We start from the raw sequence: 72,089 nt of genomic DNA, 5'->3' as shown, positions 1-72,089 counted from the left end.
ACATGATAATTCACATTTAATAGTCATTTACAGTCAAAAGAGAAAACAATAAAAAAAAATGACCATTTCTGACCATCTGGAGAAAGTTCAACAGGTCCGGGGGTCATCGTTTTTCATCAAAAAAATTATTTTTTGAACTGTTGAAAAAATGATTCAAAATGTCAAAGGGATTGTTCCTCATGTTGAATAACAACTTTTTACAGCCCCACAGTGACCAAAATTGCCATTTTTACAGACTTTTCCTCCTACTCAGAAGCTTCTATTTCTACCAATTTCTGGCAGAAAAATGACTCTAAACAACACATTTTAGTTCCATACATGATAATGCACATTTAATAGTTGTTTACAGTCAAAAGAGAAAACATTAAAAAATGACCATTTCTGACCATCTGCAGAAAGTTCAACAGGTCCGGGGTCATCGTTTTTCATCAAAAAATGTATTTTTTGAACTGTTGATAAAATGATTCAAAATGTCAAATGGATTGTGCCTCATGTTGAATACCCACTTTTTAAGCCCCACAGTGACCAAAATTGCCATTTTTACAGACTTTTCCTCCTACTCAGAAGCTTATATTTCTACCAATTTCTGGCAGAAAAATTACTCTAAATGACTCATTTTAGTTCCAAACATGATAATTCACATTTAATAGCCATTTACAGTCAAAAGAGAAAACAATAAAACATTACCATTTCTGACCATCTGGAGAAAGTTCGACAGGTTCGGGGTCATCGTTTTTCATCAAAAAAATTATTTTTTCAACTGTTGAAAAAATTATTCAAAATGTCAAATGGATTATGCCTCATGTTGAATATCCACTTTTTGAAGCCCCACAGTGACCAAAATTGCCATTTTTACAGACTTTTACTCCTATCAGAAGCTTCTATTTCGACCAATTTCTGGCAGAAAAATTACTCTAAACAACTCATTTTAGTTCCATACATGATAATGCACATTTAATAGTCATTTTTAGTCAAAAGAGAAAACATTAAAAAATGACCATTTCTGACCATCTGGAGAAAGTTCGACAGGTCCAGGGACATCGTTTTTCATCAAAAAATTTATTTTTTGAACTGTTGAAAAAATGATTCAAAATGTCAAATGGATTGTGCCTCATGTTGAATACCCACTGTTTAAAGCCCCACAGACCAAAATTGCCATTTTAACAGACTTTTCCTCATACTCAGAAGCTTCTATTTCTACAAATTTCTGGCAAAAAAATGACTCTAAACAACACATTTTAGTTCCATACATGATAATGCACATTTAACAGTCGTTTACAGTCAAAAGAGAAAACAATAAAAAATGACAATTTCTGACCATCTGGAGGAAAGTTCAACAGGTCCGGGGTCATCGTTTTTCATCAAAAAATTTATTTTTTGAACTGTTGAAAAAATTATTCAAAATGTCAAATGGATTGTGCCTCATGTTGAATACCCACTTTTTAAAACCCCACAGTGACCAAAATTGCCATTTAACAGACTTTTCCTCATACTCAGAAGCTTCTATTTCGACCAATTTCTGGCAGAAAAATGACTCCAAACACCTATTTTAGTTCCAAACATGATAATTCACATTTAATAGTCATTTACAGTCAAAAGAGAAAACAATAAAAAAAATGACAATTTCTGACCATCTGGAGAAAGTTCAACAGGTCCGGGGGTCATCGTTTTTCATCAAAACATTCATTTTTTGAACTGTTGAAAAAATGATTCAAAATGTCAAAGGGATTGTTCCTCATGTTGAATAACAACTTTTTACAGCCCCACAGTGACCAAAATTGCCATTTTTACAGACTTTTCCTCCTACTCAGAAGCTTCTATTTCTACCAATTTCTGGCAGAAAAATGACTCTAAACAACACATTTTAGTTCCATACATGATAATGCACATTTAATAGTTGTTTACAGTCAAAAGAGAAAACATTAAAAAATGACCATTTCTGACCATCTGCAGAAAGTTCAACAGGTCCGGGGTCATCGTTTTTCATCAAAAAATGTATTTTTTGAACTGTTGATAAAATGATTCAAAATGTCAAATGGATTGTGCCTCATGTTGAATACCCACTTTTTAAGCCCCACAGTGACCAAAATTGCCATTTTTACAGACTTTTCCTCCTACTCAGAAGCTTATATTTCTACCAATTTCTGGCAGAAAAATTACTCTAAATGACTCATTTTAGTTCCAAACATGATAATTCACATTTAACAGTTGTTTACAGTCAAAAGAGAAAACAATAAAAAAAATGACCATTTCTGACCATCTGGAGAAAGTTCGACAGGTCCGGGGTCATCATTTTTAATCAAAAAATTAATTTTTTGAACTGTTGAAAAAAGTATCCAAAATGTCAAATGGATTGTGCCTCATATTGAATAACCACTTTTTAAAGCCCCACAGTGACCAAAATTGCCAATTTACAGACTTTTCCTCCTACTCAGAAGCTTCTATTTCGACCGATTTCTGGCAGAAAAAATGACTCTAAACAACTCATTTTAGTTCCATACATGATAATGCACATTTAATAGTTGTTTACAGTCAAAAGAGAAAACATTAAAAAATGACCATTTCTGACCATCTGGAGAAAGTTCAACAGGTCCGGGGTCATCGTTTTTCATCAAAAAACCTATTTTTTGAACTGTTGAAAAAATTATTCAAAATGTCAAATGGATTGTGCCTCATGTTGAATACCCACTTTTTAAAGCCCCACAGTGACCAAAATTGCCATGTAACAGACTTTTCCTCCTACTCAGAAGCTTCTATTTCGACCAATTTCTGGCAGAAAAATGACTCCAAAAACTTATTTTAGTACCAAACATGATAATTCACATTTAATAGTCATTTACAGTCAAAAGAGAAAACAATAAAAAAAAATGACCATTTCTGACCATCTGGAGAAAGTTCAACAGGTCCGGGGGTCATCGTTTTTCATCAAAAAAATTATTTTTTGAACTGTTGAAAAAATGATTCAAAATGTCAAAGGGATTGTTCCTCATGTTGAATAACAACTTTTTACAGCCCCACAGTGACCAAAATTGCCATTTTTACAGACTTTTCCTCCTACTCAGAAGCTTCTATTTCTACCAATTTCTGGCAGAAAAATGACTCTAAACAACACATTTTAGTTCCATACATGATAATGCACATTTAATAGTTGTTTACAGTCAAAAGAGAAAACATTAAAAAATGACCATTTCTGACCATCTGCAGAAAGTTCAACAGGTCCGGGGTCATCGTTTTTCATCAAAAAATGTATTTTTTGAACTGTTGATAAAATGATTCAAAATGTCAAATGGATTGTGCCTCATGTTGAATACCCACTTTTTAAGCCCCACAGTGACCAAAATTGCCATTTTTACAGACTTTTCCTCCTACTCAGAAGCTTATATTTCTACCAATTTCTGGCAGAAAAATTACTCTAAATGACTCATTTTAGTTCCAAACATGATAATTCACATTTAATAGCCATTTACAGTCAAAAGAGAAAACAATAAAACATTACCATTTCTGACCATCTGGAGAAAGTTCGACAGGTTCGGGGTCATCGTTTTTCATCAAAAAAATTATTTTTTCAACTGTTGAAAAAATTATTCAAAATGTCAAATGGATTATGCCTCATGTTGAATATCCACTTTTTGAAGCCCCACAGTGACCAAAATTGCCATTTTTACAGACTTTTACTCCTATTCAGAAGCTTCTATTTCGACCAATTTCTGGCAGAAAAATTACTCTAAACAACTCATTTTAGTTCCATACATGATAATGCACATTTAATAGTCATTTTTAGTCAAAAGAGAAAACATTAAAAAATGACCATTTCTGACCATCTGGAGAAAGTTCGACAGGTCCAGGGACATCGTTTTTCATCAAAAAATTTATTTTTTGAACTGTTGAAAAAATGATTCAAAATGTCAAATGGATTGTGCCTCATGTTGAATACCCACTGTTTAAAGCCCCACAGACCAAAATTGCCATTTTAACAGACTTTTCCTCATACTCAGAAGCTTCTATTTCTACAAATTTCTGGCAAAAAAATGACTCTAAACAACACATTTTAGTTCCATACATGATAATGCACATTTAACAGTCGTTTACAGTCAAAAGAGAAAACAATAATAAATGACAATTTCTGACCATCTGGAGGAAAGTTCAACAGGTCCGGGGTCATCGTTTTTCATCAAAAAATTTATTTTTTGAACTGTTGAAAAAATTATTCAAAATGTCAAATGGATTGTGCCTCATGTTGAATACCCACTTTTTAAAACCCCACAGTGACCAAAATTGCCATTTAACAGACTTTTCCTCATACTCAGAAGCTTCTATTTCGACCAATTTCTGGCAGAAAAATGACTCCAAACACCTATTTTAGTTCCAAACATGATAATTCACATTTAATAGTCATTTACAGTCAAAAGAGAAAACAATAAAAAAAATGACAATTTCTGACCATCTGGAGAAAGTTCAACAGGTCCGGGGGTCATCGTTTTTCATCAAAACATTCATTTTTTGAACTGTTGAAAAAATGATTCAAAATGTCAAAGGGATTGTTCCTCATGTTGAATAACAACTTTTTACAGCCCCACAGTGACCAAAATTGCCATTTTTACAGACTTTTCCTCCTACTCAGAAGCTTCTATTTCTACCAATTTCTGGCAGAAAAATGACTCTAAACAACACATTTTAGTTCCATACATGATAATGCACATTTAATAGTTGTTTACAGTCAAAAGAGAAAACATTAAAAAATGACCATTTCTGACCATCTGCAGAAAGTTCAACAGGTCCGGGGTCATCGTTTTTCATCAAAAAATGTATTTTTTGAACTGTTGATAAAATGATTCAAAATGTCAAATGGATTGTGCCTCATGTTGAATACCCACTTTTTAAGCCCCACAGTGACCAAAATTGCCATTTTTACAGACTTTTCCTCCTACTCAGAAGCTTATATTTCTACCAATTTCTGGCAGAAAAATTACTCTAAATGACTCATTTTAGTTCCAAACATGATAATTCACATTTAACAGTTGTTTACAGTCAAAAGAGAAAACAATAAAAAAAATGACCATTTCTGACCATCTGGAGAAAGTTCGACAGGTCCGGGGTCATCATTTTTAATCAAAAAATTAATTTTTTGAACTGTTGAAAAAAGTATCCAAAATGTCAAATGGATTGTGCCTCATATTGAATAACCACTTTTTAAAGCCCCACAGTGACCAAAATTGCCAATTTACAGACTTTTCCTACTACTCAGAAGCTTCTATTTCGACCAATTTCTGGCAGAAAAAATGACTCTAAACAACTCGTTTTAGTTCCTAACATGATAATTTACATTTAACAGTTGTTTACAGTCAAAAGAGAAAACATTAAAAAATGACCATTTCTGACCATCTGGAGAAAGTTCGACAGGTCCGGGGTCATCGTTTTTCATCCAAAAATTATTTTTTTAACTGTTGAAAAAAGTATCCAAAATGTCAAATGGATTGTGCCTCATGTTGAATAAACACTTTTTGAAGCCCCACAGTAACCAGAATTGCCATTTTTACAGACTTTTCCTCCTACTCAGAAGCTTCTATTTCGACCAATTTCTGGCAGAAAAATGACTCCAAACACTTATTTTAGTTCCAAACATGATAATTCACATTTAATAGTCATTTACAGTCAAAAGAGAAAACAATAAAACATTACCATTTCTGACCATCTGGAGAAAGTTCGACAGGTTCGGGGTCATCGTTTTTCATCAAAAAAATTATTTTTTCAACTGTTGAAAAAATTATTCAAAATGTCAAATGGATTATGCCTCATGTTGAATAAACACTTTTTGAAGCCCCACAGTAACCAAAATTGCCATTTTTACAGACTTTTCCTCCTACTCAGAAGCTTCTATTTCGACCAATTTCTGGCAGAAAAATGACTCCAAACAACTCGTTTTAGTTCCTAACATGATAATTTACATTTAACAGTTGTTTACAGTCAAAAGAGAAAACATTAAAAAATGACCATTTCTGACCATCTGGAGAAAGTTCGACAGGTCCGGGGTCATCGTTTTTCATCCAAAAATTATTTTTTTAACTGTTGAAAAAAGTATCCAAAATGTCAAATGGATTGTGCCTCATGTTGAATAAACACTTTTTGAAGCCCCACAGTAACCAGAATTGCCATTTTTACAGACTTTTCCTCCTACTCAGAAGCTTCTATTTCGACCAATTTCTGGCAGAAAAATGACTCCAAACACTTATTTTAGTTCCAAACATGATAATTCACATTTAATAGTCATTTACAGTCAAAAGAGAAAACAATAAAACATTACCATTTCTGACCATCTGGAGAAAGTTCGACAGGTTCGGGGTCATCGTTTTTCATCAAAAAAATTATTTTTTCAACTGTTGAAAAAATTATTCAAAATGTCAAATGGATTATGCCTCATGTTGAATAAACACTTTTTGAAGCCCCACAGTAACCAAAATTGCCATTTTTACAGACTTTTCCTCCTACTCAGAAGCTTCTATTTCGACCAATTTCTGGCAGAAAAATGACTCCAAACACTTATTTTAGTTCCAAACATGATAATTCACATTTAACAGTCGTTTAGAGTCAAAAGAGAAAACATTAAAAAATGACCATTTCTGACCATCTGGAAAAAGTTCGACAGGTCTGGGGTCATCGTTTTTCATCAAAAAATGTATTTTTTGAACTGTTGAAAAAACGATTCAAACTGTCAAATGGATTGTGCCTCATGTTGAATACCCACTTTTTAAAGCCCCACAGTGACCAAAATTGCCATTTTTACAGACTTTTCCTCCTACTCAGAAGCTTATATTTCTACCAATTTCTGGCAGAAAAATTAATCTAAACAACTCATTTTACTTCCAAACATGATAATTCACATTTAACAGTTGTTTACAGTCAAAAGAGAAAACATTAAAAAATGACCATTTCTGACCATCTGGAAAAAGTTCGACAGGTCTGGGGTCATCGTTTTTCATCAAAAAATTAATTTTTTGAACTGTTGAAAAAATGATTGAAAATGTCAAATGGATTGGGCCTCATGTTGAATACCCACTTTTTAAAGCCCCACAGTGACCAAAATTACCATTTTAGCAGACATTTCCTCCTACTCAGAAGCTTCTATTTCGACCAATTTCTGGCAAAAAATGACTCTAAACACACTCATTTTAGTTCCAAACATGATAATTCACATTTAATAGTCATTTACAGTCAAAAGAGAAAACAATAAAACATTACCATTTCTGACCATCTGGAGAAAGTTCGACAGGTTCGGGGTCATCGTTTTTCATCAAAAAAATTATTTTTTCAACTGTTGAAAAAATTATTCAAAATGTCAAATGGATTATGCCTCATGTTGAATATCCACTTTTTGAAGCCCCACAGTGACCAAAATTGCCATTTTTACAGACTGTTTCTCCTACTCAGAAGCTTCTATTTCGACCAATTTCTGGCAGAAAAATTACTCTAAACAACTCATTTTAGTTCCAAACATGATAATTCACATTTAACAGTTGTTTACAGTCAAAAGAGAAAACAATAAAAAAAATTACCATTTCTGACCATCTGGAGGAAGTTCGACAGGTCCAAGGTCATCGTTTTTCATCAAAAAATTTATTTTTTGAACTGTTGAAAAAATGATTCAAAATGTCAAATGGATTGTGCCTCATGTTGAATACCCACTTTTTAAAGCCCCACAGTGACCAAAATTGCCATTCTAACAGACTTTTCCTCCTACTCAGAAGCTTCTATTTCGACCAATTTCTGGCAGAAAAATTACTCTATACAACTCATTTTAGTTCCAAACATGATAATTCACATTTAACAGTTGTTTACAGTCAAAATGAGAAAACAATAAAAAAATGACAATTTCTGACCATCTGGAGAAAGTTCGACAGGTCCGGGGTCATCGTTTTTCATCAAGAAATGTATTTTTTGAACTGTTGAAAAATAATTCAAAATATCAAATGGATTGTGCCTCATGTTGAATACCCACTTTTTAAAGCCCCACAGACCAAAATTGCCATTTTAACAGACTTTTCCTCATACTCAGAAGCTTCTATTTCTACAAATTTCTGGCAAAAAAATGACTCTAAACAACACATTTTAGTTCCATACATGATAATGCACATTTAATAGTCGTTTACAGTCAAAAGAGAAAACATTAAAAAATGACCATTTCTGAACATCTGGAGAAAGTACGACAGGTGACGGGGTCATCGTTTTTCATCAAAAAATTTATTTTTTGCACTGTTGAAAAAATTATTCAAAATGTTAAATGGATTGTGCCTCATGTTGAATACCCACTTTTTAAATCCACAGTGATCAAAATTGCCATTTTAACAGACTTTTCCTCCTACTCAGAAGCTTCTATTTTGACCAATTACTGGCAGAAAAATGACTCTAAACAATTCATTTTAGTTCCAAACATGATAATTTACATTTAAATTAAGTTCAACAGGTCCGGGGTCATCGTTTTTCATCAAAAAAATTATTTTTTGAACTGTTGATAAAATGATTCAAAATGTCAAATGGATTGTGCCTCATGTTGAATACCCACTTTTTAAAGCCCCACAGTGACCAAAATTGCCATTTTTACAGACTTTTCCTCCTACTCAGAAGCTTATATTTCTACCAATTTCTGGCAGAAAAATTACTCTAAACGACTCATTTTAGTTCCAAACATGATAATTCACATTTAACAGTTGTTTACAGTCAAAAGAGAAAACAATAAAAAAATGACCATTTCTGACCATCTGGAGAAAGTTCGACAGGTCCGGGGTCATCATTTTTAATCAAAAAATTAATTTTTTGAACTGTTGAAAAAAGTATCCAAAATGTCAAATGGATTATGCCTCATGTTGAATATCCACTTTTTGAAGCCCCACAGTGACCAAAATTGCCATTTTTACAGACTTTTACTCCTATTCAGAAGCTTCTATTTCGACCAATTTCTGGCAGAAAAATTACTCTAAACAACTCATATTAGTTCCATACATGATAATGCACATTTAATAGTCATTTTTAGTCAAAAGAGAAAACATTAAAAAATGACCATTTCTGACCATCTGGAGAAAGTTCGACAGGTCCAGGGACATCGTTTTTCATCAAAAAATTTATTTTTTGAACTGTTGAAAAAATGATTCAAAATGTCAAATGGATTGTGCCTCATGTTGAATACCCACTGTTTAAAGCCCCACAGACCAAAATTGCCATTTTAACAGACTTTTCCTCATACTCAGAAGCTTCTATTTCTACAAATTTCTGGCAAAAAAATGACTCTAAACAACATATTTTAGTTCCATACATGATAATGCACATTTAACAGTCGTTTACAGTCAAAAGAGAAAACAATAAAAAATGACAATTTCTGACCATCTGGAGAAAGTTCAACAGGTCCGGGGTCATCGTTTTTCATCAAAAAATTTATTTTTTGAACTGTTGAAAAAATTATTCAAAATGTCAAATGGATTGTGCCTCATGTTGAATACCCACTTTTTAAAACCCCACAGTGACCAAAATTGCCATTTAACAGACTTTTCCTCATACTCAGAAGCTTCTATTTCGACCAATTTCTCTCAGAAAAATGACTCCAAACACTTATTTTAGTTCCAAACATGATAATTCACATTTAATAGTCATTTACAGTCAAAAGAGAAAACAATAAAAAAAATGACAATTTCTGACCATCTGGAGAAAGTTCAACAGGTCCGGGGGTCATCGTTTTTCATCAAAACATTCATTTTTTGAACTGTTGAAAAAATGATTCAAAATGTCAAAGGGATTGTTCCTCATGTTGAATAACAACTTTTTACAGCCCCACAGTGACCAAAATTGCCATTTTTACAGACTTTTCCTCCTACTCAGAAGCTTCTATTTCTACCAATTTCTGGCAGAAAAATGACTCTAAACAACACATTTTAGTTCCATACATGATAATTAAGCATGGGCGGATTTTGCGGATCCACGATTCGCGGATTCAGCGGATTCACGGATCGTGGATCCGCAAAATCCGCGGATTCAGCGGATTTGCGGATTTGGGGGCGGGGCTTCCTCGAGCGTGTGGGCGGGGCCAAACGGACGGGGCTTCCACGCGAGCGCACATGCCTCTTGTGTGTCTAAAAGGTCAGAGACCGATCAGAGCAGCAGATTAAGAGACAGAAGCCCCTGGTCACAGGAACAGCACGGGGGTTGCGCTCGTAAAAGTCAAAGATGCCCAGCCTCCCAACGCTCACGTTTTTTTTTGGGCTGCTGAATGAGTCACTGCATTTGCGCTTCAACTAGTTCCAGCGACCAAGTGTGTGTCACTATGCAATCGCGCCGAAGTGCGCAGGGGTCCCTTGAGTGAAATGTCCATCATAGTGGGTAAATGGCGGGAAGACGGTGCACACCTCGAGTGTGTGGGCGGGGCCAAACGGACGGGGCGTCCATGCGAGCATGCCTCTTGTGTGTATAAAAGGTCAGAGACCGATCAGAGCAGCAGATTAATTTTTGGGCTGATGAATGAGTCACTGAATTTAAGCTTCAACTAGGGCACATGCTTTATTGATATTTGCAAGTGTTTCCTGTTGAGGTTTATTTTTTTGTGCCAGGACCGTCGTGCCCGAATGAACCCTGCCCTTCATATTTATTCAAGAAGACACCACTGTTGAAATAATTTACAATGGCGCCGGCAAGCTGCCAGCGCCATCCTGCAAAAGTTACTTAATTAGCTTCAACAGGAAGCTCCAACTGCTAAAATAAAGCAGGCGCTCGAGCCCCTGCTGTATCTTATCTGTTAGAGCTTCCTGTTGAAGCTAATTAAGTAACTATTGCAGGATGGCGCTGGCAGCTTGCCGGCGCCATCGTTAATTAGGCGCGCTTGAACTTTTGACCGCAAAATCCGCTCCGATCGCGGATTGCGGATTTTCGGCAAATCCGCGAGAGTTCGCGGATCTGCCGAAAATCCGCAAAATCCGCGATCGGAGCGGATTTTGCGCTCATGCTTAATGATAATGCACATTTAATAGTTGTTTACAGTCAAAAGAGAAAACATTAAAAAATGACCATTTCTGACCATCTGCAGAAAGTTCAACAGGTCCGGGGTCATCGTTTTTCATCAAAAAATGTATTTTTTGAACTGTTGATAAAATGATTCAAAATGTCAAATGGATTGTGCCTCATGTTGAATACCCACTTTTTAAGCCCCACAGTGACCAAAATTGCCATTTTTACAGACTTTTCCTCCTACTGAGAAGCTTATATTTCTACCAATTTCTGGCAGAAAAATTACTCTAAATGACTCATTTTAGTTCCAAACATGATAATTCACATTTAACAGTTGTTTACAGTCAAAAGAGAAAACAATAAAAAAAATGACCATTTCTGACCATCTGGAGAAAGTTCGACAGGTCCGGGGTCATCATTTTTAATCAAAAAATTTATTTTTTGAACTGTTGAAAAAAGTATCCAAAATGTCAAATGGATTGTGCCTCATATTGAATAACCACTTTTTAAAGCCCCACAGTGACCAAAATTGCCAATTTACAGACTTTTCCTCCTACTCAGAAGCTTCTATTTCGACCAATTTCTGGCAGAAAAATGACTCCAAACACTTATTTTAGTTCCAAACATGATAATTCACATTTAATAGTCATTTACAATCAAAAGAGAAAACAATAAAACATTACCATTTCTGACCATCTGGAGAAAGTTCGACAGGTTCGGGGTCATCGTTTTTCATCAAAAAAATTATTTTTTCAACTGTTGAAAAAATTATTCAAAATGTCAAATGGATTATGCCTCATGTTGAATAAACACTTTTTGAAGCCCCACAGTAACCAAAATTGCCATTTTTACAGACTTTTCCTCCTACTCAGAAGCTTCTATTTCGACCAATTTCTGGCAGAAAAATGACTCCAAACACTTATTTTAGTTCCAAACATGATAATTCTCATTTAACAGTCGTTTACAGTCAAAAGAGAAAACATTAAAAAATGACCATTTCTGACCATCTGGAAAAAGTTCGACAGGTCTGGGGTCATCGTTTTTCATCAAAAAATGTATTTTTTGAACTGTTGAAAAAACGATTCAAACTGTCAAATGGATTGTGCCTCATGTTGAATACCCACTTTTTAAAGCCCCACAGTGACCAAAATTGCCATTTTTACAGACTTTTCCTCCTACTCAGAAGCTTATATTTCTACCAATTTCTGGCAGAAAAATTAATCTAAACAACTCATTTTACTTCCAAACATGATAATTCACATTTAACAGTTGTTTACAGTCAAAAGAGAAAACATTAAAAAATGACCATTTCTGACTATCTGGAAAAAGTTCGACAGGTCTGGGGTCATCGTTTTTCATCAAAAAATTAATTTTTTGAACTGTTGAAAAAATGATTCGAAATGTCAAATGGATTGGGCCTCATGTTGAATACCCACTTTTTGTAGCCCCACAGTGACCAAAATTACCATTTTAGCAGACATTTCCTCCTACTCAGAAGCTTCTATTTTGACCAATTTCTGGAAGAAAATTGACTCTAAACACTTATTTTAGTTCCAAACATGATAATTCACATTTAACAGTCGTTTAGAGTCAAAAGAGAAAACATAAAAAAATGACCTTTTCTGACCATCTTGAGAAAGTTCGACAGGTCTGGGGTCATCGTTTTTCATCAAAAAATTCATTTTTTAACTGTTGAAAAAATGATTCAAAATGTCAAAGGGATTGTTCCTCATGTTGAATAACAACTTTTTACAGCCCCACAGTGACCAAAATTGCCATTTTTACAGACTTTTCCTCCTACTCAGAAGCTTCTATTTCTACCAATTTCTGGCAGAAAAATGACTCTAAACAACACATTTTAGTTCCATACATGATAATGCACATTTAATAGTTGTTTACAGTCAAAAGAGAGAACATTAAAAAATTACCATTTCTGACCATCTGCAGAAAGTTCAACAGGTCCGGGGTCATCATTTTTCATCAAAAAATTAATTTTTTGAACTGTTGAAAACATTATTCAAAATGTCAAATGGATTGTGCCTCGTGTTAAATAAACACTTTTTGAAGCCCCACAGTAACCAAAATTGCCATTTTTACAGACTTTTCCTCCTACTCAGAAGCTTCTATTTCGACCAATTTCTGGCAAAAAATGACTCTAAACACACTCATTTTAGTTCCAAACATGATAATTCACATTTAATAGTCATTTACAGTCAAAAGAGAAAACAATAAAACATTACCATTTCTGACCATCTGGAGAAAGTTCGACAGGTTCGGGGTCATCGTTTTTCATCAAAAAAATTATTTTTTCAACTGTTGAAAAAATTATTCAAAATGTCAAATGGATTATGCCTCATGTTGAATATCCCCTTTTTGAAGCCCCACAGTGACCAAAATTGCCATTTTTACAGACTTTTACTCCTATTCAGAAGCTTCTATTTCGACCAATTTCTGGCAGAAAAATTACTCTAAACAACTCATTTTAGTTCCATACATGATAATGCACATTTAATAGTCATTTTTAGACAAAAGAGAAAACATTAAAAAATGACCATTTCTGACCATCTGGAGAAAGTTCGACAGGTCCAGGGACATCGTTTTTCATCAAAAAATTTATTTTTTGAACTGTTGAAAAAATGATTCAAAATGTCAAATGGATTGTGCCTCATGTTGAATACCCACTGTTTAAAGCCCCACAGTGACCAAAATTGCCATTTTTACAGACTGTTCCTCCTACTCAGAAGCTTCTATTTCTACCAATTTCTGGCAGAAAAATTACTCTAAACAACTCATTTTAGTTCCAAACATGATAATTCACATTTAACAGTTGTTTACTGTCAAAAGAGAAAACAATAAAAAAATGACCATTTCTGACCATCTGGAGAAAGTTCGACAGGTCTAAGGTCTTCGTTTTTCATCAAAAAAATTATTTTTTGAACTGTTGAAAAAATTATTCAAAATGTCAAATGGATTGTGCCTCATGTTGAATACCCACTTTTTAACCCTTTAGGTGCTGCCGTCGGCCAACGGTCGTCACGGGCACTACCTCCCCAGTGCTGCGTGCGACCGCTGGACGTCCAGTTCAGCACTGGATAATGGACAGCGCAGCACTGGGGAGGTTTGTTTACTAGCTGCTAAGGTGTTAAAGCCCCACAGCGACCAAAATTGCCATTTAACAGACTTTTCCTCCTACTCAGAAGCTTCTATTTCGACCAATTTCTGGCAGAAAATTGACTCCAAACACTTATTTTAGTTCCAAACATGATAATTCACATTTAATAGTCATTTACAGTCAAAAGAGAAAACAATAAAACATTACCATTTCTGACCATCTGTAGAAAGTTCGACAGGTTCGGGGTCATCGTTTTTCATCAAAAAAATTATTTTTTCAACTGTTGAAAAAATTATTCAAAATGTCAAATGGATTATGCCTTATGTTGAATATCCCCTTTTTGAAGCCCCACGGTGACCAAAATTGCCATTTTTACAGACTTTTACTCCTATTCAGAAGCTTCTATTTCGACCAATTTCTGGCAGAAAAATGACTCTAAACAACTCATTTTAGTTCCATACATGATAATGCACATTTAATAGTCATTTTTAGTCAAAAGAGAAAACATTAAAAAATGACCATTTCTGACCATCTGGAGAAAGTTCGACAGGTCCAGGGACATCGTTTTTCATCAAAAAATGTATTTTTTGAACTGTTGAAAAAATGATTCAAAATGTCAAATGGATTGTGCCTCATGTTGAATACCCACTGTTTAAAGCCCCACAGTGACCAAAATTGCAATTTTTACAGACTGTTCCTCCTACTCAGAAGCTTCTATTTCTACCAATTTCTGGCAGAAAAAATACTCTAAACAACTCATTTTAGTTCCAAACATGATAATTCACATTTAACAGTTGTTTACAGTCAAAAGAGAAAACAATAAAAAAATGACCATTTCTGACCATCTGGAGAAAGTTTGACAGGTCCAAGGTCATCGTTTTTCATCAAAAAATTTATTTTTTGAACTGTTGAAAAAATGTCAAATGGATTGTGCCTCATGTTGAATACCCACTTTTTAAAGCCCCACAGTGACCAAAATTGCCATTCTAACAGACTTTTCCTCCTACTCAGAAGCTTCTATTTCGACCAATTTCTGGCAGAAAAATTACTCTATACAACTCATTTTAGTTCCAAACATGATAATTCACATTTAACAGTTGTTTACAGTCAAAATGAGAAAACAATAAAAAAAATGACAATTTCTGACCATCTGGAGAAAGTTCGACAGGTCCGGGGTCATCGTTTTTCATCAAGAAATGTATTTTTTGAACTGTTGAAAAATAATTCAAAATATCAAATGGATTGTGCCTCATGTTGAATACCCACTTTTTAAAGCCCCACAGACCAAAATTGCCATTTTAACAGACTTTTCCTCATACTCAGAAGCTTCTATTTCTACAAATTTCTGGCAAAAAAATGACTCTAAACAACACATTTTAGTTCCATACATGATAATGCACATTTAATAGTCGTTTACAGTCAAAAGAGAAAACATTAAAAAATGACCATTTCTGAACATCTGGAGAAAGTACGACAGGTGACGGGGTCATCATTTTTCATCAAAAAATTTATTTTTTGCACTGTTGAAAAAATTATTCAAAATGTTAAATGGATTGTGCCTCATGTTGAATACCCACTTTTTAAATCCACAGTGATCAAAATTGCCATTTTAACAGACTTTTCCTCCTACTCAGAAGCTTCTATTTTGACCAATTACTGGCAGAAAAATGACTCTAAACAATTCATTTTAGTTCCAAACATGATAATTTACATTTAAATTAAGTTCAACAGGTCCGGGGTCATCGTTTTTCATCAAAAAAATTATTTTTTGAACTGTTGATAAAATGATTCAAAATGTCAAATGGATTGTGCCTCATGTTGAATACCCACTTTTTAAAGCCCCACAGTGACCAAAATTGCCATTTTTACAGACTTTTCCTCCTACTCAGAAGCTTATATTTCTACCAATTTCTGGCAGAAAAATTACTCTAAACGACTCATTTTAGTTCCAAACATGATAATTCACATTTAACAGTTGTTTACAGTCAAAAGAGAAAACAATAAAAAAATGACCATTTCTGACCATCTGGAGAAAGTTCGACAGGTCCGGGGTCATCATTTTTAATCAAAAAATTAATTTTTTGAACTGTTGAAAAAAGTATCCAAAATGTCAAATGGATTGTGCCTCATATTGAATAACCACTTTTTAAAGCCCCACAGTGACCAAAATTGCCAATTTACAGACTTTTCCTCCTACTCAGAAGCTTCTATTTCGACCGATTTCTGGCAGAAAAAATGACTCTAAACAACTCATTTTAGTTCCTAACATGATAATTTACATTTAACAGTTGTTTACAGTCAAAAGAGAAAACATTAAAAAATGACCATTTCTGACCATCTGGAGAAAGTTCGACAGGTCCGGGGTCATCGTTTTTCATCCAAAAATTATTTTTTTAACTGTTGAAAAAAGTATCCAAAATGTCAAATGGATTGTGCCTCATGTTGAATACCACCTTTTTTAAGTCCCACAGTGACCAAAATTGCCATTTTTACAGACTTTTCCTCCTACTCAGAAGCTTATATTTCTACCAATTTCTGGCAGAAAAATTAATCTAAACAACTCATTTTACTTCCAAACATGATAATTCACATTTAACAGTTGTTTACAGTCAAAAGAGAAAACATTAAAAAATGACCATTTCTGACCATCTGGAAAAAGTTCGACAGGTCTGGGGTCATCGTTTTTCATCAAAAAATTTATTTTTTGAACTGTTGAAAAAATGATTCAAAATGTCATATGGATTGGGCCTCATGTTGAATACCCACTTTTTAAAGCCCCACAGTGACCAAAATTACCATTTTAGTAGACTTTTCCTCCTACTCAGAAGCTTCTATTTTGACCAATTTCTGGAAGAAAATTGACTCTAAACACTTATTTTAGTTCCAAACATGATAATTCACATTTAACAGTCGTTTAGAGTCAAAAGAGAAAACATTAAAAAATGACCTTTTCTGACCATCTGGAGAAAGTTCGACAGGTCTGGGGTCATCGTTTTTCATCAAAAAATTCATTTTTTAACTGTTGAAAAAATGATTCAAAATGTCAAAGGGATTGTTCCTCATGTTGAATAACAACTTTTTACAGCCCCACAGTGACCAAAATTGCCATTTTTACAGACTTTTCCTCCTACTCAGAAGCTTCTATTTGTACCAATTTCTGGCAGAAAAATGACTCTAAACAACACATTTTAGTTCCATACATGATAATGCACATTTAATAGTTGTTTACAGTCAAAAGAGAAAACATTAAAAAATGACCATTTCTGACCATCTGCAGAAAGTTCAACAGGTTCGGGGGTCATCATTTTTCATCAAAAAATTAATTTTTTGAACTGTTGAAAACATTATTCAAAATGTCAAATGGATTGTGCCTCATGTTAAATAAACACTTTTTGAAGCCCCACAGTAACCAAAATTGCCATTTTTTCAGACTTTTCCTCCTACTCAGAAGCTTCTATTTCGACCAATTTCTGGCAAAAAATGACTCTAAACACACTCATTTTAGTTCCAAACATGATAATCCACATTTAATAGTCATTTACAGTCAAAAGAGAAAACATAAAAAAATTACCATTTCTAACCTGTTGAAAAAATTATTCAAAATGTCAAATGGATTATGCCTCATGTTGAATATCCCCTTTTTGAAGCCCCACGGTGACCAAAATTGCCATTTTTACAGACTTTTACTCCTATTCAGAAGCTTCTATTTCGACCAATTTCTGGCAGAAAAATGACTCTAAACAACTCATTTTAGTTCCATACATGATAATGCACATTTAATAGTCATTTTTAGTCAAAAGAGAAAACATTAAAAAATGACCATTTCTGACCATCTGGAGAAAGTTCGACAGGTCCAGGGACATCGTTTTTCATCAAAAAATGTATTTTTTGAACTGTTGAAAAAATGATTCAAAATGTCAAATGGATTGTGCCTCATGTTGAATACCCACTGTTTAAAGCCCCACAGTGACCAAAATTGCAATTTTTACAGACTGTTCCTCCTACTCAGAAGCTTCTATTTCTACCAATTTCTGGCAGAAAAAATACTCTAAACAACTCATTTTAGTTCCAAACATGATAATTCACATTTAACAGTTGTTTACAGTCAAAAGAGAAAACAATAAAAAAAATGACCATTTCTGACCATCTGGAGAAAGTTTGACAGGTCCAAGGTCATCGTTTTTCATCAAAAAATTTATTTTTTGAACTGTTGAAAAAATGTCAAATGGATTGTGCCTCATGTTGAATACCCACTTTTTAAAGCCCCACAGTGACCAAAATTGCCATTCTAACAGACTTTTCCTCCTACTCAGAAGCTTCTATTTCGACCAATTTCTGGCAGAAAAATTACTCTATACAACTCATTTTAGTTCCAAACATGATAATTCACATTTAACAGTTGTTTACAGTCAAAATGAGAAAACAATAAAAAAATGACAATTTCTGACCATCTGGAGAAAGTTCGACAGGTCCGGGGTCATCGTTTTTCATCAAGAAATGTATTTTTTGAACTGTTGAAAAATAATTCAAAATATCAAATGGATTGTGCCTCATGTTGAATACCCACTTTTTAAAGCCCCACAGACCAAAATTGCCATTTTAACAGACTTTTCCTCATACTCAGAAGCTTCTATTTCTACAAATTTCTGGCAAAAAAATGACTCTAAACAACACATTTTAGTTCCATACATGATAATGCACATTTAATAGTCGTTTACAGTCAAAAGAGAAAACATTAAAAAATGACCATTTCTGAACATCTGGAGAAAGTACGACAGGTGACGGGGTCATCGTTTTTCATCAAAAAATTTATTTTTTGCACTGTTGAAAAAATTATTCAAAATGTTAAATGGATTGTGCCTCATGTTGAATACCCACTTTTTAAATCCACAGTGATCAAAATTGCCATTTTAACAGACTTTTCCTCCTACTCAGAAGCTTCTATTTTGACCAATTACTGGCAGAAAAATGACTCTAAACAATTCATTTTAGTTCCAAACATGATAATTTACATTTAAATTAAGTTCAACAGGTCCGGGGTCATCGTTTTTCATCAAAAAAATTATTTTTTGAACTGTTGATAAAATGATTCAAAATGTCAAATGGATTGTGCCTCATGTTGAATACCCACTTTTTAAAGCCCCACAGTGACCAAAATTGCCATTTTTACAGACTTTTCCTCCTACTCAGAAGCTTATATTTCTACCAATTTCTGGCAGAAAAATTACTCTAAACGACTCATTTTAGTTCCAAACATGATAATTCACATTTAACAGTTGTTTACAGTCAAAAGAGAAAACAATAAAAAAATGACCATTTCTGACCATCTGGAGAAAGTTCGACAGGTCCGGGGTCATCATTTTTAATCAAAAAATTAATTTTTTGAACTGTTGAAAAAAGTATCCAAAATGTCAAATGGATTGTGCCTCATATTGAATAACCACTTTTTAAAGCCCCACAGTGACCAAAATTGCCAATTTACAGACTTTTCCTCCTACTCAGAAGCTTCTATTTCGACCGATTTCTGGCAGAAAAAATGACTCTAAACAACTCATTTTAGTTCCTAACATGATAATTTACATTTAACAGTTGTTTACAGTCAAAAGAGAAAACATTAAAAAATGACCATTTCTGACCATCTGGAGAAAGTTCGACAGGTCCGGGGTCATCGTTTTTCATCCAAAAATTATTTTTTTAACTGTTGAAAAAAGTATCCAAAATGTCAAATGGATTGTGCCTCATGTTGAATACCACCTTTTTTAAGTCCCACAGTGACCAAAATTGCCATTTTTACAGACTTTTCCTCCTACTCAGAAGCTTATATTTCTACCAATTTCTGGCAGAAAAATTAATCTAAACAACTCATTTTACTTCCAAACATGATAATTCACATTTAACAGTTGTTTACAGTCAAAAGAGAAAACATTAAAAAATGACCATTTCTGACCATCTGGAAAAAGTTCGACAGGTCTGGGGTCATCGTTTTTCATCAAAAAATTCATTTTTTAACTGTTGAAAAAATGATTCAAAATGTCAAAGGGATTGTTCCTCATGTTGAATAACAACTTTTTACAGCCCCACAGTGACCAAAATTGCCATTTTTACAGACTTTTCCTCCTACTCAGAAGCTTCTATTTGTACCAATTTCTGGCAGAAAAATGACTCTAAACAACACATTTTAGTTCCATACATGATAATGCACATTTAATAGTTGTTTACAGTCAAAAGAGAAAACATTAAAAAATGACCATTTCTGACCATCTGCAGAAAGTTCAACAGGTTCGGGGGTCATCATTTTTCATCAAAAAATTAATTTTTTGAACTGTTGAAAACATTATTCAAAATGTCAAATGGATTGTGCCTCATGTTAAATAAACACTTTTTGAAGCCCCACAGTAACCAAAATTGCCATTTTTTCAGACTTTTCCTCCTACTCAGAAGCTTCTATTTCGACCAATTTCTGGCAAAAAATGACTCTAAACACACTCATTTTAGTTCCAAACATGATAATCCACATTTAATAGTCATTTACAGTCAAAAGAGAAAACATAAAAAAATTACCATTTCTGACCATCTGGAAAAAGTTCGACAGGTCTGGGGTCATCGATTTTCATCAAAAAATTTATTTTTTGAACTGTTGAAAAAATTATTCAAAATGTCAAATGGATTGTGCCTCATGTTGAATACCCACTTTTTAAAGCCCCACAGTGACCAAAATTACCATTTTAGCAGACTTTTCCTCCTACTCAGAAGCTTCTATTTTGAGCAATTTCTGGAAGAAAATTGACTCTAAACACTTATTTTAGTTCCAAACATGATAATTCACATTTAACAGTCGTTTAGAGTCAAAAGAGAAAACATTAAAAAATGACCATTTCTGACCATCTGGAGAAAGTTCGACAGGTCCAGGGACATCGTTTTTCATCAAAAAATGTATTTTTTGAACTGTTGAAAAAATGATTCAAAATGTCAAATGGATTGTGCCTCATGTTGAATACCCACTTTTAAAAGCCCCACAGTGACCAAAATTGCAATTTTTACAGACTGTTCCTCCTACTCAGAAGCTTCTATTTCTACCAATTTCTGGCAGAAAAATTACTCTAAACAACTCATTTTAGTTCCAAACATGATAATTCACATTTAACAGTTGTTTACAGTCAAAAGAGAAAACAATAAAAAAATGACCATTTCTGACCATCTGGAGAAAGTTCGACAGGTCCAAGTTCATCGTTTTTCATCAAAAAATTTATTTTTTGAACTGTTGAAAAAATGATTCAAAATGTCAAATGGATTGTGCCTCACGTTGAATACCCACTTTTTAAAGCCCCACAGTGACCAAAATTGCCATTCTAACAGACTTTTCCTCCTACTCAGAAGCTTCTATTTCGACCAATTTCTGGCAGAAAAAATACTCTATACAACTCATTTTAGTTCCAAACATGATAATTCACATTTAACAGTTGTTTACAGTCAAAATGAGAAAACAATAAAAAAATGACAATTTCTGACCATCTGGAGAAAGTTCGACAGGTCCGGGGTCATCGTTTTTCATCAAAAAATGTATTTTTTGAACTGTTGAAAAATAATTCAAAATATCAAATGGATTGTGCCTCATGTTGAATACCCACTTTTAAAAGCCCCACAGTGACCAAAATTGCCATTTTTACAGACTTTTCCTCCTACTCAGAATCTTCTATTTCTACCAATTTCTAGCAGAAAAATGACTCTAAACAACACATTTTAGTTCCATACATGATAATGCACATTTAATAGTCATTTTTAGTCAAAAGAGAAAACATTAAAAAATGACCATTTCTGACCATCTGGAGAAAGTTCGACAGGTCCAGGGACATCGTTTTTCATCAAAAAATTTATTTTTTTAACTGTTGAAAAAATGATTCAAAATGTCAAATGGATTGTGCCTCATGTTGAATACCCACTGTTTAAAGCCCCACAGTGACCAAAATTGCAATTTTTACAGACTGTTCCTCCTACTCAGAAGCTTCTATTTCTACCAATTTCTGGCAGAAAAATTACTCTAAACAACTCATTTTAGTTCCAAACATGATAATTCACATTTAACAGTTGTTTACAGTCAAAAGAGAAAACAATAAAAAAATGACGATTTCTGACCATCTGGAGAAAGTTCGACAGGTCCAAGGTCATCGTTTTTCATCAAAAAATTTAATTTTTGAACTGTTGAAAAAATGATTCAAAATGTCAAATGGATTGTGCCTCATGTTGAATACCCACTTTTTAAAGCCCCACAGTGACCAAAATTGCCATTTAACAGACTTTTCCTCCTACTCAGAAGCTTCTATTTCGACCAATTTCTGGCAGAAAATTGACTCCAAACACTTATTTTAGTTCCAAACATGATAATTCACATTTAATAGTCAAAAGAGAAAACAATAAAACATTACCATTTCTGACCATCTGGAGAAAGTTCGACAGGTTCGGGGTCATCGTTTTTCATCAAAAAAATTATTTTTTCAACTGTTGAAAAAATTATTCAAAATGTCAAATGGATTATGCCTCATGTTGAATATCCACTTTTTGAAGCCCCACAGTGACCAAAATTGCCATTTTTACAGACTTTTACTCATATTCAGAAGCTTCTATTTAGACCAATTTCTGGCAGAAAAATGACTCTAAACAACTCATTTTAGTTCCATACATGATAATGCACATTTAATAGTCATTTTTAGTCAAAAGAGATAACATTAAAAAATGACCATTTCTGACCATCTGGAGAAAGTTCGACAGGTCCAAGGTCATCGTTTTTCATCAAAAAATGTATTTTTTGAACTGTTGAAAAAATGATTCAAAATGTCAAATGGATTGTGCCTCATGTTGAATACCCACTTTTTAAAGCCCCACAGTGACCAAAATTGCCATTCTAACAGACTTTTCCTCCTACTCAGAAGCTTCTATTTCGACCAATTTCTGGCAGAAAAATTACTCTATACAACTCATTTTAGTTCCAAACATGATAATTCACATTTAACAGTTGTTTACAGTCAAAATGAGAAAACAATAAAAAAATGACAATTTCTGACCATCTGGAGAAAGTTCGACAGGTCCGGGGTCATCGTTTTTCATCAAAAAATGTATTTTTTGAACTGTTGAAAAATATTTCAAAATATCAAATGGATTGTGCCTCATGTTGAATACCCACTTTTTAAAGCCCCACAGACCAAAATTGCCATTTTAACAGACTTTTCCTCATACTCAGAAGCTTCTATTTCTACAAATTTCTGGCAAAAAAATGACTCTAAACAACACATTTTAGTTCCATACATGATAATGCACATTTAATAGTCGTTTACAGTCAAAAGAGAAAACATTAAAAAATGACCATTTCTGACCATCTGGAGAAAGTTCGACAGGTGACGGGGTCATCGTTTTTCATCAAAAAATCTATTTTTTGCACTGTTGAAAAAATTATTCAAAATGTTAAATGGATTGTGCCTCATGTTGAATACCCACTTTTTAAATCCACAGTGATCAAAATTGCCATTTTAACAGACTTTTCCTCCTACTCAGAAGCTTCTATTTTGACCAATTACTGGCAGAAAAATTACTCTAAACAATTCATTTTAGTTCCAAACATGATAATTTACATTTAAATTAAGTTCAACAGGTCCGGGGTCATCGTTTTTCATCAAAAAACTTTATTTTTTGAACTGTTGATAAAATGATTCAAAATGTCAAATGGATTGTGCCTCATGTTGAATACCCACTTTTTAAAGCCCCACAGTGACCAAAATTGCCATTTTTACAGACTTTTCCTCCTACTCAGAAGCTGATATTTCTACCAATTTCTGGCAGAAAAATTACTCTAAACGACTCATTTTAGTTCCAAACATGATAATTCACATTTAACAGTTGTTTACAGTCAAAAGAGAAAACAATAAAAAAATGACCATTTCTGACCATCTGGAGAAAGTTCGACAGGTCCGGGGTCATCATTTTTAATCAAAAAATTAATTTTTTGAACTGTTGAAAAAAGTATCCAAAATGTCAAATGGATTGTGCCTCATATTGAATAACCACTTTTTAAAGCCCCACAGTGACCAAAATTGCCAATTTACAGACTTTTCCTCCTACTCAGAAGCTTCTATTTCGACCAATTTCTGGCAGAAAAAATGACTCTGAACAACTCATTTTAGTTCCTAACATGATAATTTACATTTAACAGTTGTTTACAGTCAAAAGAGAAAACATTAAAAAATGACCATTTCTGACCATCTGGAGAAAGTTCGACAGGTCCGGGGTCATCGTTTTTCATCCAAAAATTTATTTTTTGAACTGTTGAAAAAATGATTCAAAATGTCAAATGGATTGTGCCTCACGTTGAATACCCACTTTTTAAAGCCCCACAGTGACCAAAATTGCCATTCTAACAGACTTTTCCTCCTACTCAGAAGCTTCTATTTCGACCAATTTCTGGCAGAAAAAATACTCTATACAACTCATTTTAGTTCCAAACATGATAATTCACATTTAACAGTTGTTTACAGTCAAAATGAGAAAACAATAAAAAAATGACAATTTCTGACCATCTGGAGAAAGTTCGACAGGTCCGGGGTCATCGTTTTTCATCAAAAAATGTATTTTTTGAACTGTTGAAAAATAATTCAAAATATCAAATGGATTGTGCCTCATGTTGAATACCCACTTTTAAAAGCCCCACAGTGACCAAAATTGCCATTTTTACAGACTTTTCCTCCTACTCAGAATCTTCTATTTCTACCAATTTCTAGCAGAAAAATGACTCTAAACAACACATTTTAGTTCCATACATGATAATGCACATTTAATAGTCATTTTTAGTCAAAAGAGAAAACATTAAAAAATGACCATTTCTGACCATCTGGAGAAAGTTCGACAGGTCCAGGGACATCGTTTTTCATCAAAAAATTTATTTTTTTAACTGTTGAAAAAATGATTCAAAATGTCAAATGGATTGTGCCTCATGTTGAATACCCACTGTTTAAAGCCCCACAGTGACCAAAATTGCAATTTTTACAGACTGTTCCTCCTACTCAGAAGCTTCTATTTCTACCAATTTCTGGCAGAAAAATTACTCTAAACAACTCATTTTAGTTCCAAACATGATAATTCACATTTAACAGTTGTTTACAGTCAAAAGAGAAAACAATAAAAAAATGACGATTTCTGACCATCTGGAGAAAGTTCGACAGGTCCAAGGTCATCGTTTTTCATCAAAAAATTTAATTTTTGAACTGTTGAAAAAATGATTCAAAATGTCAAATGGATTGTGCCTCATGTTGAATACCCACTTTTTAAAGCCCCACAGTGACCAAAATTGCCATTTAACAGACTTTTCCTCCTACTCAGAAGCTTCTATTTCGACCAATTTCTGGCAGAAAATTGACTCCAAACACTTATTTTAGTTCCAAACATGATAATTCACATTTAATAGTCAAAAGAGAAAACAATAAAACATTACCATTTCTGACCATCTGGAGAAAGTTCGACAGGTTCGGGGTCATCGTTTTTCATCAAAAAAATTATTTTTTCAACTGTTGAAAAAATTATTCAAAATGTCAAATGGATTATGCCTCATGTTGAATATCCACTTTTTGAAGCCCCACAGTAACCAAAATTGCCATTTTTACAGACTTTTCCTCCTACTCAGAAGCTTCTATTTCGACCAATTTCTGGCAGAAAAATGACTCCAAACACTTATTTTAGTTCCAAACATGATAATTCTCATTTAACAGTCGTTTACAGTCAAAAGAGAAAACATTAAAAAATGACCATTTCTGACCATCTGGAAAAAGTTCGACAGGTCTGGGGTCATCGTTTTTCATCAAAAAATGTATTTTTTGAACTGTTGAAAAAACGATTCAAACTGTCAAATGGATTGTGCCTCATGTTGAATACCCACTTTTTAAAGCCCCACAGTGACCAAAATTGCCATTTTTACAGACTTTTCCTCCTACTCAGAAGCTTATATTTCTACCAATTTCTGGCAGAAAAATTAATCTAAACAACTCATTTTACTTCCAAACATGATAATTCACATTTAACAGTTGTTTACAGTCAAAAGAGAAAACATTAAAAAATGACCATTTCTGACTATCTGGAAAAAGTTCGACAGGTCTGGGGTCATCGTTTTTCATCAAAAAATTAATTTTTTGAACTGTTGAAAAAATGATTCGAAATGTCAAATGGATTGGGCCTCATGTTGAATACCCACTTTTTGTAGCCCCACAGTGACCAAAATTACCATTTTAGCAGACATTTCCTCCTACTCAGAAGCTTCTATTTTGACCAATTTCTGGAAGAAAATTGACTCTAAACACTTATTTTAGTTCCAAACATGATAATTCACATTTAACAGTCGTTTAGAGTCAAAAGAGAAAACATAAAAAAATGACCTTTTCTGACCATCTTGAGAAAGTTCGACAGGTCTGGGGTCATCGTTTTTCATCAAAAAATTCATTTTTTAACTGTTGAAAAAATGATTCAAAATGTCAAAGGGATTGTTCCTCATGTTGAATAACAACTTTTTACAGCCCCACAGTGACCAAAATTGCCATTTTTACAGACTTTTCCTCCTACTCAGAAGCTTCTATTTCTACCAATTTCTGGCAGAAAAATGACTCTAAACAACACATTTTAGTTCCATACATGATAATGCACATTTAATAGTTGTTTACAGTCAAAAGAGAGAACATTAAAAAATTACCATTTCTGACCATCTGCAGAAAGTTCAACAGGTCCGGGGTCATCATTTTTCATCAAAAAATTAATTTTTTGAACTGTTGAAAACATTATTCAAAATGTCAAATGGATTGTGCCTCGTGTTAAATAAACACTTTTTGAAGCCCCACAGTAACCAAAATTGCCATTTTTACAGACTTTTCCTCCTACTCAGAAGCTTCTATTTCGACCAATTTCTGGCAAAAAATGACTCTAAACACACTCATTTTAGTTCCAAACATGATAATTCACATTTAATAGTCATTTACAGTCAAAAGAGAAAACAATAAAACATTACCATTTCTGACCATCTGGAGAAAGTTCGACAGGTTCGGGGTCATCGTTTTTCATCAAAAAAATTATTTTTTCAACTGTTGAAAAAATTATTCAAAATGTCAAATGGATTATGCCTCATGTTGAATATCCCCTTTTTGAAGCCCCACAGTGACCAAAATTGCCATTTTTACAGACTTTTACTCCTATTCAGAAGCTTCTATTTCGACCAATTTCTGGCAGAAAAATTACTCTAAACAACTCATTTTAGTTCCATACATGATAATGCACATTTAATAGTCATTTTTAGACAAAAGAGAAAACATTAAAAAATGACCATTTCTGACCATCTGGAGAAAGTTCGACAGGTCCAGGGACATCGTTTTTCATCAAAAAATTTATTTTTTGAACTGTTGAAAAAATGATTCAAAATGTCAAATGGATTGTGCCTCATGTTGAATACCCACTGTTTAAAGCCCCACAGTGACCAAAATTGCCATTTTTACAGACTGTTCCTCCTACTCAGAAGCTTCTATTTCTACCAATTTCTGGCAGAAAAATTACTCTAAACAACTCATTTTAGTTCCAAACATGATAATTCACATTTAACAGTTGTTTACTGTCAAAAGAGAAAACAATAAAAAAATGACCATTTCTGACCATCTGGAGAAAGTTCGACAGGTCTAAGGTCTTCGTTTTTCATCAAAAAAATTATTTTTTGAACTGTTGAAAAAATTATTCAAAATGTCAAATGGATTGTGCCTCATGTTGAATACCCACTTTTTAACCCTTTAGGTGCTGCCGTCGGCCAACGGTCGTCACGGGCACTACCTCCCCAGTGCTGCGTGCGACCGCTGGACGTCCAGTTCAGCACTGGATAATGGACAGCGCAGCACTGGGGAGGTTTGTTTACTAGCTGCTAAGGTGTTAAAGCCCCACAGCGACCAAAATTGCCATTTAACAGACTTTTCCTCCTACTCAGAAGCTTCTATTTCGACCAATTTCTGGCAGAAAATTGACTCCAAACACTTATTTTAGTTCCAAACATGATAATTCACATTTAATAGTCATTTACAGTCAAAAGAGAAAACAATAAAACATTACCATTTCTGACCATCTGTAGAAAGTTCGACAGGTTCGGGGTCATCGTTTTTCATCAAAAAAATTATTTTTTCAACTGTTGAAAAAATTATTCAAAATGTCAAATGGATTATGCCTTATGTTGAATATCCCCTTTTTGAAGCCCCACGGTGACCAAAATTGCCATTTTTACAGACTTTTACTCCTATTCAGAAGCTTCTATTTCGACCAATTTCTGGCAGAAAAATGACTCTAAACAACTCATTTTAGTTCCATACATGATAATGCACATTTAATAGTCATTTTTAGTCAAAAGAGAAAACATTAAAAAATGACCATTTCTGACCATCTGGAGAAAGTTCGACAGGTCCAGGGACATCGTTTTTCATCAAAAAATGTATTTTTTGAACTGTTGAAAAAATGATTCAAAATGTCAAATGGATTGTGCCTCATGTTGAATACCCACTGTTTAAAGCCCCACAGTGACCAAAATTGCAATTTTTACAGACTGTTCCTCCTACTCAGAAGCTTCTATTTCTACCAATTTCTGGCAGAAAAAATACTCTAAACAACTCATTTTAGTTCCAAACATGATAATTCACATTTAACAGTTGTTTACAGTCAAAAGAGAAAACAATAAAAAAATGACCATTTCTGACCATCTGGAGAAAGTTTGACAGGTCCAAGGTCATCGTTTTTCATCAAAAAATTTATTTTTTGAACTGTTGAAAAAATGTCAAATGGATTGTGCCTCATGTTGAATACCCACTTTTTAAAGCCCCACAGTGACCAAAATTGCCATTCTAACAGACTTTTCCTCCTACTCAGAAGCTTCTATTTCGACCAATTTCTGGCAGAAAAATTACTCTATACAACTCATTTTAGTTCCAAACATGATAATTCACATTTAACAGTTGTTTACAGTCAAAATGAGAAAACAATAAAAAAAATGACAATTTCTGACCATCTGGAGAAAGTTCGACAGGTCCGGGGTCATCGTTTTTCATCAAGAAATGTATTTTTTGAACTGTTGAAAAATAATTCAAAATATCAAATGGATTGTGCCTCATGTTGAATACCCACTTTTTAAAGCCCCACAGACCAAAATTGCCATTTTAACAGACTTTTCCTCATACTCAGAAGCTTCTATTTCTACAAATTTCTGGCAAAAAAATGACTCTAAACAACACATTTTAGTTCCATACATGATAATGCACATTTAATAGTCGTTTACAGTCAAAAGAGAAAACATTAAAAAATGACCATTTCTGAACATCTGGAGAAAGTACGACAGGTGACGGGGTCATCATTTTTCATCAAAAAATTTATTTTTTGCACTGTTGAAAAAATTATTCAAAATGTTAAATGGATTGTGCCTCATGTTGAATACCCACTTTTTAAATCCACAGTGATCAAAATTGCCATTTTAACAGACTTTTCCTCCTACTCAGAAGCTTCTATTTTGACCAATTACTGGCAGAAAAATGACTCTAAACAATTCATTTTAGTTCCAAACATGATAATTTACATTTAAATTAAGTTCAACAGGTCCGGGGTCATCGTTTTTCATCAAAAAAATTATTTTTTGAACTGTTGATAAAATGATTCAAAATGTCAAATGGATTGTGCCTCATGTTGAATACCCACTTTTTAAAGCCCCACAGTGACCAAAATTGCCATTTTTACAGACTTTTCCTCCTACTCAGAAGCTTATATTTCTACCAATTTCTGGCAGAAAAATTACTCTAAACGACTCATTTTAGTTCCAAACATGATAATTCACATTTAACAGTTGTTTACAGTCAAAAGAGAAAACAATAAAAAAATGACCATTTCTGACCATCTGGAGAAAGTTCGACAGGTCCGGGGTCATCATTTTTAATCAAAAAATTAATTTTTTGAACTGTTGAAAAAAGTATCCAAAATGTCAAATGGATTGTGCCTCATATTGAATAACCACTTTTTAAAGCCCCACAGTGACCAAAATTGCCAATTTACAGACTTTTCCTCCTACTCAGAAGCTTCTATTTCGACCGATTTCTGGCAGAAAAAATGACTCTAAACAACTCATTTTAGTTCCTAACATGATAATTTACATTTAACAGTTGTTTACAGTCAAAAGAGAAAACATTAAAAAATGACCATTTCTGACCATCTGGAGAAAGTTCGACAGGTCCGGGGTCATCGTTTTTCATCCAAAAATTATTTTTTTAACTGTTGAAAAAAGTATCCAAAATGTCAAATGGATTGTGCCTCATGTTGAATACCACCTTTTTTAAGTCCCACAGTGACCAAAATTGCCATTTTTACAGACTTTTCCTCCTACTCAGAAGCTTATATTTCTACCAATTTCTGGCAGAAAAATTAATCTAAACAACTCATTTTACTTCCAAACATGATAATTCACATTTAACAGTTGTTTACAGTCAAAAGAGAAAACATTAAAAAATGACCATTTCTGACCATCTGGAAAAAGTTCGACAGGTCTGGGGTCATCGTTTTTCATCAAAAAATTTATTTTTTGAACTGTTGAAAAAATGATTCAAAATGTCATATGGATTGGGCCTCATGTTGAATACCCACTTTTTAAAGCCCCACAGTGACCAAAATTACCATTTTAGTAGACTTTTCCTCCTACTCAGAAGCTTCTATTTTGACCAATTTCTGGAAGAAAATTGACTCTAAACACTTATTTTAGTTCCAAACATGATAATTCACATTTAACAGTCGTTTAGAGTCAAAAGAGAAAACATTAAAAAATGACCTTTTCTGACCATCTGGAGAAAGTTCGACAGGTCTGGGGTCATCGTTTTTCATCAAAAAATTCATTTTTTAACTGTTGAAAAAATGATTCAAAATGTCAAAGGGATTGTTCCTCATGTTGAATAACAACTTTTTACAGCCCCACAGTGACCAAAATTGCCATTTTTACAGACTTTTCCTCCTACTCAGAAGCTTCTATTTGTACCAATTTCTGGCAGAAAAATGACTCTAAACAACACATTTTAGTTCCATACATGATAATGCACATTTAATAGTTGTTTACAGTCAAAAGAGAAAACATTAAAAAATGACCATTTCTGACCATCTGCAGAAAGTTCAACAGGTTCGGGGGTCATCATTTTTCATCAAAAAATTAATTTTTTGAACTGTTGAAAACATTATTCAAAATGTCAAATGGATTGTGCCTCATGTTAAATAAACACTTTTTGAAGCCCCACAGTAACCAAAATTGCCATTTTTTCAGACTTTTCCTCCTACTCAGAAGCTTCTATTTCGACCAATTTCTGGCAAAAAATGACTCTAAACACACTCATTTTAGTTCCAAACATGATAATCCACATTTAATAGTCATTTACAGTCAAAAGAGAAAACATAAAAAAATTACCATTTCTAACCTGTTGAAAAAATTATTCAAAATGTCAAATGGATTATGCCTCATGTTGAATATCCCCTTTTTGAAGCCCCACGGTGACCAAAATTGCCATTTTTACAGACTTTTACTCCTATTCAGAAGCTTCTATTTCGACCAATTTCTGGCAGAAAAATGACTCTAAACAACTCATTTTAGTTCCATACATGATAATGCACATTTAATAGTCATTTTTAGTCAAAAGAGAAAACATTAAAAAATGACCATTTCTGACCATCTGGAGAAAGTTCGACAGGTCCAGGGACATCGTTTTTCATCAAAAAATGTATTTTTTGAACTGTTGAAAAAATGATTCAAAATGTCAAATGGATTGTGCCTCATGTTGAATACCCACTGTTTAAAGCCCCACAGTGACCAAAATTGCAATTTTTACAGACTGTTCCTCCTACTCAGAAGCTTCTATTTCTACCAATTTCTGGCAGAAAAAATACTCTAAACAACTCATTTTAGTTCCAAACATGATAATTCACATTTAACAGTTGTTTACAGTCAAAAGAGAAAACAATAAAAAAAATGACCATTTCTGACCATCTGGAGAAAGTTTGACAGGTCCAAGGTCATCGTTTTTCATCAAAAAATTTATTTTTTGAACTGTTGAAAAAATGTCAAATGGATTGTGCCTCATGTTGAATACCCACTTTTTAAAGCCCCACAGTGACCAAAATTGCCATTCTAACAGACTTTTCCTCCTACTCAGAAGCTTCTATTTCGACCAATTTCTGGCAGAAAAATTACTCTATACAACTCATTTTAGTTCCAAACATGATAATTCACATTTAACAGTTGTTTACAGTCAAAATGAGAAAACAATAAAAAAATGACAATTTCTGACCATCTGGAGAAAGTTCGACAGGTCCGGGGTCATCGTTTTTCATCAAGAAATGTATTTTTTGAACTGTTGAAAAATAATTCAAAATATCAAATGGATTGTGCCTCATGTTGAATACCCACTTTTTAAAGCCCCACAGACCAAAATTGCCATTTTAACAGACTTTTCCTCATACTCAGAAGCTTCTATTTCTACAAATTTCTGGCAAAAAAATGACTCTAAACAACACATTTTAGTTCCATACATGATAATGCACATTTAATAGTCGTTTACAGTCAAAAGAGAAAACATTAAAAAATGACCATTTCTGAACATCTGGAGAAAGTACGACAGGTGACGGGGTCATCGTTTTTCATCAAAAAATTTATTTTTTGCACTGTTGAAAAAATTATTCAAAATGTTAAATGGATTGTGCCTCATGTTGAATACCCACTTTTTAAATCCACAGTGATCAAAATTGCCATTTTAACAGACTTTTCCTCCTACTCAGAAGCTTCTATTTTGACCAATTACTGGCAGAAAAATGACTCTAAACAATTCATTTTAGTTCCAAACATGATAATTTACATTTAAATTAAGTTCAACAGGTCCGGGGTCATCGTTTTTCATCAAAAAAATTATTTTTTGAACTGTTGATAAAATGATTCAAAATGTCAAATGGATTGTGCCTCATGTTGAATACCCACTTTTTAAAGCCCCACAGTGACCAAAATTGCCATTTTTACAGACTTTTCCTCCTACTCAGAAGCTTATATTTCTACCAATTTCTGGCAGAAAAATTACTCTAAACGACTCATTTTAGTTCCAAACATGATAATTCACATTTAACAGTTGTTTACAGTCAAAAGAGAAAACAATAAAAAAATGACCATTTCTGACCATCTGGAGAAAGTTCGACAGGTCCGGGGTCATCATTTTTAATCAAAAAATTAATTTTTTGAACTGTTGAAAAAAGTATCCAAAATGTCAAATGGATTGTGCCTCATATTGAATAACCACTTTTTAAAGCCCCACAGTGACCAAAATTGCCAATTTACAGACTTTTCCTCCTACTCAGAAGCTTCTATTTCGACCGATTTCTGGCAGAAAAAATGACTCTAAACAACTCATTTTAGTTCCTAACATGATAATTTACATTTAACAGTTGTTTACAGTCAAAAGAGAAAACATTAAAAAATGACCATTTCTGACCATCTGGAGAAAGTTCGACAGGTCCGGGGTCATCGTTTTTCATCCAAAAATTATTTTTTTAACTGTTGAAAAAAGTATCCAAAATGTCAAATGGATTGTGCCTCATGTTGAATACCACCTTTTTTAAGTCCCACAGTGACCAAAATTGCCATTTTTACAGACTTTTCCTCCTACTCAGAAGCTTATATTTCTACCAATTTCTGGCAGAAAAATTAATCTAAACAACTCATTTTACTTCCAAACATGATAATTCACATTTAACAGTTGTTTACAGTCAAAAGAGAAAACATTAAAAAATGACCATTTCTGACCATCTGGAAAAAGTTCGACAGGTCTGGGGTCATCGTTTTTCATCAAAAAATTCATTTTTTAACTGTTGAAAAAATGATTCAAAATGTCAAAGGGATTGTTCCTCATGTTGAATAACAACTTTTTACAGCCCCACAGTGACCAAAATTGCCATTTTTACAGACTTTTCCTCCTACTCAGAAGCTTCTATTTGTACCAATTTCTGGCAGAAAAATGACTCTAAACAACACATTTTAGTTCCATACATGATAATGCACATTTAATAGTTGTTTACAGTCAAAAGAGAAAACATTAAAAAATGACCATTTCTGACCATCTGCAGAAAGTTCAACAGGTTCGGGGGTCATCATTTTTCATCAAAAAATTAATTTTTTGAACTGTTGAAAACATTATTCAAAATGTCAAATGGATTGTGCCTCATGTTAAATAAACACTTTTTGAAGCCCCACAGTAACCAAAATTGCCATTTTTTCAGACTTTTCCTCCTACTCAGAAGCTTCTATTTCGACCAATTTCTGGCAAAAAATGACTCTAAACACACTCATTTTAGTTCCAAACATGATAATCCACATTTAATAGTCATTTACAGTCAAAAGAGAAAACATAAAAAAATTACCATTTCTGACCATCTGGAAAAAGTTCGACAGGTCTGGGGTCATCGATTTTCATCAAAAAATTTATTTTTTGAACTGTTGAAAAAATTATTCAAAATGTCAAATGGATTGTGCCTCATGTTGAATACCCACTTTTTAAAGCCCCACAGTGACCAAAATTACCATTTTAGCAGACTTTTCCTCCTACTCAGAAGCTTCTATTTTGAGCAATTTCTGGAAGAAAATTGACTCTAAACACTTATTTTAGTTCCAAACATGATAATTCACATTTAACAGTCGTTTAGAGTCAAAAGAGAAAACATTAAAAAATGACCATTTCTGACCATCTGGAGAAAGTTCGACAGGTCCAGGGACATCGTTTTTCATCAAAAAATGTATTTTTTGAACTGTTGAAAAAATGATTCAAAATGTCAAATGGATTGTGCCTCATGTTGAATACCCACTTTTAAAAGCCCCACAGTGACCAAAATTGCAATTTTTACAGACTGTTCCTCCTACTCAGAAGCTTCTATTTCTACCAATTTCTGGCAGAAAAATTACTCTAAACAACTCATTTTAGTTCCAAACATGATAATTCACATTTAACAGTTGTTTACAGTCAAAAGAGAAAACAATAAAAAAATGACCATTTCTGACCATCTGGAGAAAGTTCGACAGGTCCAAGTTCATCGTTTTTCATCAAAAAATTTATTTTTTGAACTGTTGAAAAAATGATTCAAAATGTCAAATGGATTGTGCCTCACGTTGAATACCCACTTTTTAAAGCCCCACAGTGACCAAAATTGCCATTCTAACAGACTTTTCCTCCTACTCAGAAGCTTCTATTTCGACCAATTTCTGGCAGAAAAAATACTCTATACAACTCATTTTAGTTCCAAACATGATAATTCACATTTAACAGTTGTTTACAGTCAAAATGAGAAAACAATAAAAAAATGACAATTTCTGACCATCTGGAGAAAGTTCGACAGGTCCGGGGTCATCGTTTTTCATCAAAAAATGTATTTTTTGAACTGTTGAAAAATAATTCAAAATATCAAATGGATTGTGCCTCATGTTGAATACCCACTTTTAAAAGCCCCACAGTGACCAAAATTGCCATTTTTACAGACTTTTCCTCCTACTCAGAATCTTCTATTTCTACCAATTTCTAGCAGAAAAATGACTCTAAACAACACATTTTAGTTCCATACATGATAATGCACATTTAATAGTCATTTTTAGTCAAAAGAGAAAACATTAAAAAATGACCATTTCTGACCATCTGGAGAAAGTTCGACAGGTCCAGGGACATCGTTTTTCATCAAAAAATTTATTTTTTTAACTGTTGAAAAAATGATTCAAAATGTCAAATGGATTGTGCCTCATGTTGAATACCCACTGTTTAAAGCCCCACAGTGACCAAAATTGCAATTTTTACAGACTGTTCCTCCTACTCAGAAGCTTCTATTTCTACCAATTTCTGGCAGAAAAATTACTCTAAACAACTCATTTTAGTTCCAAACATGATAATTCACATTTAACAGTTGTTTACAGTCAAAAGAGAAAACAATAAAAAAATGACGATTTCTGACCATCTGGAGAAAGTTCGACAGGTCCAAGGTCATCGTTTTTCATCAAAAAATTTAATTTTTGAACTGTTGAAAAAATGATTCAAAATGTCAAATGGATTGTGCCTCATGTTGAATACCCACTTTTTAAAGCCCCACAGTGACCAAAATTGCCATTTAACAGACTTTTCCTCCTACTCAGAAGCTTCTATTTCGACCAATTTCTGGCAGAAAATTGACTCCAAACACTTATTTTAGTTCCAAACATGATAATTCACATTTAATAGTCAAAAGAGAAAACAATAAAACATTACCATTTCTGACCATCTGGAGAAAGTTCGACAGGTTCGGGGTCATCGTTTTTCATCAAAAAAATTATTTTTTCAACTGTTGAAAAAATTATTCAAAATGTCAAATGGATTATGCCTCATGTTGAATATCCACTTTTTGAAGCCCCACAGTGACCAAAATTGCCATTTTTACAGACTTTTACTCATATTCAGAAGCTTCTATTTAGACCAATTTCTGGCAGAAAAATGACTCTAAACAACTCATTTTAGTTCCATACATGATAATGCACATTTAATAGTCATTTTTAGTCAAAAGAGATAACATTAAAAAATGACCATTTCTGACCATCTGGAGAAAGTTCGACAGGTCCAAGGTCATCGTTTTTCATCAAAAAATGTATTTTTTGAACTGTTGAAAAAATGATTCAAAATGTCAAATGGATTGTGCCTCATGTTGAATACCCACTTTTTAAAGCCCCACAGTGACCAAAATTGCCATTCTAACAGACTTTTCCTCCTACTCAGAAGCTTCTATTTCGACCAATTTCTGGCAGAAAAATTACTCTATACAACTCATTTTAGTTCCAAACATGATAATTCACATTTAACAGTTGTTTACAGTCAAAATGAGAAAACAATAAAAAAATGACAATTTCTGACCATCTGGAGAAAGTTCGACAGGTCCGGGGTCATCGTTTTTCATCAAAAAATGTATTTTTTGAACTGTTGAAAAATATTTCAAAATATCAAATGGATTGTGCCTCATGTTGAATACCCACTTTTTAAAGCCCCACAGACCAAAATTGCCATTTTAACAGACTTTTCCTCATACTCAGAAGCTTCTATTTCTACAAATTTCTGGCAAAAAAATGACTCTAAACAACACATTTTAGTTCCATACATGATAATGCACATTTAATAGTCGTTTACAGTCAAAAGAGAAAACATTAAAAAATGACCATTTCTGACCATCTGGAGAAAGTTCGACAGGTGACGGGGTCATCGTTTTTCATCAAAAAATCTATTTTTTGCACTGTTGAAAAAATTATTCAAAATGTTAAATGGATTGTGCCTCATGTTGAATACCCACTTTTTAAATCCACAGTGATCAAAATTGCCATTTTAACAGACTTTTCCTCCTACTCAGAAGCTTCTATTTTGACCAATTACTGGCAGAAAAATTACTCTAAACAATTCATTTTAGTTCCAAACATGATAATTTACATTTAAATTAAGTTCAACAGGTCCGGGGTCATCGTTTTTCATCAAAAAACTTTATTTTTTGAACTGTTGATAAAATGATTCAAAATGTCAAATGGATTGTGCCTCATGTTGAATACCCACTTTTTAAAGCCCCACAGTGACCAAAATTGCCATTTTTACAGACTTTTCCTCCTACTCAGAAGCTGATATTTCTACCAATTTCTGGCAGAAAAATTACTCTAAACGACTCATTTTAGTTCCAAACATGATAATTCACATTTAACAGTTGTTTACAGTCAAAAGAGAAAACAATAAAAAAATGACCATTTCTGACCATCTGGAGAAAGTTCGACAGGTCCGGGGTCATCATTTTTAATCAAAAAATTAATTTTTTGAACTGTTGAAAAAAGTATCCAAAATGTCAAATGGATTGTGCCTCATATTGAATAACCACTTTTTAAAGCCCCACAGTGACCAAAATTGCCAATTTACAGACTTTTCCTCCTACTCAGAAGCTTCTATTTCGACCAATTTCTGGCAGAAAAAATGACTCTGAACAACTCATTTTAGTTCCTAACATGATAATTTACATTTAACAGTTGTTTACAGTCAAAAGAGAAAACATTAAAAAATGACCATTTCTGACCATCTGGAGAAAGTTCGACAGGTCCGGGGTCATCGTTTTTCATCCAAAAATTTATTTTTTGAACTGTTGAAAAAATGATTCAAAATGTCAAATGGATTGTGCCTCACGTTGAATACCCACTTTTTAAAGCCCCACAGTGACCAAAATTGCCATTCTAACAGACTTTTCCTCCTACTCAGAAGCTTCTATTTCGACCAATTTCTGGCAGAAAAAATACTCTATACAACTCATTTTAGTTCCAAACATGATAATTCACATTTAACAGTTGTTTACAGTCAAAATGAGAAAACAATAAAAAAATGACAATTTCTGACCATCTGGAGAAAGTTCGACAGGTCCGGGGTCATCGTTTTTCATCAAAAAATGTATTTTTTGAACTGTTGAAAAATAATTCAAAATATCAAATGGATTGTGCCTCATGTTGAATACCCACTTTTAAAAGCCCCACAGTGACCAAAATTGCCATTTTTACAGACTTTTCCTCCTACTCAGAATCTTCTATTTCTACCAATTTCTAGCAGAAAAATGACTCTAAACAACACATTTTAGTTCCATACATGATAATGCACATTTAATAGTCATTTTTAGTCAAAAGAGAAAACATTAAAAAATGACCATTTCTGACCATCTGGAGAAAGTTCGACAGGTCCAGGGACATCGTTTTTCATCAAAAAATTTATTTTTTTAACTGTTGAAAAAATGATTCAAAATGTCAAATGGATTGTGCCTCATGTTGAATACCCACTGTTTAAAGCCCCACAGTGACCAAAATTGCAATTTTTACAGACTGTTCCTCCTACTCAGAAGCTTCTATTTCTACCAATTTCTGGCAGAAAAATTACTCTAAACAACTCATTTTAGTTCCAAACATGATAATTCACATTTAACAGTTGTTTACAGTCAAAAGAGAAAACAATAAAAAAATGACGATTTCTGACCATCTGGAGAAAGTTCGACAGGTCCAAGGTCATCGTTTTTCATCAAAAAATTTAATTTTTGAACTGTTGAAAAAATGATTCAAAATGTCAAATGGATTGTGCCTCATGTTGAATACCCACTTTTTAAAGCCCCACAGTGACCAAAATTGCCATTTAACAGACTTTTCCTCCTACTCAGAAGCTTCTATTTCGACCAATTTCTGGCAGAAAATTGACTCCAAACACTTATTTTAGTTCCAAACATGATAATTCACATTTAATAGTCAAAAGAGAAAACAATAAAACATTACCATTTCTGACCATCTGGAGAAAGTTCGACAGGTTCGGGGTCATCGTTTTTCATCAAAAAAATTATTTTTTCAACTGTTGAAAAAATTATTCAAAATGTCAAATGGATTATGCCTCATGTTGAATATCCACTTTTTGAAGCCCCACAGTGACCAAAATTGCCATTTTTACAGACTTTTACTCCTATTCAGAAGCTTCTATTTAGACCAATTTCTGGCAGAAAAATGACTCTAAACAACTCATTTTAGTTCCATACATGATAATGCACATTTAATAGTCATTTTTAGTCAAAAGAGATAACATTAAAAAATGACCATTTCTGACCATCTGGAGAAAGTTCGACAGGTCCAAGGTCATCGTTTTTCATCAAAAAATTTATTTTTTGAACTGTTGAAAAAATGATTCAAAATGTCAAATGGATTGTGCCTCATGTTGAATACCCACTTTTTAAAGCCCCACAGTGACCAAAATTGCCATTCTAACAGACTTTTCCTCCTACTCAGAAGCTTCTATTTCGACCAATTTCTGGCAGAAAAATTACTCTATACAACTCATTTTAGTTCCAAACATGATAATTCACATTTAACAGTTGTTTACAGTCAAAATGAGAAAACAATAAAAAAATGACAATTTCTGACCATCTGGAGAAAGTTCGACAGGTCCGGGGTCATCGTTTTTCATCAAAAAATGTATTTTTTGAACTGTTGAAAAATATTTCAAAATATCAAATGGATTGTGCCTCATGTTGAATACCCACTGTTTAAAGCCCCACAGTGACCAAAATTGCCATTTTTACAGACTGTTCCTCCTACTCAGAAGCTTCTATTTCTACCAATTTCTGGCAGAAAAATTACTCTAAACAACTCATTTTAGTTCCAAACATGATAATTCACATTTAACAGTTGTTTACAGTCAAAAGAGAAAACAATAAAAAAATTACCATTTCTGACCATCTGGAGAAAGTTCGACAGGTCCAAGGTCATCGTTTTTCATCAAAAAATTTATTTTTTGAACTGTTGAAAAAATGATTCAAAATGTCAAATGGATTGTGCCTCATGTTGAATACCCACTTTTTAAAGCCCCACAGTGACCAAAATTGCCATTCTAACAGACTTTTCCTCCTACTCAGAAGCTTCTATTTCGACCAATTTCTGGCAGAAAAATTACTCTATACAACTCATTTTAGTTCCAAACATGATAATTCACATTTAACAGTTGTTTACAGTCAAAATGAGAAAACAATAAAAAAATGACAATTTCTGACCATCTGGAGAAAGTTCGACAGTTCCGGGGTCATCGTTTTTCATCAAAAAATGTATTTTTTGAACTGTTGAAAAATAATTCAAAATATCAAATGGATTGTGCCTCATGTTGAATACCCACTTTTTAAATCCACAGTGATCAAAATTGCCATTTTAACAGACTTTTCCTCCTACTCAGAAGCTTCTATTTTGACCAATTACTGGCAGAAAAATGACTCTAAACAATTCATTTTAGTTCCAAACATGATAATTTACATTTAAATTAAGTTCAACAGGTCCGGGGTCATCGTTTTTCATCAAAAAACTTTATTTTTTGAACTGTTGATAAAATGATTCAAAATGTCAAATGGATTGTGCCTCATGTTGAATACCCACTTTTTAAAGCCCCACAGTGACCAAAATTGCCATTTTTACAGACTTTTCCTCCTACTCAGAAGCTTATATTTCTACCAATTTCTGGCAGAAAAATTACTCTAAACGACTCATTTTAGTTCCAAACATGATAATTCACATTTAACAGTTGTTTACAGTCAAAAGAGAAAACAATAAAAAAATGACCATTTCTGACCATCTGGAGAAAGTTCGACAGGTCCGGGGTCATCATTTTTAATCAAAAAATTAATTTTTTGAACTGTTGAAAAAAGTATCCAAAATGTCAAATGGATTGTGCCTCATATTGAATAACCACTTTTTAAAGCCCCACAGTGACCAAAATTGCCAATTTACAGACTTTTCCTCCTACTCAGAAGCTTCTATTTCGACCAATTTCTGGCAGAAAAAATGACTCTGAACAACTCATTTTAGTTCCTAACATGATAATTTACATTTAACAGTTGTTTACAGTCAAAAGAGAAAACATTAAAAAATGACCATTTCTGACCATCTGGAGAAAGTTCGAGAGGTCCGGGGTCATCGTTTTTCATCCAAAAATTATTTTTTTAACTGTTGAAAAAAGTATCCAAAATGTCAAATGGATTGTGCCTCATGTTGAATAAACACTTTTTGAAGCCCCAAAGTAACCAGAATTGCCATTTTTATAGACTTTTCCTCCTACTCAGAAGCTTCTATTTAGACCAATTTCTGGCAGAAAAATGACTCCAAACACTTATTTTAGTTCCAAACATGATAATTCACATTTAACAGTCGTTTACAGTCAAAAGAGAAAACATTAAAAAATGACCATTTCTGACCATCTGGAAAAAGTTCGACAGGTCTGGGGTCATCGTTTTTCATCAAAAAATTTATTTTTTGAACTGTTGAAAAAACGATTCAAAATGTCAAATGGATTGTGCCTCATGTTGAATACCCACTTTTTAAAGCCCCACAGTGACCAAAATTGCCATTTTTACAGACTTTTCCTCCTACTCAGAAGCTTATATTTCTACCAATTTCTGGCAGAAAAATTAATCTAAACAACTCATTTTACTTCCAAACATGATAATTCACATTTAACAGTTGTTTACAGTCAAAAGAGAAAACATTAAAAAATGACCATTTCTGACCATCTGGAAAAAGTTCGACAGGTCTGGGGTCATCGTTTTTCATCAAAAAATTTATTTTTTGAACTGTTGAAAAAATGATTCAAAATGTCAAATGGATTGGGCCTCATGTTGAATACCCACTTTTTAAAGCCCCACAGTGACCAAAATTACCATTTTAGCAGACTTTTCCTCCTACTCAGAAGCTTCTGTTTTGACCAATTTCTGGAAGAAAATTGACTCTAAACACTTATTTTAGTTCCAAACATGATAATTCACATTTAACAGTTGTTTACAGTCAAAAGAGAAAACATTAAAAAATGACCATTTCTGACCATCTGCAGAAAGTTCAACAGGTCCGGGGTCATCATTTTTCATCAAAAAATTTATTTTTTGAACTGTTGAAAACATTATTCAAAATGTCAAATGGATTGTGCCTCATGTTAAATAAACACTTTTTGAAGTCCCACAGTAACCAAAATTGCCATTTTTACAGACTTTTCCTCCTACTCAGAAGCTTCTATTTCGACCAATTTCTGGCAAAAAATGACTCTAAACACACTCATTTTAGTTCCAAACATGATAATCCACATTTAATAGTCATTTACAGTCAAAAGAGAAAACATTAAAAAATGACCATTTCTGACCATCTGGAAAAAGTTCGACAGGTCTGGGGTCATCGATTTTCATCAAAAAATTTATTTTTTGAACTGTTGAAAAAATGATTCAAAATGTCAAATGGATTGTGCCTCATGTTGAATACCCACTTTTTAAAGCCCCACAGTGACCAAAATTACCATTTTAGCAGACTTTTCCTCCTACTCAGAAGCTTCTATTTTGAGCAATTTCTGGAAGAAAATTGACTCTAAACATTTATTTTAGTTCCAAACATGATAATTCACATTTAACAGTCGTTTAGAGTCAAAAGAGAAAACATTAAAAAATGACCATTTCTGACCATCTGGAGAAAGTTCGACAGGTCCAGGGACATCGTTTTTCATCAAAAAATTTATTTTTTGAACTGTTGAAAAAATGATTCAAAATGTCAAATGGATTGTGCCTCATGTTGAATACCCACTTTTAAAAGCCCCACAGTGACCAAAATTGCAATTTTTACAGACTGTTCCTCCTACTCAGAAGCTTCTATTTCTACCAATTTCTGGCAGAAAAATTACTCTAAACAACTCATTTTAGTTCCAAACATGATAATTCACATTTAACAGTTGTTTACAGTCAAAAGAGAAAACAATAAAAAAATGACCATTTCTGACCATCTGGAGAAAGTTCGACAGGTCCGGGGTCATCATTTTTAATCAAAAAATTAATTTTTTGAACTGTTGAAAAAAGTATCCAAAATGTCAAATGGATTGTGCCTCATATTGAATAACCACTTTTTAAAGCCCCACAGTGACCAAAATTGCCAATTTACAGACTTTTCCTCCTACTCAGAAGCTTCTATTTCGACCAATTTCTGGCAGAAAAAATGACTCTGAACAACTCATTTTAGTTCCTAACATGATAATTTACATTTAACAGTTGTTTACAGTCAAAAGAGAAAACATTAAAAAATGACCATTTCTGACCATCTGGAGAAAGTTCGAGAGGTCCGGGGTCATCGTTTTTCATCCAAAAATTATTTTTTTAACTGTTGAAAAAAGTATCCAAAATGTCAAATGGATTGTGCCTCATGTTGAATAAACACTTTTTGAAGCCCCAAAGTAACCAGAATTGCCATTTTTATAGACTTTTCCTCCTACTCAGAAGCTTCTATTTAGACCAATTTCTGGCAGAAAAATGACTCCAAACACTTATTTTAGTTCCAAACATGATAATTCACATTTAACAGTCGTTTACAGTCAAAAGAGAAAACATTAAAAAATGACCATTTCTGACCATCTGGAAAAAGTTCGACAGGTCTGGGGTCATCGTTTTTCATCAAAAAATTTATTTTTTGAACTGTTGAAAAAACGATTCAAAATGTCAAATGGATTGTGCCTCATGTTGAATACCCACTTTTTAAAGCCCCACAGTGACCAAAATTGCCATTTTTACAGACTTTTCCTCCTACTCAGAAGCTTATATTTCTACCAATTTCTGGCAGAAAAATTAATCTAAACAACTCATTTTACTTCCAAACATGATAATTCACATTTAACAGTTGTTTACAGTCAAAAGAGAAAACATTAAAAAATGACCATTTCTGACCATCTGGAAAAAGTTCGACAGGTCTGGGGTCATCGTTTTTCATCAAAAAATTTATTTTTTGAACTGTTGAAAAAATGATTCAAAATGTCAAATGGATTGGGCCTCATGTTGAATACCCACTTTTTAAAGCCCCACAGTGACCAAAATTACCATTTTAGCAGACTTTTCCTCCTACTCAGAAGCTTCTGTTTTGACCAATTTCTGGAAGAAAATTGACTCTAAACACTTATTTTAGTTCCAAACATGATAATTCACATTTAACAGTTGTTTACAGTCAAAAGAGAAAACATTAAAAAATGACCATTTCTGACCATCTGCAGAAAGTTCAACAGGTCCGGGGTCATCATTTTTCATCAAAAAATTTATTTTTTGAACTGTTGAAAACATTATTCAAAATGTCAAATGGATTGTGCCTCATGTTAAATAAACACTTTTTGAAGTCCCACAGTAACCAAAATTGCCATTTTTACAGACTTTTCCTCCTACTCAGAAGCTTCTATTTCGACCAATTTCTGGCAAAAAATGACTCTAAACACACTCATTTTAGTTCCAAACATGATAATCCACATTTAATAGTCATTTACAGTCAAAAGAGAAAACATTAAAAAATGACCATTTCTGACCATCTGGAAAAAGTTCGACAGGTCTGGGGTCATCGATTTTCATCAAAAAATTTATTTTTTGAACTGTTGAAAAAATGATTCAAAATGTCAAATGGATTGTGCCTCATGTTGAATACCCACTTTTTAAAGCCCCACAGTGACCAAAATTGCCATTCTAACAGACTTTTCCTCCTACTCAGAAGCTTCTATTTCGACCAATTTCTGGCAGAAAAAATACTCTATACAACTCATTTTAGTTCCAAACATGATAATTCACATTTAACAGTTGTTTACAGTCAAAATGAGAAAACAATAAAAAAATGACAATTTCTGACCATCTGGAGAAAGTTCGACAGGTCCGGGGTCATCGTTTTTCATCAAAAAATGTATTTTTTGAACTGTTGAAAAATAATTCAAAATATCAAATGGATTGTGCCTCATGTTGAATACCCACTTTTAAAAGCCCCACAGTGACCAAAATTGCCATTTTTACAGACTTTTCCTCCTACTCAGAATCTTCTATTTCTACCAATTTCTAGCAGAAAAATGACTCTAAACAACACATTTTAGTTCCATACATGATAATGCACATTTAATAGTCATTTTTAGTCGAAAGAGAAAACATTAAAAAATGACCATTTCTGACCATCTGGAGAAAGTTCGACAGGTCCAGGGACATCGTTTTTCATCAAAAAATTTATTTTTTGAACTGTTGAAAAAATGATTCAAAATGTCAAATGGATTGTGCCTCATGTTGAATACCCACTGTTTAAAGCCCCACAGTGACCAAAATTGCAATTTTTACAGACTGTTCCTCCTACTCAGAAGCTTCTATTTCTACCGATTTCTGGCAGAAAAATTACTCTAAACAACTCATTTTAGTTCCAAACATGATAATTCACATTTAACAGTTGTTTACAGTCAAAAGAGAAAACAATAAAAAAATGACGATTTCTGACCATCTGGAGAAAGTTCGACAGGTCCAAGGTCATCGTTTTTCATCAAAAAATTTAATTTTTGAACTGTTGAAAAAATGATTCAAAATGTCAAATGGATTGTGCCTCATGTTGAATACCCACTGTTTAAAGCCCCACAGTGACCAAAATTGCCATTTAACAGACTTTTCCTCCTACTCAGAAGCTTCTATTTCGACCAATTTCTGGCAGAAAATTGACTCCAAACACTTATTTTAGTTCCAAACATGATAATTCACATTTAATAGTCATTTACAGTCAAAAGAGAAAACAATAAAACATTACCATTTCTGACCATCTGGAGAAAGTTCGACAGGTTCGGGGTCATCGTTTTTCATCAAAAAAATTATTTTTTCAACTGTTGAAAAAATTATTCAAAATGTCAAATGGATTATGCCTCATGTTGAATATCCACTTTTTGAAGCCCCACAGTGACCAAAATTGCCATTTTTACAGACTTTTACTCCTATTCAGAAGGTTCTATTTAGACCAATTTCTGGCAGAAAAATGACTCTAAACAACTCATTTTAGTTCCATACATGATAATGCACATTTAATAGTCATTTTTAGTCAAAAGAGATAACATTAAAAAAATGACCATTTCTGACCATCTGGAGAAAGTTCGACAGGTCCAGGGACATCGTTTTTCATCAAAAAATGTATTTTTTGAACTGTTGAAAAAATGATTCAAAATGTCAAATGGATTGTGCCTCATGTTGAATACCCACTGTTTAAAGCCCCACAGTGACCAAAATTGCCATTTTTACAGACTGTTCCTCCTACTCAGAAGCTTCTATTTCTACCAATTTCTGGCAGAAAAATTACTCTAAACAACTCATTTTAGTTCCAAACATGATAATTCACATTTAACAATTGTTTACAGTCAAAAGAGAAAACAATAAAAAAAATTACCATTTCTGACCATCTGGAGAAAGTTCGACAGGTCCAAGGTCATTGTTTTTCATCAAAAAATTTATTTTTTGAACTGTTGAAAAAATGATTCAAAATGTCAAATGGATTGTGCCTCATGTTGAATACCCACTTTTTAAAGCCCCACAGAGACCAAAATTGCCATTCTAACAGACTTTTCCTCCTACTCAGAAGCTTCTATTTCGACCAATTTCTGGCAGAAAAATTACTCTATACAACTCATTTTAGTTCCAAACATGATAATTCACATTTAACAGTTGTTTACAGTCAAAATGAGAAAACAATAAAAAAATGACAATTTCTGACCATCTGGAGAAAGTTCGACAGGTCCGGGGTCATCGTTTTTCATCAAAAAATTTATTTTTTGAACTGTTGAAAAATAATTCAAAATATCAAATGGATTGTGCCTCATGTTGAATACCCACTTTTAAAAGCCCCACAGTGACCAAAATTGCCACTTTTACAGACTTTTCCTCCTACTCAGAATCTTCTATTTCTACCAATTTCTAGCAGAAAAATGACTCTAAACAACACATTTTAGTTCCATACATGATAATGCACATTTAATAGTCATTTTTAGTCAAAAGAGAAAACATTAAAAAATGACCATTTCTGACCATCTGGAGAAAGTTCGACAGGTCCAGGGACATCGTTTTTCATCAAAAAATTTATTTTTTGAACTGTTGAAAAAATGATTCAAAATGTCAAATGGATTGTGCCTCATGTTGAATACCCACTGTTTAAAGCCCCACAGTGACCAAAATTGCAATTTTTACAGACTGTTCCTCCTACTCAGAAGCTTCTATTTCTACCAATTTCTGGCAGAAAAATTACTCTAAACAACTCATTTTAGTTCCAAACATGATAATTCACATTTAACAGTTGTTTACAGTCAAAAGAGAAAACAATAAAAAAATGACGATTTCTGACCATCTGGAGAAAGTTCGACAGGTCCAAGGTCATCGTTTTTCATCAAAAAATTTAATTTTTGAACTGTTGAAAAAATGATTCAAAATGTCAAATGGATTGTGCCTCATGCTGAATACCCACGTTTTAAAGCCCCACAGTGACCAAAATTGCCATTTAACAGACTTTTCCTCCTACTCAGAAGCTTCTATTTCGACCAATTTCTGGCAGAAAATTGACTCCAAACACTTATTTTAGTTCCAAACATGATAATTCACATTTAATAGTCATTTACAGTCAAAAGAGAAAACAATAAAACATTACCATTTCTGACCATCTGGAGAAAGTTCGACAGGTTCGGGGTCATCGTTTTTCATCAAAAAAATTATTTTTTCAACTGTTGAAAAAATTATTCAAAATGTCAAATGGATTATGCCTCATGTTGAATATCCACTTTTTGAAGCCCCACAGTGACCAAAGTTGCCATTTTTACAGACTTTTACTCCTATTCAGAAGCTTCTATTTAGACCAATTTCTGGCAGAAAAATGACTCTAACAACTCATTTTAGTTCCATACATGATAATGCACATTTAATAGTCATTTTTAGTCAAAAGAGATAACATTAAAAAATGACCATTTCTGACCATCTGGAGAAAGTTCGACAGGTCCAGGGACATCGTTTTTCATCAAAAAATGTATTTTTTGAACTGTTGAAAAAATGATTCAAAATGTCAAATGGATTGTGCCTCATGTTGAATACCCACTGTTTAAAGCCCCACAGCGACCAAAATTGCCATTTTTACAGACTGTTCCTCCTACTCAGAAGCTTCTATTTCTACCAATTTCTGGCAGAAAAATTACTCTAAACAACTCATTTTAGTTCCAAACATGATAATTCACATTTAACAATTGTTTACAGTCAAAAGAGAAAACAATAAAAAAATTACCATTTCTGACCATCTGGAGAAATTTCGACAGGTCCAAGGTCATTGTTTTTCATCAAAAAATTTATTTTTTGAACTGTTGAAAAAATGATTCAAAATGTCAAATGGATTGTGCCTCATGTTGAATACCCACTTTTTAAAGCCCCACAGTGACCAAAATTGCCATTCTAACAGACTTTTCCTCCTACTCAGGAGCTTCTATTTCGACCAATTTCTGGCTGAAAAATTACTCTATACAACTCATTTTAGTTCCAAACATGATAATTCACATTTAACAGTTGTTTACAGTCAAAATGAGAAAACAATAAAAAAATGACAATTTCTGACCATCTGGAGAAAGGTCATCGTTTTTCATCAAAAAATGTATTTTTTGAACTGTTGAAAAATAATTCAAAATATCAAATGGATTGTGCCTCATGTTGAATACCCACTTTTTAAAGCCCCACAGACCAAAATTGCCATTTTAACAGACTTTTCCTCATACTCAGAAGCTTCTATTTCTACAAATTTCTGGCAAAAAAATGACTCTAAACAACACATTTTAGTTCCATACATGATAATGCACATATAATAGTCGTTTACAGTCAAAAGAGAAAACATTAAAAAATGACCATTTCTGACCATCTGGAGAAAGTTCGACAGGTGACGGGGTCATCGTTTTTCATAAAAAAATCTATTTTTTGCACTGTTGAAAAAATTATTCAAAATGTTAAATGGATTGTGCCTCATGTTGAATACCCACTTTTTAAATCCACAGTGATCAAAATTGCCATTTTAACAGACTTTTCCTCCTACTCAGAAGCTTCTATTTTGACCAATTACTGGCAGAAAAATGACTCTAAACAATTCATTTTAGTTCCAAACATGATAATTTACATTTAAATTAAGTTCAACAGGTCCGAGGTCATCGTTTTTCATCAAAAAATTTATTTTTTGAACTGTTGATAAAATGATTCAAAATGTCAAATGGATTGTGCCTCATGTTGAATACCCACTTTTTAAAGCCCCACAGTGACCAAAATTGCCATTTTTACAGACTTTTCCTCCTACTCAGAAGCTTATATTTCTACCAATTTCTGGCAGAAAAATTACTCTAAACGACTCATTTTAGTTCCAAACATGATAATTCACATTTAACAGTTGTTTACAGTCAAAAGAGAAAACAATAAAAAAATGACCATTTCTGACCATCTGGAGAAAGTTCGACAGGTCCGGGGTCATCATTTTTAATCAAAAAATTAATTTTTTGAACTGTTGAAAAAAGTATCCAAAATGTCAAATGGATTGTGCCTCATGTTGAATAAACACTTTTTGAAGCCCCAAAGTAACCAGAATTGCCATTTTTACAGACTTTTCCTCCTACTCAGAAGCTTCTATTTCGACCAATTTCTGGCAAAAAATGACTCTAAACACACTCATTTTAGTTCCAAACATGATAATCCACATTTAATAGTCATTTACAGTCAAAAGAGAAAACATTAAAAAATGACCATTTCTGACCATCTGGAGAAAGTTCGACAGGTCCAGGGACATCGTTTTTCATCAAAAAATTTATTTTTTGAACTGTTGAAAAAATGATTCAAAATGTCAAATGGATTGTGCCTCATGTTGAATACCCACTTTTAAAAGCCCCACAGTGACCAAAATTGCAATTTTTACAGACTGTTCCTCCTACTCAGAAGCTTCTATTTCTACCAATTTCTGGCAGAAAAAATACTCTAAACAACTCATTTTAGTTCCAAACATGATAATTCACATGTAACAGTTGTTTACAGTCAAAAGAGAAAACAATAAAAAAATGACCATTTCTGACCATCTGGAGAAAGTTCGACAGGTCCAAGGTCATCGTTTTTCATCAAAAAATTTATTTTTTGAACTGTTGAAAAAATGATTCAAAATGTCATATGGATTGTGCCTCATGTTGAATACCCACTTTTTGAAGCCCCACAGTGACCAAAATTGCCATTTTTACAGACTTTTACTCCTATTCAGAAGCTTCTATTTCGTCCAATTTCTGGCAGAAAAATGAGACTAAACAACTCATTTTAGTTCCATACATGATAATGCACATTTAATAGTAATTTTTAGTCAAAAGAGAAAACATTAAAAAATGACAATTTCTGACCATCTGGAGAAAGTTCGACAGGTCCAGGGACATCGTTTTTCATCAAAAAATGTATTTTTTGAACTGTTGAAAAAATGATTTAAAATGTCAAATGGTTTGTGCCTCATGTTGAATACCCACTGTTTAAAGCCCCACGGTGACCAAAATTGCCGTTTTTACAGACTGTTCCTCCTACTCAGAAGCTTCTATTTCTACCAATTTCTGGCAGAAAAATTACTCTAAACAACTCATTTTAGTTCCAAACATGATAATTTACATTTAACAGTTGTTTACAGTCAAAAGAGAAAACAATAAACCATGACCATTTCTGACCATCTGGAGAGAGTTCGACAGGTCTGGGGTCATCGTTTTTCATCAAAAAAATTATTTTTTCAACTGTTGAAAAAATTATTCAAAATGTCAAATGGATTATGCCTCATGTTGAATAAACACTTTTTGAAGCCCCACAGTAACCAAAATTGCCATTTTTACAGACTTTTCCTCCTACTCAGAAGCTTCTATTTCTACCAATTTCTGGCAGAAAAATTATTCTAAACAACTCATTTTAGTTCCAAACATGATAATTTACATTTAACAGTTGTTTACAGTCAAAAGAGAAAACAATAAACCTTGACCATTTCTGACCATCTGGAGAGAGTTCGACAGGTCTGGGGTCATCGTTTTTCATCAAAAAATTCATTTTTTGAACTGTTGAAAAAATGATTCAAAATGTCAAAGGGATTGTGCCTCATGTTGAATACCAACTGTTTAAAGCCCCACAGTGACCAAAATTGCCATTTTTACAGACTGTTCCTCCTACTCAGAAGCTTCTATTTCTACCAATTTCTGGCAGAAAAATTACTCTAACAACTCATTTTAGTTCCAAACATGATAATTCACATTTAACAGTTGTTTACAGTCAAAAGAGAAAACAATAAGAAAATGACCATTTCTGACCATCTGGAGAAAGTTCGACAGGTCCAAGGTCATCGTTTTTCATCAAAAAAATTTTTGGGGAACTGTTGAATAAATGATTCAAAATGTCAAATGGATTGTGCCTCATGTTGAATACCCACTTTTTAAAGCCCCACAGTGACCAAAATTGCCATTCTAACAGACTTTTCCTCCTACTCAGAAGCTTCTATTTCGACCAATTTCTGGCAGAACAATTACTCTATACAACTCATTTTAGTTCCAAACATGATAATTCACATTTAACAGTTGTTTACAGTCAAAATGAGAAAACAATAAAAAAAAAATGACAATTTCTGACCATCTGGAGAAAGTTCGACAGGTCCGGGGTCATCGTTTTTAATAAAAAAATGTATTTTTTGAACTGTTGAAAAATAATTCAAAATATCAAATGGATTGTGCCTCATGTTGAATACCCACTTTTTAAGGCCCCACAGACCAAAATTGCCATTTTAACAGACTTTTCCTCATACTCAGAAGCTTCTATTTCTACAAATTTCTGGCAAAAAAATGACTCTAAACAACACATTTTAGTTCCATACATGATAATGCACATTTAATAGTCGTTTACAGTCAAAAGAGAAAACATTAAAAAATGACCATTTCTGACCATCTGGAGAAAGTTCGACAGGTGACGGGGTCATCGTTTTTCATCAACAAATTTATTTTTTGAACTGTTGAAAAAATTATTCAAAATGTTAAATGGATTGTGCCTCATGTTGAATACCCACTTTTTAAAGCCCCACAGTGACCAAAATTGCCATTTTAACAGACTTTTCCTCCTACTCAGAAGCTTCTATTTTGACCAATTACTGGCAGAAAAATGACTCTAAACAATTCATTTTAGTTCCAAACATGATAATTTACATTTAACAGTCGTTTACAGTCAAAAGAGAAAACAATAAAAAAATGACCATTTCTGACCATCTGGAGAAAGTTCAACAGGTCCGGGGGTCATCGTTTTTCATCAAAAAATTTCTTTTTTGAACTGTTGAAAAAATGATTCAAAATGTCAAAGGGATTGTTCCTCATGTTGAATAACAACTTTTTACAGCCCCACAGTGACCAAAATTGCCATTTTTACAGACTTTTCCTCCTACTCAGAAGCTTCTATTTCTACCAATTTCTGGCAGAAAAATGACTCTAAACAACACATTTTAGTTCCATACATGATAATGCACATTTAATAGTTGTTTACAGTCAAAAGAGAAAACAATACAAAAATGACCATTTCTGACCATCTGGAGAAAGTTCGACAGGTCCGGGGTCATCGTTTTTCATCAAAAAAAATTTTTTTTCAACTGTTGAAAAAATTATTCAAAATGTCAAATGGATTATGCCTCATGTTGAATATCCCCTTTTTGAAGCCCCACAGTGACCAAAATTGCCATTTTTTCAGACTTTTACTCCTATTCAGAAGCTTCTATTTTGACCAATTTCTGGCAGAAAAATGACTCTAAACAACTCATGTTAGTTCCATACATGATAATGCACATTTAATAGTCATTTTTAGTCAAAAGAGAAAACATAAAAAAATGACCATTTCTGACCATCTGGAGAAAGTTCGACAGGTCCAGGGACATCGTTTTTCATCAAAAAATGTCTTTTTTGAACTGTTGAAAAAATGATTCAAAATGTCAAATGAATTGTGCCTCATGTTGAATACCCACTGTTTAAAGCCCCACAGTGACCAAAATTGCCATTTTTACAGACTGTTCCTCCTACTCAGAAGCTTCTATTTCTACCAATTTCTGGCAGAAAAATTACTCTAAACAACTCATTTTAGTTCCAAACATGACAATTCACATTTAACAGTTGTTTACAGTCAAAAGAGAAAACAATAAAAAAATGACCATTTCTGACCATCTGGAGAAAGTTCGACAGGTCTAAGGTCATCGTTTTTCATCCAAAAATTAATTTTTTGAACTGTTGAAAAAATGATTCAAAATGTCAAATGGATTGTGCCTCATGTTGAATACCCACTTTTTAAAGCCCCACAGTGACCAAAATTGCCATTTAACAGACTTTTCCTCCTACTCAGAAGCTTCTATTTCGACCAATTTCTGGCAGAAAATTGACTCCAAACACTTATTTTAGTTCCAAACATGATAATTCACATTTAATAGTCATTTACAGTCAAAAGAGAAAACAATAAAACATTACCATTTCTGACCATCTGGAGAAAGTTCGACAGGTTCGGGGTCATCGTTTTTCATCAAAGAAATTATTTTTTCAACTGTTGAAAAAATTATTCAAAATGTCAAATGGATTATGCCTCATGTTGAATATCCACTTTTTGAAGCCCCACAGTGACCAAAATTGCCATTTTTACAGACTTTTACTCCTATTCAGAAGCTTCTATTTAGACCAATTTCTGGCAGAAAAATGACTCTAAACAACTCATTTTAGTTCCATACATGATAATGCACATTTAATAGTCATTTTTAGTCAAAAGAGATAACATTAAAAAATTACCATTTCTTACCATCTGGAGAAAGTTCGACAGGTCCAGGGACATCGTTTTTCATCAAAAAATGTATTTTTTGAACTGTTGAAAAAATGATTCAAAATGTCAAATGGATTGTGCCTCATGTTGAATACCCACTGTTTAAAGCCCCACAGTGACCAAAATTGCCATTTTTACAGACTGTTCCTCCTACTCAGAAGCTTCTATTTCTACCAATTTCTGGCAGAAAAATTACTCTAAACAACTCATTTTAGTTCCAAACATGATAATTCACATTTAACAATTGTTTACAGTCAAAAGAGAAAACAATAAAAAAAATTACCATTTCTGACCATCTGGAGAAAGTTCGACAGGTCCAAGGTCATTGTTTTTCATCAAAAAATTTATTTTTTGAAATGTTGAAAAAATGATTCAAAATGTCAAATGGATTGTGCCTCATGTTGAATACCCACTTTTTAAAGCCCCACAGTGACCAAAATTGCCATTCTAACAGACTTTTCCTCCTACTCAGAAGCTTCTATTTCGACCAATTTCTGGCAGAAAAATTACTCTATACAACTCATTTTAGTTCCAAACATGATAATTCACATTTAACAGTTGTTTACAGTCAAAATGAGAAAACAATAAAAAAATGACAATTTCTGACCATCTGGAGAAAGTTCGACAGGTCCGGGGTCATCGTTTTTCATCAAAAAATTTATTTTTTGAACTGTTGAAAAATAATTCAAAATATCAAATGGATTGTGCCTCATGTTGAATACCCACTTTTAAAAGCCCCACAGTGACCAAAATTGCCACTTTTACAGACTTTTCCTCCTACTCAGAATCTTCTATTTCTACCAATTTCTAGCAGAAAAATGACTCTAAACAACACATTTTAGTTCCATACATGATAATGCACATTTAATAGTCATTTTTAGTCAAAAGAGAAAACATTAAAAAATGACCATTTCTGACCATCTGGAGAAAGTTCGACAGGTCCAGGGACATCGTTTTTCATCAAAAAATTTATTTTTTGAACTGTTGAAAAAATGATTCAAAATGTCAAATGGATTGTGCCTCATGTTGAATACCCACTGTTTAAAGCCCCACAGTGACCAAAATTGCAATTTTTACAGACTGTTCCTCCTACTCAGAAGCTTCTATTTCTACCAATTTCTGGCAGAAAAATTACTCTAAACAACTCATTTTAGTTCCAAACATGATAATTCACATTTAACAGTTGTTTACAGTCAAAAGAGAAAACAATAAAAAAATGACGATTTCTGACCATCTGGAGAAAGTTCGACAGGTCCAAGGTCATCGTTTTTCATCAAAAAATTTAATTTTTGAACTGTTGAAAAAATGATTCAAAATGTCAAATGGATTGTGCCTCATGTTGAATACCCACGTTTTAAAGCCCCACAGTGACCAAAATTGCCATTTAACAGACTTTCCTCCTACTCAGAAGCTTCTATTTCGACCAATTTCTGGCAGAAAATTGACTCCAAACACTTATTTTAGTTCCAAACATGATAATTCACATTTAATAGTCATTTACAGTCAAAAGAGAAAACAATAAAACATTACCATTTCTGACCATCTGGAGAAAGTTCGACAGGTTCGGGGTCATCGTTTTTCATCAAAAAAATTATTTTTTCAACTGTTGAAAAAATTATTCAAAATGTCAAATGGATTATGCCTCATGTTGAATATCCACTTTTTGAAGCCCCACAGTGACCAAAGTTGCCATTTTTACAGACTTTTACTCCTATTCAGAAGCTTCTATTTAGACCAATTTCTGGCAGAAAAATGACTCTAACAACTCATTTTAGTTCCATACATGATAATGCACATTTAATAGTCATTTTTAGTCAAAAGAGATAACATTAAAAAATGACCATTTCTGACCATCTGGAGAAAGTTCGACAGGTCCAGGGACATCGTTTTTCATCAAAAAATGTATTTTTTGAACTGTTGAAAAAATGATTCAAAATGTCAAATGGATTGTGCCTCATGTTGAATACCCACTGTTTAAAGCCCCACAGCGACCAAAATTGCCATTTTTACAGACTGTTCCTCCTACTCAGAAGCTTCTATTTCTACCAATTTCTGGCAGAAAAATTACTCTAAACAACTCATTTTAGTTCCAAACATGATAATTCACATTTAACAATTGTTTACAGTCAAAAGAGAAAACAATAAAAAAATTACCATTTCTGACCATCTGGAGAAATTTCGACAGGTCCAAGGTCATTGTTTTTCATCAAAAAATTTATTTTTTGAACTGTTGAAAAAATGATTCAAAATGTCAAATGGATTGTGCCTCATGTTGAATACCCACTTTTTAAAGCCCCACAGTGACCAAAATTGCCATTCTAACAGACTTTTCCTCCTACTCAGGAGCTTCTATTTCGACCAATTTCTGGCTGAAAAATTACTCTATACAACTCATTTTAGTTCCAAACATGATAATTCACATTTAACAGTTGTTTACAGTCAAAATGAGAAAACAATAAAAAAATGACAATTTCTGACCATCTGGAGAAAGGTCATCGTTTTTCATCAAAAAATGTATTTTTTGAACTGTTGAAAAATAATTCAAAATATCAAATGGATTGTGCCTCATGTTGAATACCCACTTTTTAAAGCCCCACAGACCAAAATTGCCATTTTAACAGACTTTTCCTCATACTCAGAAGCTTCTATTTCTACAAATTTCTGGCAAAAAAATGACTCTAAACAACACATTTTAGTTCCATACATGATAATGCACATATAATAGTCGTTTACAGTCAAAAGAGAAAACATTAAAAAATGACCATTTCTGACCATCTGGAGAAAGTTCGACAGGTGACGGGGTCATCGTTTTTCATAAAAAAATCTATTTTTTGCACTGTTGAAAAAATTATTCAAAATGTTAAATGGATTGTGCCTCATGTTGAATACCCACTTTTTAAATCCACAGTGATCAAAATTGCCATTTTAACAGACTTTTCCTCCTACTCAGAAGCTTCTATTTTGACCAATTACTGGCAGAAAAATGACTCTAAACAATTCATTTTAGTTCCAAACATGATAATTTACATTTAAATTAAGTTCAACAGGTCCGAGGTCATCGTTTTTCATCAAAAAATTTATTTTTTGAACTGTTGATAAAATGATTCAAAATGTCAAATGGATTGTGCCTCATGTTGAATACCCACTTTTTAAAGCCCCACAGTGACCAAAATTGCCATTTTTACAGACTTTTCCTCCTACTCAGAAGCTTATATTTCTACCAATTTCTGGCAGAAAAATTACTCTAAACGACTCATTTTAGTTCCAAACATGATAATTCACATTTAACAGTTGTTTACAGTCAAAAGAGAAAACAATAAAAAAATGACCATTTCTGACCATCTGGAGAAAGTTCGACAGGTCCGGGGTCATCATTTTTAATCAAAAAATTAATTTTTTGAACTGTTGAAAAAAGTATCCAAAATGTCAAATGGATTGTGCCTCATGTTGAATAAACACTTTTTGAAGCCCCAAAGTAACCAGAATTGCCATTTTTACAGACTTTTCCTCCTACTCAGAAGCTTCTATTTCGACCAATTTCTGGCAAAAAATGACTCTAAACACACTCATTTTAGTTCCAAACATGATAATCCACATTTAATAGTCATTTACAGTCAAAAGAGAAAACATTAAAAAATGACCATTTCTGACCATCTGGAGAAAGTTCGACAGGTCCAGGGACATCGTTTTTCATCAAAAAATTTATTTTTTGAACTGTTGAAAAAATGATTCAAAATGGCAAATGGATTGTGCCTCATGTTGAATACCCACTTTTAAAAGCCCCACAGTGACCAAAATTGCAATTTTTACAGACTGTTCCTCCTACTCAGAAGCTTCTATTTCTACCAATTTCTGGCAGAAAAAATACTCTAAACAACTCATTTTAGTTCCAAACATGATAATTCACATGTAACAGTTGTTTACAGTCAAAAGAGAAAACAATAAAAAAAATGACCATTTCTGACCATCTGGAGAAAGTTCGACAGGTCCAAGGTCATCGTTTTTCATCAAAAAATTTATTTTTTCAACTGTTGAAAAAATGATTCAAAATGTCAAATGGATTGTGCCTCATGTTGAATACCCACTTTTTGAAGCCCCACAGTGACCAAAATTGCCATTTTTACAGACTTTTACTCCTATTCAGAAGCTCCAGAAGTCCAATTTCTGGCAGAAAAATGAGACTAAACAAAAAATTTATTTTTTGAACTGTTGAAAAAATGATTCAAAATGTCAAAGGGATTGTGCCTCATGTTGAATACCAACTGTTTAAAGCCCCACAGTGACCAAAATTGCCATTTTTACAGACTGTTCCTCCTACTCAGAAGCTTCTATTTCTACCAATTTCTGGCAGAAAAATTACTCTAAAAACTCATTTTAGTTCCAAACATGATAATTCACATTTAACAGTTGTTTACAGTCAAAAGAGAAAACAATAAGAAAATGACCATTTCTGACCATCTGGAGAAAGTTCGACAGGTCCGGGGTCATCGTTTTTCATCAAAAAATTTATTTTTTGAACTGTTGAAAAATAATTCAAAATATCAAATGGATTGTGCCTCATGTTGAATACCCACTTTTTAAAGCCCCACAGTGACCAAAATTGCCATTCTAACAGACTTTTCCTCCTACTCAGAAGCTTCTATTTCGACCAATTTCTGGCAGAACAATTACTCTATACAACTCATTTTAGTTCCAAACATGATAATTCACATTTAACAGTTGTTTACAGTCAAAATGAGAAAACAATAAAAAAAAAATGACAATTTCTGACCATCTGGAGAAAGTTCGACAGGTCCGGGGTCATCGTTTTTAATAAAAAAATGTATTTTTTGAACTGTTGAAAAATAATTCAAAATATCAAATGGATTGTGCCTCATGTTGAATACCCACTTTTTAAGGCCCCACAGACCAAAATTGCCATTTTAACAGACTTTTCCTCATACTCAGAAGCTTCTATTTCTACAAATTTCTGGCAAAAAAATGACTCTAAACAACACATTTTAGTTCCATACATGATAATGCACATTTAATAGTTGTTTACAGTCAAAAGAGAAAACAATAAAAAAATGACGATTTCTGACCATCTGGAGAAAGTTCGACAGGTCCAAGGTCATCGTTTTTCATCAAAAAATTTAATTTTTGAACTGTTGAAAAAATGATTCAAAATGTTAAATGGATTGTGCCTCATGTTGAATACCCACTTTTTAAAGCCCCACAGTGACCAAAATTGCCATTTAACAGACTTTTCCTCCTACTCAGAAGCTTCTATTTCGACCAATTTCTGGCAGAAAATTGACTCCAAACACTTATTTTAGTTCCAAACATGATAATTCACATTTAATAGTCATTTACAGTCAAAAGAGAAAACAATAAAACATTACCATTTCTGACCATCTGGAGAAAGTTCGACAGGTTCGGGGTCATCGTTTTTCATCAAAAAAATTATTTTTTCAACTGTTGAAAAAATTATTCAAAATGTCAAATGGATTATGCCTCATGTTGAATATCCACTTTTTGAAGCCCCACAGTGACCAAAATTGCCATTTTTACAGACTTTTACTCCTATTCAGAAGCTTCTATTTAGACCAATTTCTGGCAGAAAAATGACTCTAACAACTCATTTTAGTTCCATACATGATAATGCACATTTAATAGTCATTTTTAGTCAAAAGAGATAACATTAAAAAATGACCATTTCTGACCATCTGGAGAAAGTTCGACAGGTCCAGGGACATCGTTTTTCATCAAAAAATGTATTTTTTGAACTGTTGAAAAAATGATTCAAAATGTCAAATGGATTGTGCCTCATGTTGAATACCCACTGTTTAAAGCCCCACAGCGACCAAAATTGCCATTTTTACAGACTGTTCCTCCTACTCAGAAGCTTCTATTTCTACCAATTTCTGGCAGAAAAATTACTCTAAACAACTCATTTTAGTTCCAAACATGATAATTCACATTTAACAATTGTTTACAGTCAAAAGAGAAAACAATAAAAAAATTACCATTTCTGACCATCTGGAGAAATTTCGACAGGTCCAAGGTCATTGTTTTTCATCAAAAAATTTATTTTTTGAACTGTTGAAAAAATGATTCAAAATGTCAAATGGATTGTGCCTCATGTTGAATACCCACTTTTTAAAGCCCCACAGTGACCAAAATTGCCATTCTAACAGACTTTTCCTCCTACTCAGGAGCTTCTATTTCGACCAATTTCTGGCTGAAAAATTACTCTATACAACTCATTTTAGTTCCAAACATGATAATTCACATTTAACAGTTGTTTACAGTCAAAATGAGAAAACAATAAAAAAATGACAATTTCTGACCATCTGGAGAAAGGTCATCGTTTTTCATCAAAAAATGTATTTTTTGAACTGTTGAAAAATAATTCAAAATATCAAATGGATTGTGCCTCATGTTGAATACCCACTTTTTAAAGCCCCACAGACCAAAATTGCCATTTTAACAGACTTTTCCTCATACTCAGAAGCTTCTATTTCTACAAATTTCTGGCAAAAAAATGACTCTAAACAACACATTTTAGTTCCATACATGATAATGCACATATAATAGTCGTTTACAGTCAAAAGAGAAAACATTAAAAAATGACCATTTCTGACCATCTGGAGAAAGTTCGACAGGTGACGGGGTCATCGTTTTTCATAAAAAAATCTATTTTTTGCACTGTTGAAAAAAGTATTCAAAATGTTAAATGGATTGTGCCTCATGTTGAATACCCACTTTTTAAATCCACAGTGATCAAAATTGCCATTTTAACAGACTTTTCCTCCTACTCAGAAGCTTCTATTTTGACCAATTACTGGCAGAAAAATGACTCTAAACAATTCATTTTAGTTCCAAACATGATAATTTACATTTAAATTAAGTTCAACAGGTCCGAGGTCATCGTTTTTCATCAAAAAATTTATTTTTTGAACTGTTGATAAAATGATTCAAAATGTCAAATGGATTGTGCCTCATGTTGAATACCCACTTTTTAAAGCCCCACAGTGACCAAAATTGCCATTTTTACAGACTTTTCCTCCTACTCAGAAGCTTATATTTCTACCAATTTCTGGCAGAAAAATTACTCTAAACGACTCATTTTAGTTCCAAACATGATAATTCACATTTAACAGTTGTTTACAGTCAAAAGAGAAAACAATAAAAAAATGACCATTTCTGACCATCTGGAGAAAGTTCGACAGGTCCGGGGTCATCATTTTTAATCAAAAAATTAATTTTTTGAACTGTTGAAAAAAGTATCCAAAATGTCAAATGGATTGTGCCTCATGTTGAATAAACACTTTTTGAAGCCCCAAAGTAACCAGAATTGCCATTTTTACAGACTTTTCCTCCTACTCAGAAGCTTCTATTTCGACCAATTTCTGGCAAAAAATGACTCTAAACACACTCATTTTAGTTCCAAACATGATAATCCACATTTAATAGTCATTTACAGTCAAAAGAGAAAACATTAAAAAATGACCATTTCTGACCATCTGGAGAAAGTTCGACAGGTCCAGGGACATCGTTTTTCATCAAAAAATTTATTTTTTGAACTGTTGAAAAAATGATTCAAAATGGCAAATGGATTGTGCCTCATGTTGAATACCCACTTTTAAAAGCCCCACAGTGACCAAAATTGCAATTTTTACAGACTGTTCCTCCTACTCAGAAGCTTCTATTTCTACCAATTTCTGGCAGAAAAAATACTCTAAACAACTCATTTTAGTTCCAAACATGATAATTCACATGTAACAGTTGTTTACAGTCAAAAGAGAAAACAATAAAAAAAATGACCATTTCTGACCATCTGGAGAAAGTTCGACAGGTCCAAGGTCATCGTTTTTCATCAAAAAATTTATTTTTTGAACTGTTGAAAAAATGATTCAAAATGTCAAATGGATTGTGCCTCATGTTGAATACCCACTTTTTGAAGCCCCACAGTGACCAAAATTGCCATTTTTACAGACTTTTACTCCTATTCAGAAGCTCCAGAAGTCCAATTTCTGGCAGAAAAATGAGACTAAACAAAAAATTTATTTTTTGAACTGTTGAAAAAATGATTCAAAATGTCAAAGGGATTGTGCCTCATGTTGAATACCAACTGTTTAAAGCCCCACAGTGACCAAAATTGCCATTTTTACAGACTGTTCCTCCTACTCAGAAGCTTCTATTTCTACCAATTTCTGGCAGAAAAATTACTCTAAAAACTCATTTTAGTTCCAAACATGATAATTCACATTTAACAGTTGTTTACAGTCAAAAGAGAAAACAATAAGAAAATGACCATTTCTGACCATCTGGAGAAAGTTCGACAGGTCCAAGGTCATCGTTTTTCATCAAAAAATTTTTGGGGGAACTGTTGAATAAATGATTCAAAATGTCAAATGGATTGTGCCTCATGTTGAATACCCACTTTTTAAAGCCCCACAGTGACCAAAATTGCCATTCTAACAGACTTTTCCTCCTACTCAGAAGCTTCTATTTCGACCAATTTCTGGCAGAACAATTACTCTATACAACTCATTTTAGTTCCAAACATGATAATTCACATTTAACAGTTGTTTACAGTCAAAATGAGAAAACAATAAAAAAAAAATGACAATTTCTGACCATCTGGAGAAAGTTCGACAGGTCCGGGGTCATCGTTTTTAATAAAAAAATGTATTTTTTGAACTGTTGAAAAATAATTCAAAATATCAAATGGATTGTGCCTCATGTTGAATACCCACTTTTTAAGGCCCCACAGACCAAAATTGCCATTTTAACAGACTTTTCCTCATACTCAGAAGCTTCTATTTCTACAAATTTCTGGCAAAAAAATGACTCTAAACAACACATTTTAGTTCCATACATGATAATGCACATTTAATAGTCGTTTACAGTCAAAAGAGAAAACATTAAAAAATGACCATTTCTGACCATCTGGAGAAAGTTCGACAGGTGACGGGGTCATCGTTTTTCATCAACAAATTTATTTTTTGAACTGTTGAAAAAATTATTCAAAATGTTAAATGGATTGTGCCTCATGTTGAATACCCACTTTTTAAAGCCCCACAGTGACCAAAATTGCCATTTAACAGACTTTTCCTCCTACTCAGAAGCTTCTATTTCGACCAATTTCTGGCAGAAAATTGACTCCAAACACTTATTTTAGTTCCAAACATGATAATTCACATTTAATAGTCATTTACAGTCAAAAGAGAAAACAATAAAACATTACCATTTCTGACCATCTGGAGAAAGTTCGACAGGTTCGGGGTCATCGTTTTTCATCAAAGAAATTATTTTTTCAACTGTTGAAAAAATTATTCAAAATGTCAAATGGATTATGCCTCATGTTGAATATCCACTTTTTGAAGCCCCACAGTGACCAAAATTGCCATTTTTACAGACTTTTACTCCTATTCAGAAGCTTCTATTTAGACCAATTTCTGGCAGAAAAATGACTCTAAACAACTCATTTTAGTTCCATACATGATAATGCACATTTAATAGTCATTTTTAGTCAAAAGAGATAACATTAAAAAATTACCATTTCTTACCATCTGGAGAAAGTTCGACAGGTCCAGGGACATCGTTTTTCATCAAAAAATGTATTTTTTGAACTGTTGAAAAAATTATTCAAAATGTCAAATGGATTGTGCCTCATGTTGAATACCCACTGTTTAAAGCCCCACAGTGACCAAAATTGCCATTTTTACAGACTGTTCCTCCTACTCAGAAGCTTCTATTTCTACCAATTTCTGGCAGAAAAATTACTCTAAACAACTCATTTTAGTTCCAAACATGATAATTCACATTTAACAATTGTTTACAGTCAAAAGAGAAAACAATAAAAAAAATTACCATTTCTGACCATCTGGAGAAAGTTCGACAGGTCCAAGGTCATTGTTTTTCATCAAAAAATTTATTTTTTGAACTGTTGAAAAAATGATTCAAAATGTCAAATGGATTGTGCCTCATGTTGAATACCCACTTTTTAAAGCCCCACAGTGACCAAAATTGCCATTCTAACAGACTTTTCCTCCTACTCAGAAGCTTCTATTTCGACCAATTTCTGGCAGAAAAATTACTCTATACAACTCATTTTAGTTCCAAACATGATAATTCACATTTAACAGTTGTTTACAGTCAAAATGAGAAAACAATAAAAAAATGACAATTTCTGACCATCTGGAGAAAGTTCGACAGGTCCGGGGTCATCGTTTTTCATCAAAAAATTTATTTTTTGAACTGTTGAAAAATAATTCAAAATATCAAATGGATTGTGCCTCATGTTGAATACCCACTTTTAAAAGCCCCACAGTGACCAAAATTGCCACTTTTACAGACTTTTCCTCCTACTCAGAATCTTCTATTTCTACCAATTTCTAGCAGAAAAATGACTCTAAACAACACATTTTAGTTCCATACATGATAATGCACATTTAATAGTCATTTTTAGTCAAAAGAGAAAACATTAAAAAATGACCATTTCTGACCATCTGGAGAAAGTTCGACAGGTCCAGGGACATCGTTTTTCATCAAAAAATTTATTTTTTGAACTGTTGAAAAAATGATTCAAAATGTCAAATGGATTGTGCCTCATGTTGAATACCCACTGTTTAAAGCCCCACAGTGACCAAAATTGCAATTTTTACAGACTGTTCCTCCTACTCAGAAGCTTCTATTTCTACCAATTTCTGGCAGAAAAATTACTCTAAACAACTCATTTTAGTTCCAAACATGATAATTCACATTTAACAGTTGTTTACAGTCAAAAGAGAAAACAATAAAAAAATGACGATTTCTGACCATCTGGAGAAAGTTCGACAGGTCCAAGGTCATCGTTTTTCATCAAAAAATTTAATTTTTGAACTGTTGAAAAAATGATTCAAAATGTCAAATGGATTGTGCCTCATGTTGAATACCCACGTTTTAAAGCCCCACAGTGACTAAAATTGCCATTTAACAGACTTTTCCTCCTACTCAGAAGCTTCTATTTCGACCAATTTCTGGCAGAAAATTGACTCCAAACACTTATTTTAGTTCCAAACATGATAATTCACATTTAATAGTCATTTACAGTCAAAAGAGAAAACAATAAAACATTACCATTTCTGACCATCTGGAGAAAGTTCGACAGGTTCGGGGTCATCGTTTTTCATCAAAAAAATTATTTTTTCAACTGTTGAAAAAATTATTCAAAATGTCAAATGGATTATGCCTCATGTTGAATATCCACTTTTTGAAGCCCCACAGTGACCAAAGTTGCCATTTTTACAGACTTTTACTCCTATTCAGAAGCTTCTATTTAGACCAATTTCTGGCAGAAAAATGACTCTAACAACTCATTTTAGTTCCATACATGATAATGCACATTTAATAGTCATTTTTAGTCAAAAGAGATAACATTAAAAAATGACCATTTCTGACCATCTGGAGAAAGTTCGACAGGTCCAGGGACATCGTTTTTCATCAAAAAATGTATTTTTTGAACTGTTGAAAAAATGATTCAAAATGTCAAATGGATTGTGCCTCATGTTGAATACCCACTGTTTAAAGCCCCACAGCGACCAAAATTGCCATTTTTACAGACTGTTCCTCCTACTCAGAAGCTTCTATTTCTACCAATTTCTGGCAGAAAAATTACTCTAAACAACTCATTTTAGTTCCAAACATGATAATTCACATTTAACAATTGTTTACAGTCAAAAGAGAAAACAATAAAAAAATTACCATTTCTGACCATCTGGAGAAATTTCGACAGGTCCAAGGTCATTGTTTTTCATCAAAAAATTTATTTTTTGAACTGTTGAAAAAATGATTCAAAATGTCAAATGGATTGTGCCTCATGTTGAATACCCACTTTTTAAAGCCCCACAGTGACCAAAATTGCCATTCTAACAGACTTTTCCTCCTACTCAGGAGCTTCTATTTCGACCAATTTCTGGCTGAAAAATTACTCTATACAACTCATTTTAGTTCCAAACATGATAATTCACATTTAACAGTTGTTTACAGTCAAAATGAGAAAACAATAAAAAGATGACAATTTCTGACCATCTGGAGAAAGGTCATCGTTTTTCATCAAAAAATGTATTTTTTGAACTGTTGAAAAATAATTCAAAATATCAAATGGATTGTGCCTCATGTTGAATACCCACTTTTTAAAGCCCCACAGACCAAAATTGCCATTTTAACAGACTTTTCCTCATACTCAGAAGCTTCTATTTCTACAAATTTCTGGCAAAAAAATGACTCTAAACAACACATTTTAGTTCCATACATGATAATGCACATATAATAGTCGTTTACAGTCAAAAGAGAAAACATTAAAAAATGACCATTTCTGACCATCTGGAGAAAGTTCGACAGGTGACGGGGTCATCGTTTTTCATAAAAAAATCTATTTTTTGCACTGTTGAAAAAATTATTCAAAATGTTAAATGGATTGTGCCTCATGTTGAATACCCACTTTTTAAATCCACAGTGATCAAAATTGCCATTTTAACAGACTTTTCCTCCTACTCAGAAGCTTCTATTTTGACCAATTACTGGCAGAAAAATGACTCTAAACAATTCATTTTAGTTCCAAACATGATAATTTACATTTAAATTAAGTTCAACAGGTCCGAGGTCATCGTTTTTCATCAAAAAATTTATTTTTTGAACTGTTGATAAAATGATTCAAAATGTCAAATGGATTGTGCCTCATGTTGAATACCCACTTTTTAAAGCCCCACAGTGACCAAAATTGCCATTTTTACAGACTTTTCCTCCTACTCAGAAGCTTATATTTCTACCAATTTCTGGCAGAAAAATTACTCTAAACGACTCATTTTAGTTCCAAACATGATAATTCACATTTAACAGTTGTTTACAGTCAAAAGAGAAAACAATAAAAAAATGACCATTTCTGACCATCTGGAGAAAGTTCGACAGGTCCGGGGTCATCATTTTTAATCAAAAAATTAATTTTTTGAACTGTTGAAAAAAGTATCCAAAATGTCAAATGGATTGTGCCTCATGTTGAATAAACACTTTTTGAAGCCCCAAAGTAACCAGAATTGCCATTTTTACAGACTTTTCCTCCTACTCAGAAGCTTCTATTTCGACCAATTTCTGGCAAAAAATGACTCTAAACACACTCATTTTAGTTCCAAACATGATAATCCACATTTAATAGTCATTTACAGTCAAAAGAGAAAACATTAAAAAATGACCATTTCTGACCATCTGGAGAAAGTTCGACAGGTCCAGGGACATCGTTTTTCATCAAAAAATTTATTTTTTGAACTGTTGAAAAAATGATTCAAAATGGCAAATGGATTGTGCCTCATGTTGAATACCCACTTTTAAAAGCCCCACAGTGACCAAAATTGCAATTTTTACAGACTGTTCCTCCTACTCAGAAGCTTCTATTTCTACCAATTTCTGGCAGAAAAAATACTCTAAACAACTCATTTTAGTTCCAAACATGATAATTCACATGTAACAGTTGTTTACAGTCAAAAGAGAAAACAATAAAAAAAATGACCATTTCTGACCATCTGGAGAAAGTTCGACAGGTCCAAGGTCATCGTTTTTCATCAAAAAATTTATTTTTTGAACTGTTGAAAAAATGATTCAAAATGTCAAATGGATTGTGCCTCATGTTGAATACCCACTTTTTGAAGTCCCACAGTGACCAAAATTGCCATTTTTACAGACTTTTACTCCTATTCAGAAGCTCCAGAAGTCCAATTTCTGGCAGAAAAATGAGACTAAACAAAAAATTTATTTTTTGAACTGTTGAAAAAATGATTCAAAATGTCAAAGGGATTGTGCCTCATGTTGAATACCAACTGTTTAAAGCCCCACAGTGACCAAAATTGCCATTTTTACAGACTGTTCCTCCTACTCAGAAGCTTCTATTTCTACCAATTTCTGGCAGAAAAATTACTCTAAAAACTCATTTTAGTTCCAAACATGATAATTCACATTTAACAGTTGTTTACAGTCAAAAGAGAAAACAATAAGAAAATGACCATTTCTGACCATCTGGAGAAAGTTCGACAGGTCCAAGGTCATCGTTTTTCATCAAAAATTTTTTGGGGGAACTGTTGAATAAATGATTCAAAATGTCAAATGGATTGTGCCTCATGTTGAATACCCACTTTTTAAAGCCCCACAGTGACCAAAATTGCCATTCTAACAGACTTTTCCTCCTACTCAGAAGCTTCTATTTCGACCAATTTCTGGCAGAACAATTACTCTATACAACTCATTTTAGTTCCAAACATGATAATTCACATTTAACAGTTGTTTACAGTCAAAATGAGAAAACAATAAAAAAAAAATGACAATTTCTGACCATCTGGAGAAAGTTCGACAGGTCCGGGGTCATCGTTTTTAATAAAAAAAATTATTTTTTGAACTGTTGAAAAATAATTCAAAATATCAAATGGATTGTGCCTCATGTTGAATACCCACTTTTTAAGGCCCCACAGACCAAAATTGCCATTTTAACAGACTTTTCCTCATACTCAGAAGCTTCTATTTCTACAAATTTCTGGCAAAAAAATGACTCTAAACAACACATTTTAGTTCCATACATGATAATGCACATTTAATAGTCGTTTACAGTCAAAAGAGAAAACATTAAAAAATGACCATTTCTGACCATCTGGAGAAAGTTCGACAGGTGACGGGGTCATCGTTTTTCATCAACAAATTTATTTTTTGAACTGTTGAAAAAATTATTCAAAATGTTAAATGGATTGTGCCTCATGTTGAATACCCACTTTTTAAAGCCCCACAGTGACCAAAATTGCCATTTTAACAGACTTTTCCTCCTACTCAGAAGCTTCTATTTTGACCAATTACTGGCAGAAAAATGACTCTAAACAATTCATTTTAGTTCCAAACATGATAATTTACATCTAACAGTCGTTTACAGTCAAAAGAGAAAACAATAAAAAAATGACCATTTCTGACCATCTGGAGAAAGTTCAACAGGTCCGGGGGTCATCGTTTTTCATCAAAAAATTTCTTTTTTGAACTGTTGAAAAAATGATTCAAAATGTCAAAGGGATTGTTCCTCATGTTGAATAACAACTTTTTACAGCCCCACAGTGACCAAAATTGCCATTTTTACAGACTTTTCCTCCTACTCAGAAGCTTCTATTTCTACCAATTTCTGGCAGAAAAATGACTCTAAACAACACATTTTAGTTCCATACATGATAATGCACATTTAATAGTTGTTTACAGTCAAAAGAGAAAACATTAAAAAATGACCATTTCTGACCATCTGCAGAAAGTTCAACAGGTCCGGGGTCATCGTTTTTCATCAAAAAATTTATTTTTTGAACTGTTGATAAAATGATTCAAAATGTCAAATGGATTGTGCCTCATGTTGAATACCCACTTTTTAAAGCCCCACAGTGACCAAAATTGCCATTTTTACAGACTTTTCCTCCTACTCAGAAGCTTATATTTCTACCAATTTCTGGCAGAAAAATTACTCTAAACGACTCATTTTAGTTCCAAACATGATAATTCACATTTAACAGTTGTTTACAGTCAAAAGAGAAAACAATACAAAAATGACCATTTCTGACCATCTGGAGAAAGTTCGACAGGTCCGGGGTCATCGTTTTTCATCAAAAAAAAATTTTTTTCAACTGTTGAAAAAATTATTCAAAATGTCAAATGGATTATGCCTCATGTTGAATATCCCCTTTTTGAAGCCCCACAGTGACCAAAATTGCCATTTTTTCAGACTTTTACTCCTATTCAGAAGCTTCTATTTTGACCAATTTCTGGCAGAAAAATGACTCTAAACAACTCATGTTAGTTCCATACATGATAATGCACATTTAATAGTCATTTTTAGTCAAAAGAGAAAACATAAAAAAATGACCATTTCTGACCATCTGGAGAAAGTTCGACAGGTCCAGGGACATCGTTTTTCATCAAAAAATGTCTTTTTTGAACTGTTGAAAAAATGATTCAAAATGTCAAATGGATTGTGCCTCATGTTGAATACCCACTGTTTAAAGCCCCACAGTGACCAAAATTGCCATTTTTACAGACTGTTCCTCCTACTCAGAAGCTTCTATTTCTACCAATTTCTGGCAGAAAAATTACTCTAAACAACTCATTTTAGTTCCAAACATGACAATTCACATTTAACAGTTGTTTACAGTCAAAAGAGAAAACAATAAAAAAATGACCATTTCTGACCATCTGGAGAAAGTTCGACAGGTCTAAGGTCATCGTTTTTCATCCAAAAATTAATTTTTTGAACTGTTGAAAAAATTATTCAAAATGTCAAATGGATTGTGCCTCATGTTGAATACCCACTTTTTAAAGCCCCACAGTGACCAAAATTGCCATTTAACAGACTTTTCCTCCTACTCAGAAGCTTCTATTTCGACCAATTTCTGGCAGAAAATTGACTCCAAACACTTATTTTAGTTCCAAACATGATAATTCACATTTAATAGTCATTTACAGTCAAAAGAGAAAACAATAAAACATTACCATTTCTGACCATCTGGAGAAAGTTCGACAGGTTCGGGGTCATCGTTTTTCATCAAAAAAATTATTTTTTCAACTGTTGAAAAAATTATTCAAAATGTCAAATGGATTATGCCTCATGTTGAATATCCACTTTTTGAAGCCCCACAGTGACCAAAATTGCCATTTTTACAGACTTTTACTCCTATTCAGAAGCTTCTATTTCGACCAATTTCTGGCAGAAAAATGACTCTAAACAACTCATGTTAGTTCCATACATGATAATGCACATTTAATAGTCATTTTTAGTCAAAAGAGAAAACATAAAAAAATGACCATTTCTGACCATCTGGAGAAAGTTCGACAGGTCCAGGGACATCGTTTTTCATCAAAAAATGTCTTTTTTGAACTGTTGAAAAAATGATTCAAAATGTCAAATGGATTGTGCCTCATGTTGAATACCCACTGTTTAAAGCCCCACAGTGACCAAAATTGCCATTTTTACAGACTGTTCCTCCTACTCAGAAGCTTCTATTTCTACCAATTTCTGGCAGAAAAATTACTCTAAACAACTCATTTTAGTTCCAAGCATGACAATTCACATTTAACAGTTGTTTACAGTCAAAAGAGAAAACAATAAAAAAATGACCATTTCTGACCATCTGGAGAAAGTTCGACAGGTCTAAGGTCATCGTTTTTCATCCAAAAATTTATTTTTTGAACTGTTGAAAAAATGATTCAAAAATGTCAAATGGATTGTGCCTCATGTTGAATACCCACTTTTTAAAGCCCCACAGTGACCAAAATTGCCATTTAACAGACTTTTCCTCCTACTCAGAAGCTTCTATTTCGACCAATTTCTGGCAGAAAATTGACTCCAAACACTTATTTTAGTTCCAAACATGATAATTCACATTTAATAGTCATTTACAGTCAAAAGAGAAAACAATAAAACATTACCATTTCTGACCATCTGGAGAAAGTTCGACAGGTTCGGGGTCATCGTTTTTCATCAAAAAAATTATTTTTTCAACTGTTGAAAAAATTATTCAAAATGTCAAATGGATTATGCCTCATGTTGAATATCCACTTTTTGAAGCCCCACAGTGACCAAAATTGCCATTTTTACAGACTTTTACTCCTATTCAGAAGCTTCTATTTCGACCAATTTCTGGCAGAAAAATGACTCTAAACAACTCATGTTAGTTCCATACATGATAATGCACATTTAATA

The sequence above is a fragment of the Lissotriton helveticus genome, chromosome 4_1 (genome assembly GCF_964261635.1).
Source record: "Lissotriton helveticus chromosome 4_1, aLisHel1.1, whole genome shotgun sequence".
NCBI lineage: Eukaryota > Metazoa > Chordata > Amphibia > Caudata > Salamandridae > Lissotriton > Lissotriton helveticus.
Note: the sequence above shows the minus strand (reverse complement) of the source record.